Below are 71,744 nucleotides of genomic sequence, written 5' to 3'. Positions count from 1 at the left end.
AGAGGAGAATGGCCAAACTAGTTCAAGCTGAAAGGAAGGTGACTAACCCCAATAACCACATGTTACAACAGTGATGTGCAGAAGAGTATCTTTGAACACACAATGCTTTGAACTTTGAAGTGACCACAATGGGCTGCACTCCTGTACGCAATAAAATGGCCACTGGGTGTAGATCCCCACCCTTTACTGTGATTGGCTGCAGCAAGTTCTCAAGTTTTCCACCTTTCCTTGAGGCTTCGTAGTTATCTTCTGGCAGCAGCAAGTGAGGAGCTGGGAAGTATTCCATGACAATTCCATTCCATTCCACCAGGAGGGACTGGAGGGTCTTAAACATGTTGTGGTGAATGACGAGGTAAGACAATGTGGGTGAAAGAAGAGCTGGTTCGTACTGTTGGGTGAGGATGTATGTTACTCAGTGAGTTACTAAGGTCCAGAAGAACAATAGTGAGGTCCAATTGTGATCTTCAAATGGGGAATTGGTAAGTAATTGACAAGAAAACAACCTTAGAGGAAGTGGTGTTGACTGCATTGCTGCCACAGACACATTAGTCCCAATGCCTCCCTCCACCCTCAAGATATTGTGAAATGCTGTGACTTCATGAGTGCTTGCTTTGGCCAATGTTGTTAAATGAAAAACAGCATCCAAGGATCCATAAGACCATAAAATATAGGAGCAGAATTATGGCATTCAGCGCACCATGTCTGCTCTAACACTCAATCATAGATAATTTTATTTTTAACCTCATTCTCCCGCCTTCTCCCCAACCATTAACCCCTTTACCAAACAAGAACCTATCAATCTCTACTGCAAATATACCCAATGACTTGGCCTTCACTGAATCCTTACAGATTCACCACCCTCTGACTAAGAAATTTCTCACAATCTCAGTTCTAAAGGGACATGATTCATTTTGAGGTTGTGGTCCTTGATTCTCCTGTGAAGGGAAACATCCTCTTCATGTCCATCCTGTCTGGTATTTGATAGGTTTTAATGAGATTCTCCTCATCCATCGAGTAGAGAGCCAGAGCCATTAGACGTTCCTTATATATAAAGCCTTCCATTGCCGGGTTCATTCCCATGAACCTCCTCTGGACCCTCTCTTATGCCAGTACATCCTTTCTTCGCTAAGAGGCCCAAAACTGCTCACATAGGAAGTCTACTCAGTCCCACTACTCTTCTCCCAAGCTCGGCAGCATTTAACTTAAGTGCCCCTTGCTCCTGATTAAGTGCCCCTTGCTTCTGATTAAGTGCCCCTTGCTCCTGATACCACTCTGCATTCTGGATCATAGTTGATAAGTAATTTCATGTCCTCTGTTAATCTAAATCCTTGGGCCTTCTGGTACCAGTGTCAAAGCCCAAGATGTTCTCCTTGTTCTCTCCTTGCCTTCCCCATCAGAACATCTCTTTCTTGACTCTGTCTGCCTCCTACACTGTAAACAACTCCAGGTTCATCCTGCATCAGCCAAAGACTGAGCTGAGTCATGGGACTATTTGCTGTTAAATGTTGCTGTCTCATTTCTTTGATTGCTCGCCTGAGGGCAGGAGGAGATGTTCAACTTCTTGGAGCAGTTGGAGTCCGCATGCCAGTGGGTTTATCTGTTTGGCACAAAATGTCCGCCACACCCTCCATAATATTGATGACAAACTCCTTAATGGAATATCCCATGAATTGCAGAGAACCCATGAAAGCAGGTCCAAGTAGTTTAATGTATGCAAAGGAAAACCCCTTCACTCCCTGAGGAACAAGCAGAGGTGTATGGGAACGATAGGACCGATTGCTCAACCATCTCAGGGAAAACGAGCCAAATAGCCTCCATAATATATGATGTGATTTGAAGAGGAATTAACAGGAAAGGATCAAAATATGGAAGCTTTGGATTTGACTAGATGATTGAGAAGGTGATGGGAACACACCATTCCGATAGTTTAGACCAGGGAAGCTGGCATATAACTGCAAAGAGTATCTTTCTGTCTTATACCATTAATCTTAATGGATGAACACAGCTCCCTAGAGATCTGAGAATTATTGAAACCCTAATGCCTGAATTGCTACGCCTGCAGGGAAATCCATTTATTACATTATAGTGTAATGTCAGCATACGTTGTTAATATTAAATCATTTTTCTTGATATTTTTGACACACCATAAAACTGTGCATTCTAGTCATAAAACCCTACAAGTGCAGACAGGCCCTTCAGCCCATCTAGTTAATGCTGAACTGTTTTCTACCAAGTCACATCAATCCACATCTGGAGAATAGCCTTCCTTACTCTCCCATCCATGATCTTTTCCATGCAAGCTCAGGAAAAACTGAGCAGTTTCAAGTGGAAGAAATCAGGAGGGAAGGCAAGTTAAGAAAGGAATTTACACTGGCTATAGAGCCCAGGGAAATTGCACACACCAGGATGGAATGCAGGGAATCAAGAACCCAATAAACACAAGAGCGAATAAGGAGATGTAGTGAATCAGGGACGTATTAAACATAAGGATCAACAGGGAAATCTAGGCAATCAGTGACAGTAGGCACTGGAACAAACAGTGAGACCTAGGGAATCTGGGACATGATAATCACCAGAGTGGATAGAAGGAATTGGGGAGTGGACTGGTGGATTGAGAATTTGTACAAATATTTATTTAACGTGTAATGTCCTAAGTGCGATTTAACAAATAGTTAAGGAAAAGACTATTTGACAAAACAGTAACAGTAAATGATACCTCCTTTATCTACGTGGTCAATGATACACAATACCAATCATCTCATCTTCCTTTAATTGTGAGGGGAAAGTGAACTGTGAATACAACAGAAATTAAAAATCTTTTTAACCCAGTTTGTTGCATGAACAAGTCATCCAGCTGCACCAAGGAGAAAGAGGCCATTGAGTGACAAGGAGGAACAAAGGGAATGCCAGCCTCCAAGGGAAGTGAGGTCAAACCGGGAACATAAGTGGCAGCAAGAATGGGGTTGAACTCTACTGGCAAGAGGCCCAAGGGCCTAGGAGATTTCACCTATCAGATGGAATCAAGGGCATCACAATGGCCAGTTTTCTAAAAAGAAACACACAACTATTAGACTTCTCAGAATCATTTCACCATAACTCACATCCCTTTTGGGGACGTATTAATTTCTGAGCTGAAAGGTTAATAAATAACAATGAGATACGTGGCCCGTGGGTCTGATTTCGGTGATGTTGGTAAGGAATGCCAGCTGGGACACTATGAATCACTGCTCTTTAAATGTCATCACGACATCCTGAACCTTCACCTAGAAGTCTTGAAAGAAGTAAATGGGGTTCCTTTAAGGGGGGGATCACCTGTAGAACTTTTGCTTCTGATTTGGGTTCAAGCTTAGTGACTTGAACAAACACCTGGTGGCACCTTATTAGGTACACCAGTACACCTGCTTGGTCATGCAAGTATCTAACCAGTCAACTCGATGCATAAAATCATGCAGACATGGTCAAGAGGTTCAGCTGTTGTTCAGACTAAACATTAGAATGGGGAAGAAATGTGAACCAAGTGACTTTGACCGTGCAATAAATGTTGGTGCCAGATGCAGATCTCTTGGGATTTTCACACACAGTCTCTGTTCACACACAGTTTACAGAAAATGGTGTAGAAAAACAAAAAAAAACCCAGCGAGCAGCAGTTCTGTAGGCAAAAACACCTTGTTAATGAGAGAGGTCAGAGGAGAATAGCCAGACTAGTTCAACCTGACAGGAAGGTGACAGTAACTCAAATAAGTACTTGTTACAATAGTGGTGTGCAGAAAAGCATCTCTAAACACAGGAGGTACAGGAACTGAGTGTTCCCTTGAACCCAGACTGAGCTCTGGGAAGCAGATGAGTGGGCGAGTCAGCGTCAATGATTCCAGCCCTTTGCATTACCTTTAGGATGAGAGAGACCTGGATGATGAGTGGGAATTGGTAAGGTTGCAATCTTCCTCTATCCTATTATAGGAAAGATGTGAAAACTTCAGAGAGGATGCAGAAGAGACTTACCAAGATACTGTCTGAACTAGAGGGTATGTCTTATGAAGATATATTAAGGAAGCTAGGCCTTTTCTCTTCAGAGTGAAGGAGATTGAGAAGTGATAGAGGAGTACAAGATGATGAGGCATAGATTGAGTGGATAGCCAGAGGCTGGAAATGGCCAATACTAGGGGGGCAGAACTTTAAGGTAATTGGAGGAAAGTATAGGGGGATTGTCAGAGGTAAATTTCATACACAGAGTGGTGTGTGTGTGTGTGTGGAATGCCCTGCCAGAGGTGGTGGTAGAGGCAGATACATTGGGGACGTCTAAGGGTCTGTTAGAAAGATATGTGGATGATAGAAAATAATAAAGGACTATATAGAAGGTAAGGTCAGATTGATATTAGAGTAGGTTAAAAGGTCAGCACAACATTGTGGGCCAAAGGACCTGTACTGTGCTGTAATGTTCTATGTTCTTATGATCAGGATAAAGCTCGATGCTTTGGAGACCACAGAATGGCAGGTTAATCATTTATTAGTCACTTATCTCAATGCCGTTTTATCTCCTGTTGTGTTACCTACTTAGCAACAACCTCCTCCACCTAGACATCCCTTCATGTTCTGGTATATGCTTGGAATGTTATAAGGGTCATGAAGGGTTCTTTCCGGAACTGGGCTCCCTCCCTCAGCACATGAGAACATTTTATTCGAGTTCTGGGAAGTGTGTGGGATCCACGTAGCTACCCTTCATCACCGAGGTAAGGCACAGTTTCATTGGAAGTCCAGGAATGTCAGAATTCCCAGGATGAATGGGTAACTTTGGAGCATACAAGTGAGCATGAAATTCAATGATATTATGGGCACCAGGGGTAATTAAGGAGGTAAAAAAGAAAAACAGGGAATGTCAAAAAATGCCGAGCTCTGCGATAATACTCAACCCAGATACATCAGAGAGGGAGGTCAAGGGAGGCAAAGTGTCAGCATTACAGAATGACCGTCTGCATTATGTTTACTAGGGATGGCTTCTAATGTACCGTGATCCAGACTCTGCGGAACATCTCTGACAAAAGGGGCACAGAGTTTATTTGAACCTGTACTGAATATTTTACTGAAGACTTCATGTGATTTTTTAATTTATTCATATTTTGTAGGTATTTTAAACTTCTAAAACTGAATAAAAACTAAAAGGAGAAAACCTCTTGGTGCCTATTTTTTTTATCTGTACACAACTAAACCTGCAAAACATACAGTAAACTGTGTCGTTAGTGCCAAATCAAATCAGCGAGGATTGTGCGGGGGAGCCTTCAAATGCCACTATGCTTCCCACAGCCATGCATAGCATGCCCACAACTTACTAACCCTAACCATATGCCTTTGGAATGTTGGAGGAAATTGGAGCATCAGAGAAAATCTACACGGATATGGGAAGAACGTATAAACTCCTTACAGCCAACAGCAGGAATCAAACCCTGATCTTCCAGCTGGCAATGTAACGTGATGCACTAACCTCTACTCTACCATGTTGCCCTGTCAGGAATATCCTAGATATGTTATTTGAGATTACCAATGTGATAGATGCTTTCTTTGAATGGACTCTTGAAAATAATATTATTACAAGCGCCTATTTGCAGAAAGGAGCCAACAGGACCAGGAGGTAAGTTCAGGGAAGGCGTCCAGTAAGTGAGTGAGTGGCAGGAGAATGAGAGTGAGGAATGCCATCTGATGGACAAGATGTGACAGATTATACGCACAGAAATAAACAGCTTTAGGACTCAGCTTTCCAGCATATTGATTAGCAATTTGAAAAAACAAATAAAGAGCTTAGTTCTAAGTTTCCAAGTGATATTCAAGTTAGGAGGCAGTGGAAGTTGAAAGCAGTGTTGCCAATGGCAGATTAGTTAGATAATTAACAAATGCAGTTCAGATTTAAAACTGGGGTGGGGGGGGGGGGGGCTGCTCATCTTGGATGAAGAAAAATGACTGGGTAGACAGTGGGAACTTTGCTCTCCCATTTTCCTTCTGGCTTTTCCCTCACTGACAGACTAATTTTAAACATGTTTATTTTCACAGACATTCATTGACATGAACTTCACTTACCTCAACTCTGAACTGATTTCTCAACCTACAGACTTACATACTTACAAGGAATCTACAACCTGTTCTCAGTATCTATCTATTCCATCTATCTATTTATCCAGCCATTCATTTATTTATTTACTTACTTATTTTACTTATCTGTCTGTTTATTAATTTATTTGCGCAATTTGTCTTCTTTTGCACTTTGGTGTTTTGTTTTATTCCCCACTACTTGTATAGGCTAGAAGCAACCAGTTAGAAGCTGGACACCCAAACTGGTATTGATAATATTTTGTTGAAGTATTGGACAAAATATTATAAATTGCAGATACCAAGGTGATAAATCTGTTTGAATAAACTCCATGCACTGTGCTGGAGGAGCAGAAAGTCTCCCTGAAACTTCTACAAGGCACGTCTCAAAGCCAGGTGCAAGTGGCTCTCGATTCGACACCAAACTGAAGGTGTCTCTCCATAACACAAACAAGAGAAAATCTGCAGACGCTGGAAATCTGAGCAACACACACAAATAGCTAGAGGAACTCAGCAGGCCAGGCAGCATCTATGGAAAAGTGTACAGTCGATGTTTCGGGCCAAAACCCTTCAGCAGAATTGGAGAAAAAAGTGCTGAGGAGTAGATTTAAAAAGTGGGGGGGAAGGGAGAGAGAAACACAAGGTGATGGGTGAAACCTGAAGGGATGAAGAGCTGGGAAGTTGAATGGTGAAAGAGACAGAAGGCCATGGAAGAAATAAAAGGAGGGAGGAGTACCAGAGGGAGGCGATGGGCAGGCAAGGAGATAAGGTGAGAGAGGGCAAAGGGGATGGGAAATGGTGAAGTGGGGGTGGGGTGCATTACTGTAAGTTTGAGAAATCAATGTTCATGCCATCAGGTTGGAGGCTACCCAAACAGAATATGAGGTGTTGTTCCTCCAACCTAAGTGTGGCCTCATCATGACAGAGGAGAGGCCATGGATAGATGTATCAGAATGGGAATGGGAAGCAGAATTAAAATGTGTGGGCACTGGGATATCCCGCTTTTTCTGGTGGATGGAACGTAGGTGTTTGGCAATCTCCCAATCTACGTTAGGTCTCACCGATATACATGAGGCCACACTGGGAGCAATGGACACAGTATATGACCCCAACAGACTCACAGCTGAAGTGTTGCCTCACCTGGAAGGACTATTTGGGGCCCTGAATGGTAGTGAGGGAGGAGGTATAAGGGTAGGTGTAACACTTGTTCTGCTTGCAAGGATAAGTGCCAGGAGGAAGATCAGTGGGGAGGGACAAATGGATAAGGGAGTCATGTAGAAAGTGGTCCCTGCAGGAAGCAGAAGGTGGGCAGGGAAGGAAGGATGTGCTTGGTGATGGGATCCTGTTTGAGATGGCGAAATTTTTCGTCGAATTATGTGCTGGACACAGAGTCTGGTAGGGTGGTAGGTGAGGACAAGAGAAACCCAATCCCTGGTAAGGTGGTGGAAGGATGGGGTAAGAGCAGACGTGTGAAATGGAAGAGATGCGGTTGAGGGCAGTGTTGATGGTGGAGGAAGGGAAGCCCCTCTCTTTGAAGAAGGAGGACATCTCCTTTGTTCTAGAATGAAAAGCCTCATCCTGAAAGCATATGCGGCACAGAAGGAGGAATTGAGAGAAGGGGATGGCATTTTTACAAGTAACAAGGTGGGAAGAGGTATGGTGCAGGTAGCTGTGAGAGTCCGTGGGTTTATGATGGACATCAGTGGATAAGCTGTCTCTGGAGACAGAGACAGTAAAATCGAGAAAGGGGAGGGAGGTGTCAGAAATTGACCAGGTGAATTTGAGGGCAGGGTTGCTGCAGTTGGGCTAGGTACTATTTGGCATCACTAGTAAACCTACACTGCGGGTTGCTGTCTTGAGAGAGACAGAGCAAATTTAGACAGCCAACACTGAGACTAGAAATCCTATGGTGAATAACTCAGCTCCTAACTCCTCAAAGACAGTCCAGGCTCGTACTGTAAGCAGTGTGGTGGAATATTCCCCACATGGCCAGATGAGTGCACCTTCAACAACACTCAACAACCTTCAACTACACCACATAGGACATTGCATCTCATTTGATATCTACTTAGCCTACCACAGATGTAGCAATTTGTACAGGCAGTAGCAGTACCATCTAACAGGATGCACTGCAGTACCCCGTCAGGACTCTTTAAATGCCACCTCTACCACCTGGAAGGACAAGGGCAGCAAAAGCACAGGGCACACCACCACCTGGAAGTTCCCCTCCAAGCCATACCATCTTGACTTGGAAATGCATCACCATTCCTTCACTGTAACGGGGTCCAGTTTCTCATTAAACTGCAGCAGTCTGCACAGTGAAAGCACTCCCAGAAGGCTGATAGGTAGGAATATGCAGGAGAGAAACTGTCACAACAATCTGTGTGAGGCTTATTTCAAAACGGGCAACTGTAGTGCTTTGGAAGGCAGTGAAGGATGGGAGTTCTGAATTAATTGAGGACAAGGGATCCTTAGGGGTTAATGGACAGTCTCTTGATCAAAGTTGAGCAACACTAGTTACATTAATGTAGAGTATGATATTGTACTAAAATGGACATCTTGTTCTAATTGAGCTTTCTTGTAAAAACTGTGTATAGTGTATGTTCAATATGTTTTTTTCTGATGAATGCCACTTATATGATGCCTATGTGTCTGTTATGCTGCTGCAAGTAAGTTTTTCATCGCACCTGTACATACATACACTTGTGTACAGCATATGACAATAAACCTTGATGTTGACTTAACAATCACAGGCAAGCATGGAAGGACTAAAACAGAGAAGGAACTCTCAAATGTGTTTGTGAACTCTGTCCCATGCTGGAAGGGGGTTTTTGCTGGATCTAATTCTAGGTGAAGCTGGATCAGTGAACAGAAGGAAAAGGTGATCATAATATCATTTATGTAAGACAATTGGGTCTTTGGTCAACAACAGTCAGGTCTAGGAGTAGATACAGAGATGTCAGGGGTAAGTTTTTTACGCAAAGAGTGGTGAGTGCGTGGAATGGGCTGCCGGCGACAGTGGTGGAGGCGGATACAATAGGGTATTTTAAGAGACTCTTGTATAGGTACATGGAGCTTAGAAAAATAGAGGGCTATGGGTAACCTGAGGTAAGTAAGTACATGTTTGGCACAGCATTGTGGGCCAAAGGGCCTGTATCGTGCTGTAGGTCTTTATGTTTCTAAATGAGTTAAGTTGCAAGAAAAATAAGGCTATGATATTAGGTGATTTTAACTTTCCACATAGTAACTGGAACTTCCATACTGTAAAGGAGTATATGGGATAGAGTTTGTCAAATGTGTTCAGGAAAGTTCATCATTTAATACTATGTATGAACCAAAAGAGATGGAGGATCTTAAATGAATTCTTTTGCATCTGTATTTACTTGGGAGACAGACACGGTCTATAGAACTGGGGTAAAACAGTAGTGCGGTCATGCCCTGTATCCGGATTACAGAAGAGGAGGTGTTTGCTGTCTTGAGGCAGATTAGAGTGGATAAGTCCCCAGGGTCTGATAAGGTGTCCCCTTGGACCTTATGGGAGGCCAGTGCAGAAATTGCAGGGACTCTGGCAGAGATATTTAAAACGTCCATAAGTACGGGTGAAGTGCCAAAGGACAGGAGGACAGCTAATGTCGTTCTGTTGTTCAAGAAAGACTCTCAGAATCAGGCCAGAGCGCCTGACATCAGGAGTGAGTGAATTATTGGAAGTGGTTCTGAGGGACAGGATACATAAATATTTGGACTGATTAGGGATAGTCAACATGGTTTTGTGTGTGGTAAATTATGCCTAACCAATCTTACAGTTTTTCAAGGTTACCAGGAAAGTAGATAAAGGAAAAGCAGTGAACGTTGTCTACTTGAACTTTAGCAGGCCCTTTGACAAAGTCCCACGTGGGAGGCTGCTCAGGAAAGTTTGGTTGCTTGATATTCTCGATGAGCTAGTACAGGGGGTCCCCAACCTTTTTTGCACCATGGACCGGTTTAATATTGACAATATTCTTGCGGACCGGCCGACCGGGGGGGGGGGGGGGGTGGAGTATGTTAATCACGACCGGAATATAGGTGAAACTATAAGTCACTTATAAGTAGCTAATTAATACACGCAATTTCATTTCTAAAAGTATTTATCTAATGAACTTAATATTAAACACAGCACATATTTTCCTCGCATGAATATAGTGATGTCTTATAAGTCAGTAGCATTATAACATTTTAAGTAACATTTGGATGTTAAACATACAGTGCATATTTTCCTGGTATGTATAACATCATTGCAAAACACCAATATCGGTGTATCAGTGTGAGCCCTGGGCTTGTTTCCCTGCAACAAGACGATCCCATCGAGGGGTGATGGGAGACAGTGATACTCGAAGGGGGTTCCTTATGTCCAGTCTATTCCGCAATTTAGTTTTCGTTGCATTCATTGCAGAAAACCCTGCTTCGCAGAGATAGGATGTTGGAAATGGAAGCAACGTTTTCAGTGCTTTCGTGGCTATCTCAGGATATTCAGCCTTGACTTTGGTCCAGAATGCCGGCAGAGATGTTACGTCAAACATCCTTTTCAGCCCACCGTCATTTGCTAGCTCGCGGAGTTGATCTTCTTCCCGCGCTGACATGGATGATTCACCGGGGACATTCACAAATGGGTCACGGACCCATTCCTTTGCACGTCTTGGGTCATTTGCGGTTGGGAAGTAACGCTCAAATTCTGTCGACAGCGAAGATAGGTGATCGCGCACCAGCTGTGAGAAGGACGGTGCAGCCTCAGTCTCTCCCAAAATCCCAGCTAATGTTGGGAACATGTCAAATATGCCCCTGTCCACTCGCCGTCCCCACAGTTCCAATTTGGCTTTGAAAGCAGACACTTTATCTGCCAACTTGAAGACAGTTGTCATTTTCCCCTGAAGTGACAAATTGAGTTCATTGAGCAGGTTGAAGATGTCACACAGATAAGCGAGTTTTGCTATCCACTCCTCGTCACTGAAGTGTGCTGCCAGTGGTGACTTTTTTCCTGAAAGAAATCTCTGTAGCTGCTCTCTTAACTCAAAAACCCTGGCCAGGACTCTCCCCCTTGCTAGCCACCTGACTTCAGTGTGAAAGAGAAGGCGTTTATGCTCTGCATCCATTTCCTCGCAAAGCTGCTCAAACAGACATGAGTTAAGGGCTTTTGCTTTGATGTGATTGATAACTTCAACAACATCACTCAATATGCTGTTAAGATCAGGTGACATTTTTCGGCTAGCCAGCATTTCCCTGTGTATGACACAGTGTGTAGACTGGCATTCAGGAGCAACTTCTTTGACTAGGGTAGTGAAACCAGAGAGCCGTCTAGTCGTAGCTGCAGCCCCGTCTGTGCATATTCCAACACAGAATGACCAGTCCAGTTTGCCTGACATGTAGTCATTCAAAGACTTGAATAGTTCTGCCCCAGTTGTGTTAGTTGACAGTGGCAGTGCGCACAACATATCCTCGTGCACATCGTCTTGAAATATATATCGCACATAAACCAGCAGTATTGCCTTGTTGTCGACATCGGTAAACTCGTCGGCCTGCATTGCATACCATGGTGACTCGTTAAGCCGTTCCAACAGCTGTGCTTCGATGTCCTCCGCTAGGTCATCGATTCTCCTTGAAACTGTGGTAGCTGAAAGAGAAACCTGTGCCATCTTGTTAGCTGCAGCTTCTCCCAACAGTTCACGGCCCATGTGCCTGGCAGCAGGCAGAATGAATTCTTCAGCAAAAGTGAAAGGCTTCTTAGCCTTAGCAATGCGGCTAACCACTAGGTACGACGCTCTCAGAGCAGCAACATTTGTGGTGATGGTGGCTTTCAGCACCTGCTTCTGTCCCGGTTGCTCACGTTTTTTCCGCTCAAAAAACTCAGTGGGTTTGTCTTTCAGCGCAGGGTGCTTGGATGCAAGGTGCCGAAGCAGTTTTGAGGGCTTCATTGCCTCATTAGACAGCTTGACTCCGCAGATCACACACAGGGGGCGTGGAGCGTGCGAGTCACCGGTCGCAATAAAGCCGTATTTTATGTACGACTCGTCGTATTTTCTGTTGAAGGAAGCTTTCTTCTTTTTGGTAGTGCCGGTCTCAGCTGCCTCTGCGTTCCCATCATCGTTAGGCCTTTTATATCCCCCGCCTCTTCCGACGAAACTCTCAAGCGCCGCTTGTTTCTCACCCATACCGACTGATGACCTGGCGTGCGCAATGACCTGGCGTGCGTAATGACCTCACGTGCGTAATGACCTGGCGTGCGTTCGGGTCCAACAGAGAGTGAGGAAAGCTGCCGCTGGTTCATATCGTTTCCTCGCGGCCCGGTACCGGTCCGCGTCCCGGTGGTTGGGGACCTCTGAGCTAGTAAATTTGGCAAGAAGAAGCCAGAGGGTGGTAGTAAGTGGTTGCCTCTTTACCTGTAAATAGTGGTGTGCTACAGAGATCAGTTGTTTGTCATCAACAATCTAGATAATGTGGTAAACGGGATCAGCAGATTTACGGATGACACCAAGATTGGGGGTGCAATGGACAGTGAGGAAGACCACAAAAGCTTGCAGCAGAATCTGGACCAGCTGAAAAAATGGACAGAAAAATGATAGCTGGAATGGCAGACAGGTATGAGGTGTTGTGTTTGAGAGGACAAACTAAGGTAGGACTTACACAGTGAACAGTAGGGCACTGAGGAATGCAGTAAAACGGAGGGATCTGGGAATACAGATCTACAATTCCTTGAAAGGGGCGTCACAGGTAGATCTAGTCATGAAGAGAGCTTTTGGCACATCGGCCTTCATAAATCAGAGCTCTGAGTATAGGAATTGAATATTACATGAAGTTGTACAAGACTTCATTGAGACCAAACTTAGATTATTGTGTGCAGTTCTGCTCACCTAAGTTTGGAAAAAGTACAGAGAAAATTTACAAGGATGTTGCCTGAACTTGAAGACCCGAGTTATAGGGATAAATTGAATAGGGTTGGACTTCATTCCCTGGAGCACAGGAGAATGAGGAGAGATTTGATAGAGGTATACAATATTATGAGAGGTATAGATGGGGTAAATGCAAGCAGGCTTTTTCCATTGAGGTTGGATGAGACTAGAAGTAGAGGCCATGGGTTAAGGGTGAAAGGTGAGATGTTGAAGATGTGGAAGTTGTTCACTCAGAGGGTGATGCGCGGATGGGACGAGCTGCCAGTGGAAGTGGTGAATCTGAGTTCGATTTCAACTTTTAAGAGAAGTTTGATATGTACATGAATGGAAGGGCTGTGAAGGATGATGGTCCAGGCGCAGGTCGATGGGATTAGGCAGAATAATAATTTGGCATGGACTAGATGGGCCAGTGGGCCCGTGTCTGTGTTGTAGTGTTTTATGACTCTACAGTAGAATTTATGAAAAGAACTATATGATTGATAAATAATGTGCAAAATAAGTCAAATTGAGGAACTAAATAAATACTGAGAACACAAGTTGTGGAGAACTTGAAAGTAAGTCCATAGGTCCTGAAATCAGTTCAGAATTGAAATGAGTGAAGTTAACCACACGGTTCAGGATCTTGATGATTGTAGGGTATGTAGGGTTCCTGAATCTGGTGGTGTGGGACCCAGGGCTCCTGTACCTCCTATCTGATGGTAGTAATGAAAAGAGAACTAGGCCTGAATGGGGTCCTTGATGACGGATGCTTCTTTCTTGTGGCTGCACTCCGTGTGAATATGCTCAATGGTGTGGAGGGTTTTGCCTGTGATGGACTGGGCTGTATTCGCCACTTTTTGGTGTACTGTAAAGTCTGGTTTCAGACACTAGAGGGGTGAATGGGCTACCTGATGTATATCAAGCCCGTCTCACTCAGCATGATGGAAATACCACACAACAGAGTGTGAAGACAGGACCATCTTCAGAAGGACAGTACCAGGTTATTCTCCTTTACACTTGTATACTGGAATTGACATTACACAATCTGAATGTGTCCGATAATGATACTGGCAATCTGTTAACACACAGAACAGGAGGGTCATTGACTATCTGAACAAATGACAATTGCATTAGATATATAGAGCTCTGCTTCTGTTTTGTCAGCTAGGGTGCTAACATCTGCTCTCAACACAGTGGAGAGGCTGCCGGGGAGTGGTGGTACAGGCAGGTACATTAGAGACACTTAAATTCTTCAACAGGCAGACAGGTGATAGAAGATTGGAGAAGAGGGAAGGGTTGGGTTAAAAGGTCTACACAACATCGTGGGCCAAAGTGTTGTAGTGTTTTATGTTCGATGATGTTTGGGAGATGGCGGTAGTGTAGTTGTTGCCAGCTTCTCTCTAAGGAGTTTGAACATTCTTCCTATGACCTCCCAGTGCTCAGGTTTCTTCCCACACTCCGAAGACCCACAGGTTAGGCTGTGGGCAAGCTCTGTCGGTGCTGCTCGCTGCACATTCTGGGGGTGTGCTGGTTGTTGATGCAAACAATGCATTTCACTATATGTTTCAATATAGTTCAAAGTTCAATGTAACTTTATTATCAAAGTACATAAATGTCACTATATACAACTCTGAGATTTATTTTCTTGTGGGTATTCACAGTAAATACAAGAAACACAATAAAAGACTGCACCTAACTGGGTGGATGGACAGACAGACAGACAACCAATGTGCAAAAGTCAACAAACTGTGCAAATACAAAAGGAAATAAAGAACAGAAATAATAATTATAAATAAATAAATAAGCAATAAATATTAAGAACGTGAGATAAAGAGTCCTTGAAAGTAAGTTAGTAAGTTGTGGTAACAGTTCAGTGATAGGCAAGAGAAATTATCCCCTTTGGTTGAAGAGCCTGATGGTTGAAGGGTATTAACTGTCCCTGAACCTGGTGGTGTGAGTCCTGAGGCTCCTGTACCTTGTTCCTGATAACAGCAATGAGAAGAAAGCATGATTTGTGTGGTGGGGGTCCCTGATAATGGATGCTGCTTTTCTGCAACAGTGCTCCATGTTGATGTGCTTAACAGTGGGGAGGGCTTTACCCATGATGGACTGGGCTCTATCCATTACCTTTGTAGGCTTTTCCATTCAAGGGCATTGGTCTTCCTTACCAGACTGCGAAGCAACCAGTCAATATATTCTCCACCATATATCTGTAGAAGTTTGCCAAAGTTTTAGATGTCATGCTGGATCCTTGCAAGCCAGCACTTTCTTCATAATGGCACTTACATGCTGAGCCCAGGACAGATCCTCTGAAATGATAACACTGAGGAATTTAAAGTTGCCGACCTTCTCCACCTCTAATACCCTGATGAGGACTGGCTTGTGGACCTCCAGTTTCCTCCTCCTAAAGTCAATAATCAGCTCCTTGGTCTTGATAACATTGAGTGAGAGGTTGTTGTTGTGGCAGCACTCAGCCAGATTTTCAAACACCTTCCTATACGTTGATTCGTCACTATCTTTAATTCAGACGACAGTGCTGTCATCAGCACACTTAAAATATGGCATTGGAGCTGCCGCACAGTCATAAGTATAGAGCAAGTAAAGCAGGGAGCTAAGCACACAGTCTTGTGGTGCACCTGTGCTGATGGTGAGTGTAGAGACGTTGCCAATCTGAACTCAGAACTGTTTGCAAGATAGCAAATTGAGGATCCAATTGCACGAGAAGGTTTTGAGGCCTAGGTCTTAAAGATTATTGATTAGCTTGAAGGGTTTTTTGGCTTGGAAAACTAAGGGATTATTAAGATTTTCCGACTTATTTTTGGACAACTGTTTTATGTCCTTTGAGCAACTAGCTAATAAATATAATTTGCCTAGATTTCATTTTTTTAGATACTTACAGGTTAGGCATTTTTTAAGTACGGTACTTCCTTCGTTCCCAAATTCTCTGTCTTCAGATACTTTGGAAAGTTTGTTTGAATTAAACCCTTTTCAAAAAGGGCTTATATCAAAACTTTATAATATAATTATGAAGATACGTTCAGTGCCCTTTGATAAGACCAAAAATGATTGGGAAAGAGAACTTAATCTTATTATTCCTATTGAGAATTGGGATAGAATTCTTAAATTAATTAATACATCATCTATATGTGCCAAACATTCATTATTACAATTTAAGGTTGTACATAGGGCCCATATGTCCAAGGATAAATTAGCTCATTTTTATTCTCATATAAACCCTATTTGTGACAGATGTCAATTAGAAATCGCTTCTTTAACTCATATGTTTTGGTCATGTCCACTTTTGAGAAAATATTGGAAAGATATTTTTGATATTATTTCGGCGGTATTGAACATTGATTTACAACCCCATCCTATTACCGCAATTTTTGGTTTACCGATGATGGACTTACTTCACTTTTTTCAGCTTTAATCGTATGTATGTTGAGAGGATCGGAGTTGACGTCATTGATGTTTATGTATACTCGTGAGATACTATGAACAGCCCTTTTTTTTCTCTCTTTTTTAAAGTTTTTTTATTTTTTTTTCTTCTTTGTTTTTTTTTTCTTTTTCTTGATACTAGATTAGTAGATTAGCTAACTTTCTTAGATTTTTTTTTCTCTTTTTTATACTATATATTATGGAATATCTAAACTTACCTTGTTCATATATATACTATATGGTTTATGTTTTGGGAAACTTACTTATGCTGTATTCATTGTTTATATATTTCTTTATGTACAATGGGAGTCTATATATTTGTAATCCCTTACCATTATTTGAATTGTATCTCATTCATAATATTCTAAATATTAATAAAAAGATTGAAAGAGAGCTTGAAGGGGATGACAGTATTGAATGCCGAGCTGTAGTCAATAAAGAGCATACTGGTGCATGCAATTTTACTGTCCAAGTGATCCAGGGTTGAGTGGAGAGCCAATTAAGTGGGATCTTATGTTGGCTTTTAGAGACAGTAGGTAAATTGAGCAGATCCAACTTCTCAGACAGGAGTTGGTATGTTGCTGAGTTGCTGAACCTGATTAAATATTTGCACTCGAGGTGTACAGGTGTACCTAACAAAATGGTCACTGAGTGTATGATACTATGTACTTCTGATGCTGTTGCAAGCAAGATTTTCAATGCACCTGTACATATGTGTACTTGTGCACAATAAATTCAACACTTTACAGTTCAATTCCCACCAGTCTGTAAGGACTTTGTATGTTCTCCCCACGATGGCACTAGGCAGCATGACTTGAAGGGCCGGAAGTATTCCACACTGTATCCCAATCAATAAATAAAAATTACAATGCTCGTTTTTTAAACTCCTACTGTTTAAGCATAGTACTTTAAAGCAAAATCACATACCATCATAATGTTCAGCCTTCTCTAATTTAGGACTTTGCTCATTTGCAAATTGGATCATTTAACCATTGGCTAGTGTCAATCTTACATGCTCTGGCATTTCATAAGACTATAAGACATAGGAGCAGAATTAGGTTATTTGAGTTTACTCCACCATCCCATCATGGCTGATTTATAATCCCTCATTTTCCCTATATAACATTACGACACCCAGTATGGGTTTTTATTGGATAGTGGTGCTGCAAAGCCTTTTAGTACATTATTATATTAAGGTTGTGTTTTAAAATAAGTTGCTTTGTCCAATTTCCTCTCTCATCCAATGCTATACAAGTGATCGAGTGTTTCTTTGGTCAGCTCTTAATGAGACTTCCATGTTCTGTATAGTTGCCTGCCACGTTTACTGCTGAAATAAAACTACTGGCAAATCCCAGGTTAAATATAGTATTAAATTCATGAACATTTTTTGAACAAGCGGCTTAATTATTCTATGATCATTCACCTCATTGCTCCCTGGCTGAAAATCTGCATTAGCCATACAAATACAAGACTCTCGGAGTTTGTCTACCAAACAGATTACAGTATAACAACAAACCGTGCCTTTCCTCCATTTCCTTAGAGCACAGAAATCCCATAAATCCACACAACATGTGTTGCAATAAATCAAGAGTGTGAAGCAGGCAGGGAAATCATTACGCATAATGGCTACACTAATCTCATTCATCTCTCAGGACAGAACTGTATTCGACTAATGTCAAAAACTAACTAGTTTTCGCTCTGCAAGTGTGTGACCTGGGTATAGTTGCTAAGAGACAATTCTTGGTGTTTTAGGGGAAGTGTAACACAAACAAGATTAGTGGAATGATCAAAGTGAAACAAAAATCCCTCATCAGGTGTGATCTATCACGGATGAAGTTCTGAAAAATTTAGCAGTAAAGTGTACATATCTCAAGGGTTTTTGCAAAGGATTAGAGAGTGATAACCTGTTTTAAAAATGCCAGTTTGGATTAGGATGTACAGTAAGTCATAATAACACCATAAATCTAACACTGGTACAATGCTGGTGACAAACATCATTCCTCATGTTTACTTGAATTACACTAAGTGGCCACTTCATTAGTTAATTCCACTAGCTGAATGCAAATATCTACGTAATCAGCCAATATGTGGCAGCAACTCAATCCATAAAAAGCATGCAGACATGGTCAGGAGGTCCAGTTGTTCAGCCCAAACATCAGATTGGGAAGAAATGTGATATGTGACTTTGACCATGGAATGATCGTTAGTGCCAGGCAGGGTAGATCGAGTATCTTAGAAACAGTGGATCTCCTGCGATTTTTACACGCAAGTCTCTAGAGTTTACGGAGAATGGTGAGAAAAACAAAAAATATCCAGTGAGCGACAGTTCTGACAGCAAAAATGCCTTTTAATGAAAGGGCTCAGAGTAGAATGGCTAGACTGGTTCAAGCAGACAGGAAGTAGCCAAGCTTTACAACAGTGGTGTGCAGAAAGGCACCTCTGAACACAACAGCAGTGTTACCTAATGAAATGGCTACTAAGTGTATATTTGCCACCCAACTGCTTGGTAACTATAGAATCTGCACTTAATGGTGGCATCTTATGGAAGCTTTTTGATGGGACAACAATGATATGGTCTTGTTCTTCAACTTTGGTTGGAAAGAGAAGCAGTTTCTTCAGTGGAAAGGGTTAAAAGTGGGCATAAGTGGATGAAAATTCAGAGCACAAAACATCAAACTGCACTCAAGATCACAAAACAAAGGAGCAGAAGTAGGCCATTCGGCCTATCGAGTCTGCTCCACCACGAGCTAAACTATTCTCCCATCTAGTTCCAATTTCCGGCTTTTTTCCATATCCCTTGATACCCTGACCAATCAGATACTTGTCAATATCCTCCTTAGAAACCTTCAATGATTGGGCCTCCACGGCTGTATGTCCCACATTCACTAAAAAAAATCCCCAAGACTTTCCCCAGACTTTGTGCTTTCAATCTGCTTTATCCCAGTTCTCCATTCAATAAGAACTCACCGTCATTCTGGTGAATACAGTGTGAATCCAGATGAAATCACGTGACTTTATTCATGACTTCTTTGCATGTTTGGATGCTCCCTGTTCTGATTTTCATGTATGACTGGGGGGAGAAAAACTACTGAAGGTGCTAGTCAACTCCAAATCAGAACTCTCAGAATCAGTTCAGCAGGGTAGGCAGCTAAATTGTGCCTTACAGAAGGACAGAATACAGCAGTGCATATGCCGTGACACACATCCTCATCATTGAGAATGCACTAGAATTTTATTTACAAAATAAAGCCACTCCAAAGTCACTGGAGAAATTTTGTACAAAATATTGGCTAAGCACTTTAGGACTATTTGCTATCTCCCAGTTGTTGTTTCGTCTGTGTCCTTTTCAGGGGTATTATATAGATTCCATTCTTGGCTTCTTTCAGTCTCCACCACCGACCCAACCTGCAAAGAACAGTACAAGTTTCATTAAATATATTTCCCAGAATTTTCAGTGTGCCAAGTCAGTGCTATATTTCATCAGGAGTCTGGGGAAACTTGGTATGTCCAAAGACTCCAGCAAATTTCTACAGACGTAGTGTGGAGTGCATTCTAATTGGTTGCATGAATGTCTGGTATGCCAATGTAAAGGATTGGAAAAAGCTGCCAAGCATTGTAAACTCAGCCAGCCAGCTCCATTATGGGTACAAGCTTTCCCACCAGAGGACATCCTCAAAAAGGTGATGCCTCAAGGCGGCAATGTCCATCATTAAGGACCCCCACCACCCACGAGGATCTCTTCTCATTACTACCATCAGGGAGGTGATACAGGAGCTTAAAGACACACACCCAATGTCCATCATTAAGGACCCCCACCACCCACGAGGATCTCTTCTCATTACTACCATCAGGGAGGTGATACAGAAGCTTAAAGACACACACCCAATGTCCATCATTAAGGACCCCCACCACCCACGAGGATCTCTTCTCATTACTACCATCAGGGAGGTGATACAGGAGCTTAAAGACACACACCCAATGTCCATCATTAAGGACCCCCACCACCCACGAGGATCTCTTCTCATTACTACCATCAGGGAGGTGATACAGAAGCTTAAAGACACACACCCAATGTTTTAGGAACAGCTTCTTTCTCTCCACCATCAGATTTCTAAATGGTCCATGAACACACTTTTTTTCTTTTATTTCTTATATACAGTGGATTCTGGTTAATTGGGACACATCAGGACCTGTATATTTTAGCCCAATTAAGCAGCTGCCCCAATTAGCCAAAGCTTCATGGAAATAGTTTGAAAAGACAAACTACGGTATATTTAACTGTGTAACAAATTGTATTTAAATGAAGTACAGAACAAATTAGAACACTGTCAATATTATTATATGCTATAAAACTATTATTTCCTAGTAGAAATTGATGGAGGAATTTCTGCAGTGTACACTGCCGTGCTCTTTCGATTGACTGTAAATGAACAAGATTACCACAGCCACCTAGTGCAGATAGTAGACTGCTGCCTTCATTGTTGTCCTGCGTGAAGTAGTGTCAAAAATCATTGCTGTTTAAAAACCTGGTGAATAACACAATAAGCAACTGACACTATTTAAAACCTGTTCGCTCTAATATGGCATAGTGTCTAACAGCCACACAAGTGCACACGACTGAAACTGTTCAGCAACCATCTCCTATTCCAAGTAAGGGAGTCCTGCCTGTTTTCTCAATTAGTTTTTGTGTTTTTTTTAAAAGAGTTGTCTCAAATAAGCGGCAGCCTGATGGCCCAATTACAACTGGAATTATAAGGTATTTCTTATTGTAACATAGTAACTTTTTTTTGGTATTTCTCTATACCGCTGCCACAAAACAACAAATTTCACGAAAATGTCAGTGGTCAGAAATTGCAACAGAGTAGTCCAAATAACAAGGCAAGCCTGCACTTAAATTTAAATTAACATCTACTGCAATGCATTTGCCAGCTGCACTGTGATTCCATAGTCATTGCTGACTTACTGATAACACACTCTACACACAAGCCTACTAACCAGAGTGAGCAGGAACACTGGCCTCAGCCACACCCACACCCACAATGCTGTTCAGCTCACTAACCAATACAGCCTCGGAGCTCTAAAGTGCCTACAACAAATATGTCAAAGATACTTTGAGCAGATAGATTCGAATTCAACTAAACAGTAAATAGAAAACTTGTTTTTAAAAACAATCACAACAGTGAGTGCATTTGAAAGACAAAAACTTCACTGGAGATACATCATTGCAAATATTCCACACAAGTGGAAAACATCCTCTGAACAGCCAAGTAATCTTGAGTATGAGACAACCTGATGAAGGGTCTCGGCTGAAACGTTGACTGTTTACTCTTTTTCATAAATACAGTCTGGCCTGCTGAGTTCCTCCAACATTCTGTGGGTTGCCTTGAATTTCCAGCACCCGCAGATTTTCTCTTGTTAATGAAGCGATCATGTCTGCTTTTTTAAAAATCTTTTTTCTCTCCTGGCTCCTCTTTGTTGTTCATTATCCACCCTTCTAACACTTAATAAAATGATCGTATGCAATAAGTTTTGTGCCTCATTCTTGACTTCTGAAGAACCTCTGGATCACAGAAGTTACCAGATCCAACAAGGGCATAACAGACATGGTGAAAAGGACAAAGTACATATAACCTACAATCTCACAGAATGAGAGAGTGAAGTGCCTACAGTTCCTATTGCCACAGGGAAATGAAAACACGAAGGGAGGGAAAGTATTGGGTCTACTTGATTTGTAAAAGGAGCAACAAGCGGCGATATCATACTGAGTAACTACACCCTGACAATGCCATTTGTGCAGCTCCAATCAGCATGTAGCCAGATCATGTACAATATTCTGCCTTTACACAAAGCTGCACCTGTGTTCATTCTTCACCTGATGATTTTGCATCTTGCTCCATTACATTAGCTGGTGGATTCAGAAATATTTTAATGGATAGTATTCACAATATCAACCAAGGTAGAGGAATTTCAATGTAAGTACACCGTGTCCGAAAACTGACCTATGCATGGTGCTGTGCACTGTACTCATAAGCACTGTGCACATACTAATATAGAACAATTTGTCAGGCTGGATATCCACAGGATCAGTAGACCATCAGTGGGAGATTAACCTGTCTTGGGGAAGTGATCTACACTGCAAGTACTTGAGCCATGTGTGGAACGTCTCTGGAAATTGACTAACCTCGTTCAGTGGATAGCCTGAGACTGAGATTTGAGAGACTATCAACAAACACTTTACCTGTGCTCCTGTCCCACGCCAGCCACTAAAAAATTACCACAACTGGAAAATTTCAAACAATTCACGAAACCAACCTACAAAAGAGGCAGAAGGAAAGATTAGTTTCAACATTGCAATGACCTCTTAAACTAGCTCACAGGTCTTAATTTCCTCCAAAAGGTGACATTTTTATAACACAGTATAAAGTGGCTTGCAGAATATAGTGTTGCTAACCATTCTGAACCAGGGCTGAAGTAAACATTGCCTAGTGTGAAGGAAAAGGTTAAACACGGGAAAAGAAGAAATATTATCCAAAGTTTCCTCTTCTAGTGCAAATTATGGCAATCTGACATTGAATGCATGCAAAGTCCTATCCAACACCCACGGAACTGTAGTGTAGCGGTTAGTGCAACTGTGTTACAACGCCAGTGATCAACGATTGCGGTTTGATTCCTGTGAGGAGTCTGCAGTTCTGCCTATGACTGTGTGGGATTTCTCCGGGCACTCTGGTTTCCTCCCACGTTCTAAAGATGTACAGTTGGGGTTTGAGTTGTGGACATGCTATGTTGGTACCGGAAGCATGGCAACACTTGTGGGCTGCCCTCTAGCACAATCCTTGGATTGTGTTGGTTGTTGCTGCACTTCACTATATGTTTTGATGTACATATGACAAAAAGCTAATCTTTAACATCCAACAGGTCAATTTGAATACTTTTCTTCCACAAAAGAGACTCAAAATGACAACACATCGCAGCACCATATGGTGTATGAGAACGTGACTCTCGATGGCTGAAATACATTCAATCTCTTCAGAAAATTTCACCCACAATATTTCACAGCCCGGGCAATACACCTTGACTGCCTTGGGTTGTGTGGTGTTGACCCTGAGAGTTTCACATTTTTAACGTGGGGATTATTACAGGTGCCTGCTCATCTCTGGGAAGACTGCAGAGATATTGGTTTGGGAAATAAGATACACCTTTTGTTACGGACCAGCAGCAATAGATCACAAATTGAGTCAGGTTTTAAAGTTTATTAGTATCTACTCAAGAATAAAGAAAATTAAATGAAATAAAGAGAAGTTATCAGTGTGTGGCTCCCAAACTGTCAAGCTTAGGAACAGTTCTTAAAGTCTTAAGATAGCAAACTAGAAAGGTCCAGTAATCCACGGAATAAATGAGGGGAGAAACTTATAAATGCACGTCATTGTGTAGAGAGGAGGATCACAAAGAATTCCACAGGTTCCACGTTGAGAAAACGAAGTAACAGTCGCCGAAGATCCTATCCATCAAGTTGTTCCGAAATCCACGTAGAAATATCCCAAAGGTGACAGGCATGGAATATCCCTTCGCACAAGTGGTTACCACATAGCACACCCGAATCCAGGTAAGGGTTAACAAAAAGTGGTTGCCACTCCAACAAAATCCACGTAATTAATGCCATTAATCAACCCAATCCTTTGGGCATGGGAAAGTATCAGACTTTACCCTTTTTTTTCACAGCAGGCCCCTGCTGACAGCTTGCAGTCCAAAGTCCTTCCTCTGTTTCTTTCTTCTCTACCAAACCCAGCGGTCTGTCGCAGCTTGTTATACTGACGTCATAGTCCTGCCTCATCCAGGCGTTTTAAAGTGACACCCACAGTAAACGGACCGTGGTCACATAACACTTTAAATGCACTCACCCCCAAAAGGTGAGAGTGATCATATTGATAAAGGTTTCATAGAAACATTCAGTCTCCAGCACTGCCGTTGTGAGGCTTCTTTGTCTCAGTGTACCAGATCCCAGCGCTTTGCCCAGAGCTCAGTTCCACGCTTCTCTCCCTCTAGCCCAAGGCACTGTTATTGTATATCATGGTCAAAAGGAAGAGGAACGTAGAACAATGGCAGAATTCAATCAACAGGTGACAATGGTTCATCAGGATGCCTTTTTTTGTATGGAAGAACCTCTGTGCTTTAAGTGATACTGCTGTTAGAGAAGCCAATTGCAGAACTGTCAGCAACTCTGACCAGAGAAATATGGCTGACATGTAACATCAGTTGAGCCAGAACCCAAGGCCAAGAAACTGTAATGAGGTTGCAAACTTGGATAATTAGTGGAGAAGATGCAGTCCATCTCAACCCGTGCTGATGTTTTAAGGTCAGCTGACAGTGGGGGGGGGCGTGTTTCAACAATAACTTGAATCATACTCCATTGGGGAACAGGTACTGAGAATGCAATTAACACCTCCTTTCAATTATCCCAATACGAAATTAGTGCAAGAGATGCAGAAGTCATGAATATGCAGATTTAGAGGGCAAACAGCTCCTGCTATGCATATTATGTGAATGCATAAGAAAGTTGTGGCCTTTCTTTTCGTAAATTTAATTTCTTCTCTATCAGAGAAACCATCTTATTTAAACACTTCAGCAACGCAGTTAGCAATACATTCAGGATACCCTGATGCCAACCCCATCATTCAACATGATCATGGTTGATCTAAGCTGGCCTCAACTCCTCTCCTGTTCTGGTTCCTCATTAACCCCTTAGTTCCTCAATCTCTCAAAAACATCAATTTCACCTTAAATCAGAGGTTCCCTACTTTTTTTTTTACGCATGGACCCCTACCACTAACCGAGAGGTCTGGGGTCCACAGGTTGGGAATCCCTGCCTTTAAATATACCTAATGATCCAGGCTTCTCCACTCTCATGGACGGAGGGGTCCCAGAGAAAAAAATTAAATGCCCTTCCGTTTTAAATGATTCACCCCTTGTTCTGCAGCAAAGTCCTGTTGCTCATGACTCTTCTACTTGTGAAAACATCTCAATATCTACCCCTTAGGATCTGGAGGAGGAGGATGTAGAACAGCTATTTTTCTTGTAGTTAACTTTAACCTTCCTATTCTTGCTTGGTGTTATATAATCACCCATATACATGTCATTGTTCAGTGAATTTTTCAGCATTTACAGTGGTTACTTCTGTATTTGTCTAGAATTTTCTCAGTTTTCAGTAGTAAATATCACTCCATTTGAATCTAGATGTTTTATACATTAATTGTTATCACTGTAATTTTGTTATCTCTAGTCTAAGTATGAGAAGACCACAATTACACTTTAGTCTGGGTCTTTGTTCTCTCCACACTGCTTCTCTTCTGCTTGATCTCAGCTCAGTAACACTTAATAAAACAAGTGTAAGCAATAAGTCATTGTTGACTTCTGAAGAACCTTTGGATCACAGAAGTATCAGGATCCAACAGATACTCGTCATTTTCTTAAACTGCAGGAATAAAGACACAAACTGTCGAAACCTTCTTCGACAGAGCAATCCTCTCAACCTAGAAAATAACCATGCAAATCTCCTTTGGATTGTCTTTAATCCTACCCCATTTTTTAGGCAAGGAAACCTTATTAGTATATACCATTCTGGGAGTGGCTACACAAACAGCCTATGCAACTGTAACAAAACCTCAACATTCATAAACTCGAATCCCTTCACAATAAATACCAAAGTATTTACCTTCATAACTACTTGTTACACCTCCCTGCTAACTTCTTGTGATTCATACCCTAGACCACATAAATTCCCTCCAAACTTCACTTATTTACCGTCAATCCCAATTAGATAATAACTCACTTTCAGATTTCCTAAAAATGAGTCATTTGCTCTTTGATTACTGACTCCAAATCTAACCGGTCTCTCGTTCCCTGAATTCTATCTTCCTTATAAACATTGTTTTTTTCCAGTCTTCTGGTATGATACTAACGGAGCTTAAAGGGAACAGTAAACTAAAGGAAGAGAAGGAAACACAACCTGGTAAGTTTCAGTTTGTTTAAAGGAGCAATTTGGATCTTTGCCAGGATTCACCAATTCTACATTACTATCCATAGCCTCTACATTACAACTCAAAACTGCTCTGATACCTTCCATGATGATCAATACTATCCTGCTCCTTTCACCTGCGTCCTGAACATCATATAACCTGGAATACTAAAGCACCCAGTCTTGGTCACCATGTTTCCATAACAGTATTAGATTATCCTCATATGTTGCTGCCTATTGTATGCTGTCAACTTATTGATCTTGATGCATTTTGATGAAAACTTAAGCTTAGATTTCAATGTTTTTTTCCAACTCTGGATTTGCTTTATGTTGTATTTTTTCTTTACATTTTCTGTCCCAAAAGGTCAAGCAAAAGGATAAGGTAGGATCTGACACGATCCTGCATGCTCAAAAAGCTTGTTGACATTAATGCACTAAAGTTAAGTAGGACTCTCTCCAACACAGATTGGTTCTTCAGGAGAGGGCTACATTAAATAAAGGGATAAAAGCGATTAGATCACTGAGTGCGGTTTCCAAAGATTCTATAATCAAGCTCAGCATTCAGAAGAATAATATATCAGCTGCAAAAAACACTTTAAAATCTCTTACCACGGGGATGTCAAAGAGTGGCTCCAGTCGTTTGAATCCCTCTCCACACTTCCAGAGTCTGATCTGGGAATTTTGTGAACCTGAAATCATGAATTAAAACAGGTAATATTCAAGCAATATTAGCAATTCAGTAAAAAACTGATACACATTCTTATCATCCTGTATTTACTCCCCATATAATGCACCATAAATATAGATGAAATTAAGACATCCTATAAAAGTTAACATTTGATTGAAGAAAATGGGATGATGCACTAGGGAAGATTAATGAAGGACCCCAGGAGTATGTCATTCTGTTGCTGGCTACTGCAATGAGTGCATTCAAATACTGGTACAGAGAAATGGCTAATTATCTTAGCTACACAGCAAGACTGGATGTTAAGACTATGAAAGAAGATGTGAGTAACCACAGAAGTGTTAACAGAGAACGTTTCTCAGCTTCATTGTGGCCTAGAAGCTACGCTAGCACGGCAGTAACCTGCAAGCAGGAATACATTATGATCAAACAATTACTGCTACAATGCAAGAGCCCAGAAATGACAGGCAAAATTCAGAGCCAGCCACTATACAGCATTGTTAATGTAGTAAAACATTAAGATGCCTTGTGGGCACAGGCTCTAAATCCCTTTCAACAGGAGAACGTCTTGATAAAAATAGATAAAATTCAGATGGGAATTTGTCTGACATGGACTGAGCAAAACACTGCTGATGTTGAAAATCTGAAATAAACTGTTGGCAGCAGTCTGCAGGTGAGGCATCATCAGCTTGGAAAATAAGGTAAGCATGTTTTAGGTTACAAGGAAACAGGTTGGAACAAGCAGAGGAAATGTCTGTGATACAATGCTGGCAACAACGCTAGGCTGGCAAAATAATAAATAATTATTTATTTATTGAGATACAGCGCAGAATAGGCCCTACCAACCATTTGAGCTGCAGTGCCCAGCAACCCCTGATATAACCCAGGACAATTTACAATGACCAATTAAACTAATTGGTATGCTTTTGGACTGTGGGAGGAAATGGAAGCACCTGGAGAAAACCCACGATTCCACAGGGAGGACGTACAGATCCCTTACAGATGACGGTGTAATAGCATCGGAACTAACCACTACCCTTTAAAATAAATACTGGCAGTTGGAAGAAAATAGAGAAGCAGAAATGTATAATATTGAAAACAAAGGTACAGCCACATGTGTGAAAAAATGGCATAGTTGTTTAACTTGAAAATGTAATTTAATGCTAAAGGAGGTGGCTATTCCTTGAACTTACACAGGGTGTAGCTCGGAGAATTGCAGGGTGAAGGCAGCGGAGTGGGTAGAGAATTAAAGCTCCAGGTTGTTCTTACAAACGGAACCATTCTACATCATGGTCACACAAACCTTGTTTGGTTTCTCCAACAGAACAATCACATTTATTGCAAGCACCAAATGAATGAATTACTACATCATCTGGAAAGACTGCTTGGGCCCCTAAGCAGTGGGAAAGAAAGAAAATGTTGCATTCTTATAATTGTATGGAGACAGATTCAGGAGTGAGAAAAGGTATGGTTCCTTGTGAATGATGAAAGTGGAGGGTGGTGGAACCTTGTAGGAGGTGGGGGAAGTTATGGAGCATTGTCCTTTGAATGTGAGATAGAAAACAAGCACTAGAGGAATCTTACCCTTGTTCCAGCTGACAGCAACTGTATGTGGGAAATAGGAGACAGAGTTGGGAGCCCAAACTGTGGAACAGGAGAAGCCACAGTTAAGGCAAATGGAGGACATCTTTAAGGCACTGGTATGGAAAGTCGCATCAGAATAGGTATAACAAAGACAGCAAAACCGAGAGAATGCATCCTTACAGGGTTTCTAGCAAGAGGAGGTGAAATTGGGATGATGTGGCAGCTGTGAGAGTTTACAATGGATATTGGCAGCTGACGTATTCCCTAGAGATGTTCCAAGAAAAAGTAAAGTCAAAGATGGGCCATGGGAATCAAAGAGACAGGTAGTAACAGGCAGTAAAATAAAAAAAAATTTGGAAAAACAGTGGAAGCAGCACCAATATAATCCCCAGAACATCCCTAGTCTCATTGCTACCATCAGAGAGGTAGCACAGGAACCTGAAGACACACAACAGTTTCTTCCCCTCTGCCTTCAGATTTCTGAATGGTCAATGAACACTACTCCATTGTTTTTGCACTACATATTTAATTTGCCTTTTTATGTATACATTTCACATTTCTTATAATTTCTAGTTTATGGATTGCACTGAACTGTTGTTACAAAACAAAAAAAGATTCACAACCTATGTCAGTGATAATAAACCTGATTCTGAACATACTCGAATGGGAATCTGAGTAAGTCAAACTTGTTTCAGAACAGGATAGACAATACATTCTGTATGTTCTGAATGAAGCAAAAAGGACAATAAAGTGTTTTCTGAAAGCATGTTTAGCAACTTTCAGTAGACACAGACATTAAATTGCATGTCACAGTTTGATGTACCTGAGGCTACCAAATCACTATTCAGCAGTGCTGCCACGGAAGTAATCCAATTTGGCTGCTTTATGCCTGGATCTCCTTGGAAACCATGAGCTGCCCTGACAGTTACCAGAGGCTTCTTCTTAGTAACTGTCCAAAGCGCCAAGGAGCTGAAACACAGAGGTCAACAGGTTTAAAGTTTAATTTCCTATATTTAGGCAAAATGATTTGTACCAAATCTTTATGTTTTAGAAATAAAAATGAATAAAACTGAAATATTTCAGACTTAAAACACGTACCCATCATCAGCTCCAGAAACCATTGTCTCCTCATTTATCAGCTGAATGCAGTCGATGGAACTCCTGGGGAGCAAAGGGAAAACCACAACTAGCTGAAAAGCAAGAAACTGTTAGGGCTAGAAATCTGAAATACAAACGCCATTTCCAGAAAAGTTGGGGTGTTTTCCAAAATGCAACAAAAATTTGTGATATGTTAATTCACGTGAACCTTTATTTAACTGACATAAGTACAAAGAAAAGATTTTCAATAGTTTTACTGACCAACTTAATTGTATTTTGTAAATATACACAAATTTAGAATTTGATGGCTGCAACACACTCAACAAAAGTTGGGACAGAGTTGAAATAAGATTGAAAAGTGCACAGAATATTCAAGTAACACCGGTTTGGAAGACTCCACATTAAGCAGGCTAATTGGTAGCAGGTGAGATATCATGACTGGGTATAAAAGTAGCGTCCATCAAAGGCTCAGTCTTTGCAAGCAAGGATGGGTCATGGCTCACCTCTTTGTGCCAAAATTCGTGAGAGAATTGTTAAGTCAGTTCAAAAGGAACATTTCTCAAAGCAAGATTGCAGAGAATTTGGGTCTTTCAACATCTACAGTACATAATATTGTGAAAAGATTCAGAGAATTCAGAGACACCTCAGTGCGTAAAGGGCAAGGTCGGAAACCATTGCTGAATGTGCGTGATTTTCGAGCCCTCAGGCAGCACTGCCTAAGAAACCATCATGCTACTGTGACAATTATAGCCACCTGGGCTCGGGAGTACTTCGGAAAACCATTGTCACTTTACACAGTCTGTTGCTGCATCCAGAAATGCAACTTGAAACCGTATTACGCAAGGAGGAAGCCATACATCAACTCTATGCAGAAACGCCGGTGAGTTCTCTGGGCCCGAGCTCATCTCAGATGGACTGAAAGACTGTGGAACTGTGTGCTGTGGTCAGGTGAGTCCACATTTCAGCTAGTTTTTGGAAAAAACGGGTGTTGAGTTCTCCATGCCAAAGATGAAAACGACCATCCTAATTGTTGTCAGCGAAAGGTGCAAAAGCCAGTATCTGTGATGGTATGAGTGTGCATCAGTGCCCACGGCATGGGTGAGTTGCATGTATGTGAAGGTACCATTGACTCTGAGGCGTATATTAGGATTTTAGAGAGACATATGTTGCCATCAAGGCGACTTCTCTTCCCGGGACGTCTATGCTTATTTCAGCAGGACAATGCCAGACCACATTCTGCACGGGCTACAACAGCGTGGCTTTGTAGACACAGAGTGCGTGTGCTTGACTGGCCTGCTGCCAGTCCAGATCTATCTCCTATTGAAAATGTATGGCGCATCATGAAGAGGAGTATCAGACAACGGACCACGGACTGTTGAGCAGCTGAAGTCTTATATCAAGCAAGAATGGACAAAATTTCCAGTTGCAAATCTACTACAATTAGTATCCTCAGTTCCAAAATGATTAAAAAGTGTTATTAAAAGGAAAGGTGATGTAACACAATGGTAAACATGCCTCTGTCCCAACTTTTGTTGACTGTGTTGCAGCCATCAAATTCTAAATTTGTGTATATTTACAAAATACAATTAAGTTGGTCAATAAAACTATTGAAAATCTTTTCTTTGTACTTTTGTCAGTTAAATAAAGGTTCACGTGAATTAACATATCACAGATTTTTGTTTTTATTGCATTTTGGAAAATATCCCAACTTTTCTGGAAACGGGGCTTGTAAAACCAGAAAATGGCAGCAGGTACTCAGACCTGTATCTGCCTGACCTGTGGAGTATCCCTATTATTTTTGTTATATTTTAAGCTGCAAGATGTACATATGTACAAAATTAAGGGAGGGAAGTTTAGAGGAGACATCAGGGGTACGTTTTTTTTTAATTAACATTGTGATTGCCTGGAATGACTTGCCAGCTATGGTGGTGGAGGCTAAAACATTAGGGATATTTAAGAGCCTTTCGGACAGGCACATGGATGAAAGAAAAATGGAGGGTTATGGGGTAGTGTGGGTTTAGTACTTTTTTTTTAAGGATTATATGGGTCAGCACAACATGGAGGGCTCAAGGGTCTGTACTGTGCTGTAGCGTTCTATGGTTGCAAGATAAACTTGTTGATAGACAGTCAGTGATCAGAACAAGCTACCAGCTGTACAGAGATATCCTAATGATGACAGGCACTGAAACAGCAGCTCTCATTTGTCAACTTTATTCCAATCTCCCAATAGTTTTCTGCTATTTGCTGTCAGTCATAATGGCAATAGGTTAGACAGGGCTTGGGCTCTAGTGGTGGTGTGATGTTGTCTGATAACTGTAGGATAGACCAAGGGGAAAATGGTCTGCTTACTGGACAAAACACATCAGGAGCAAGTTATCTGCTTCCCTTTGCCCGTCACTGCATCTCTGAACTGTGACAGGGATATCTGTAATGCAACTTCGGTGACAGAAAAACAACTCAAACTACTGTTGTCACATTGGAACAAAACTCTTATACATGGTGGACTACCTTAATACTGAAAGAAGTGACACGTCCCGTATACTAAAGTGCTCTCTTCATATTCTTGATATTGTGGTAGTTTCAATTCACTTGCAATGGTAATCAATGCCAACCCTCAACCACTCACCCCTCCCAACCCTTAACCCACTCTACAAGACATGTACAACACAGTACCAGTACATGCTTCCCCTTCTCCCTCAAAACAATCTATACCCTTCACAACAAATTAAGGCAATCACATCAATTTTTGGTGACAAATCAAATGATGCTCTACACTATACTATGTAGAGTAGTATACATAATATACAGTCAGACCTCCTTATCCGTGGGGGATTGGTTCCAGGATCCCCCAGCAGATACCAAAAAATGCAGATGCTCAAGTTGGTGGATTTTAGGACCCAGTGGAGCTCGGGACCTGCCACCCGCAGTGTTTCTGTTCCGGAAACGATCACAATTGAAAATAAAGTGAAATTAATAAAGCAATCGGAAAGAGGTGAAACACCATCAGTCATTGGAAAAGTGTTAGGCTACAGTTGGTCAACGATCAGAACACTTTTAAAGGATAAAATGAGAATAATGGAGCATGTGAACGCCTTGCCCCGATGAAAGCTACAATTATTACTAAGCAACGCTGTGGTTTAATTATTGAAATACATAACATTTCTTAAGTGTTTTATATGCATAGAAAGGTAAAATACATACTATATACTAAGACAAGCGTTTGACTAACTGATGCTAAATAATATCGGATGTACCTGTTCCGACTTAGAGAACTTACTTTTTTTTTCAATTCCCGATCTGCAGGAACCCATGCACATCCTCCTGTATACTTTAAATCATCTCTAGATTACTTATAATACCTAATATAATGTAAATGCTATGTAAATAGCTGTTATACTGTATTGTTTAGGGAATAATGACAAGAAAAAAAAAATCTGTACATGCTGTGCTGGAGAGAGAGCTTCCAGGTTTTCCTGATCAGTGGTTGGTTGAATCCGTGCATGCGGAACCCATGGCCGACTGTATTATGTTGTATGTTGTTGTGAATCTCCACATGATTTCCTGTCATTGCAACTATATAAAGATCTTGCAAAAAAGGAGACATGCGGCCAGCCCAACAAACGATCATGCCAATCGAGCATTTGTTCATTGCAGGCGATGTGACAATTATCTTGCATGAAAACACTTTGGTAGGAAGAATATAAATGCAAGAGAGTAGGGTTGAGAGGGATAATAAATTAGCCATGATGGAATGATGGAGCAGAGTCAATGAGTCAAATGGCCTAATTCTGCTTCTGTCTTATGGTCTTGAAAGGACGTGCATTCAAAAGTAATCTGCTAGAACGTTTCATTTCACGGCAAAAGTAGAAATGTTGAGTCACGCCCCATTTAAATGTCAAAGGTGAGTGACAGCAACAGGAGGGACTGTTTCTTTCCAGCCAGTGCTGCCTGGCCTGTTAAGTGTTTCCAGAATTTTCTGTTTTATTAGCTCAAGTGCAGTTGTATATGCAGTCATTTAAAAGCTGTGAATAATGTGTGTCTTGTGCTCCTGTGTTAAATGCACCTTCCTGCTGAGGGCTGCTAATTGCTCTCTGCTTTTAACAGTATAATTCCACCTCACTGGATACTAGCATTCAAACTAATGGTCTCAGTGTTACAGAGAAGGGCTCTGACGATACAAAATGAACAATGGAAAATGCTAACATTAGGATCACTGCCAGCGTGATCATCTTTTGCTGAACATAAATTTCAACTGTAGAATCGTACTGTCATTTCAATGGGTTGTCAGTGTTTACAGGACGGACAATGATTAATGAACTCAGCTATGTATTTGCAATCAACTGCACTAAAGTCTAAAGGCGTATTAATAGGACCTGCCAGATAATGACATACTCCTCATTTCAGCACCTGTACTTTAATGGAGTGTTTAGGAACAAGTAATTGGCAACAGATAAGATCAGGTAAGCTGGGGGGAAAAGGATGACGAAAAGCAAACTGTGTGAGGCAGAGCTCAGAGAAACAACCAACTCAGTTATTCTAAAGAACAAATTTCACAGCTTCTTTATGGGAATTGCTCCCCATTGTCTCTCATTATCTAAACACAGACTTTCTACCAAACAGCTGTGAAGATGATTAATTCAGTCAGGGCTAAATTACTTTTTATAGAACGAAAGAAAGTATATGACATGGGAAGCCATTTAGTCCAGTGGCTGTGGCAGATGAAAAGGAACTACCCAACCTGACACAACCCCACTTTGTATCACAGGGTCCCTGTTCTTCAATTACTATTCAGATACTGACAAGGGTTTCTGCTTCCCTTAATCTTTTCAGGCAGCAAGTTCAAGACCAACACTCCCCCCTCCCCTGGGTGAAGAAATGTTTCCTCAGCACCCTCTAAACTTTGGTTTTTGACCCCTTTACCAATAGAACCAATTCCTTTCAATTTATATTTTATCACCCCTATCATTTTATACAGCACAATCATTTCAGTCTCCCTTGTTTCTGAAAAAGAAAAAAAATCTTATTGCAGCTGAACTGCTTCAAATACAATTTTCCTGTGACATCATCCCTTCTGCATCCCTTTCCAAATGCAATCTCATTTTTCTTGTAATGTGGTGACCAGACCAGTACTCAAGCCATGATCTAACTAGTAATGTATTCAACCTCCCTGCTCTTATTTTCTTTGCTTCAGATAATAAAGGAAACTATTTTATCTTTTTCAAGCTTCTTGATTGAAGCGTCTAACTACTTTAAGGATGTGTGTGGCTCCTTCAGTTCCTCCACACATTCAATATTTTTGTTGCACTCCCCAAATGCGTTACCTCACACTTCTCTGACCCAAATGAACAGACCATCTACTGTATTTCTTTATCCTCTTCAGCGTTAACCAATTTTAGTGCCTACAGTTTTTCCACATCAAAAGTAGTGAGGGAGCTTAAAATGAGGCAAGTTGGCCAGCTGAAAAGTTAGTCCTCCAATGAGACAAAAGATTCCTGACAATTCCATGAAGCATTTTGGTGAATCTCTACTGTATACTCTTTCCAGTACAATTTGTTTCAACTTTTATAACATGGTGACCATATCTGTGAAGTCAGCTAGAAATAACATCGCTTAGCTTGATTGTGATGCTCTTCATAATTATGCAACCCCAACATAACCTAGGATTAATAAATTGATCCTGCTGAGAAAATCCAATGCTTTCAGGAGGGCTGAGTGGGTACAGGGAAGCTGGACACAAGCAAAATCAGTGACATCTTTGGCACAGCAGCCAGCAGCTTTTAAAATGTTGTTTCTGATTGGTTGAGTTGCCGCAGATTTTGCTAATAAGGCTGGGTCAAATGGAGCAGCTATGTTGAGAGTGAGCCTGTTTAAGAATGGGGAGCTGAGGCTTTGGCAAAGAGGCACAGGTCAGAATCAGTTAATCTATTTAATCTGTGACCTTACAATGGCTGCACATTGGTTTTGTTTTTCAATCATTGTTCAATCATGCCTGCAAGAAAATGAATCTCAAGTTAGTATATGCAGTTTGATAATAAATTTCCTTTGAACTTTGGACCTTTGGAAGTTTAGATGTAAAGGCAGTCAGGACAGAGGATGCTCCTCTTGCAAGATGTGGAAGCCAGGGAATTATGTCTACATCTACGGGAAGTGCCCCCATCCTGACAGACTGGTGAAGGTACTCCAGCTGGAGCTGGATGTACTCAGGGTCATCTGGGATCCAAGACATTAGAGATGAAAGTTTTAGAGAGGTAGGCACACCTCATGTACAGGCTACAGATAGATAGGTGACCACCAGGAGGCAGGTAGAAAGGTTTCCATAGGGCCATTCCTCTCACAAACAGCAATCCTATGGTCTCCTTTTCTCTTCACCATCTACACCTCGGACTTCAACTACCGCACAGAGTCTTGCCATCTTCAGAAGTTTTCTGATGACTCTGCCATAGTTGGATGCATCAGCAAGGGACATGAGGCTGAGTACAGGGCTACGGTGGGAAACTTTGTCACATGGTGTGAGCAGAATAATCTGCAGCTTAATGTGAAAAAGACTAAGGAGCTGGTGGTGGACCTGAGGAGGGCTAAGGCACCGGTGACCCCTGTTTCCATCCAAGGGGTCAGTGTGGACATAGTGGAGGATTACAAATACCTGGGGATACAAATTGACAATAAACTGGACTGGTCAAAGAACACTGAGGCTGTCTACAAGAAGGGTCAGAGCTGTCTCATTTCCTGAGGAGATTGAGGTCCTTTAACATCTGCTGGATGATGCTGAGGATGTTCTACGAGGCTGTGGTGGCCAGTGCTATCATGTTTGCTGTTGTGTGCTGTGGCAGCAGGCTGAGGGTAGCAGACACCAATAGAATCAACAAACTCATTCGTACGGCCAGTGATGTTGTGGGGGTGGAAAGAGGATGCTGTCCAAGTTGCATGCCATTTTGGACACTGACTCCTATCCACTCCATAATGTACTGATTAGGCACAGGAGTACATTCTGCCAGAGACTCATTCCACCGAGATGTAACACTGAGCATCACAGGAAGCCATTCCTGCCTGTGGCCATCAAACTTTACAACTCCTCCCTCAGAGTGTCAGACACCCTCAGCCAATAGGCTGGTCCTGGACTAATTCCCACTTGGCATAATTTACTTATTATTATTTAATTATTTATGATTTTATATTGCTATATTTCTACACTATTCTTGGTTGGTGCGACTGTAACAAAACCCAACTTCCCACGGGATCAATAAAGTATGTCTGTCTGTCTGTCTGTCTGTCTGATTGGTGGTGGAATGATCTTACAGCACCAGTAGCCAGGACAGTGGCACTGTGCCCCAGCTCTGAGCTAAAGGCAGTCAGGCAGAACAATAGTGGTGGGGATTTGATAGCAAGGGGATTAGATCAGCAATTTTGTGGCCACAATCAAGCTCCCTGGTGCCAAGGTCAAGATATCTCATAGCGGTTATCCGAAATTCTGAGGAAATGGCGAATGCCCGGAGGTCATGTCTACACGGGGCAAAGGCGAAGCAGGGGTGACATCTTGCAAAAGAAAGAAGTCAAAGAGCAGGACTTCCAAGGTTGTAATCACAGGATTGCATGCTAATGAGCTGAGAAATAGATACACATGGTTAAGGACCCGGTGGAGGAAGGGCTTCAGATCATTGGGATCTCTTCCAGGGCAGATGGGACCTGTATGAATAAGAGTGCTTGCAGCTAAACTGTAATGGAGTCAGTGCCTTCACTGGGATGTATGCTCGTTATACTCAGGAGGGTTTAAACTAGACTGGCAGGGTGGAAGGGAACCACAGACACAGGTGGAAGGGTGGAAGGCAACAAAGATGACCTGACAAAACTGAAAAGAAGGGCAATGGACAGGTTAATCAAAATGGTGGGTCTGATGGGCTGAAACAGGTTTATTTCAATGCTAGGTGTATCATGGGTAAGGTGGATGAACAGAGCAGGATCAGTACATAGAATTACAATAACGTTGCGATTATAGAGACCTGGATGCATGAGGCACTAGACATTGTTTTAGACATGATAGAAAGTGGTAAGAAGTGGAGTGGCTGCACTGCTGATAAAACGTCACAGCAGCCCTCAAAAAATATTGCACAGCTCATCCATTGAGGCAATTTTGACAGAGCTCAGAAATCAGGTAGGTGAAATAACATTGGGATTATAGGTATTACAGTGGAATGTGCCAAAGTGCTGAGACGCACAGGCGATAGTGCTGAATCTTCTAAAAAGCATTAAAATGGATATATCCCAGGGGGTTGATGGCATATTACATATCACAAAATATTGAAAGAAGCAAGTGAGGAGATTGCTGGGGTTTCAACAGGGATGTTTCTGTTCTCACTAGCAACAAGCAAAGTTCTGGAGGACTGGAGAGTAGCAACTGTGCCTTTCCTCAAGAAGGGAAATGAAAATAACCTAGCAATCCTTGTGGCAGTGATAGGGAAGCTACCACAGAGCACATTGAGGGACAGGGTTTATGTGCACGTGGAAAGGCACTGCCTGTTTAGGGGCAGTCAGCCATGACTTAGTGCAGAGAAGGTCATGAAGATGAAAAGAGAGCTTGATGCGGGAAGGAAGTGGATATTTGGATACTACATGGGCTTTAGTAAGGCATTTGACAAGGTCCTTCATGGCACGTTAAAGACAGAGATGCATGGGATCCAGAATTGCAAGTTTAGCTTCTGAACTGACTTGACAACAAAAGATATTAAGGGTGGAAGACTGTTACCCTGGCTGGAGGTTCATGACCAGTGGTGTTCTGCAAAGATCATTTGTGAATGGTAACAAGGTTGGTGGAGCTGGAGACAGTATAAAGGTCTATAAAAGAATACAGCAGGATATACGTCAGTTAGAGATATGGCCATTAGTGGCACATGGAGTGTAACCCAAGAAAACTGGAGGTACACAGAAGAGTACTGCATAGGAACAGGCCCTTTGTCCCATGATGTGCTGAACTAATGAATAATCAAATGCCCTACTAATCCCTTCTGCCTACAGCATCCATATCCTCCCATTCCTGCATATTCATGAGCCTCTTGAATGCCTCTACCACCACCTTCGGCAGCACATTCCAGGCATTCACCACCGTGTACAAATACAACTTTTGCTCCGCACATCTCCTTTGAACTTGTCCCCTCATCTTAAATGCGTGTTTTCTAGTATTAGGTATTTTGAGCCAGGAAAAAGATACTGGCTGTCTATTTATCAGTGCCCCTTATAATATTATTTATTTTATTTAGAAATACAGAGCAGAATAGGCCATTCTGGCCCTTCGAGCCGTGCTGCCCAGCAACCCCTGATTTAACCCTAATCATGAGGCAATTTACAGTGACCAATTAGCCTACTACCTGGTACCTCTTTGGACTGTGTGAGGCACCCAGAGAAAACCCATTCATTCTATGGGAAGAATGTACAAACCCCTTAGAGGATACTGTAATTGAACACTCGACACCCCGAGCAGCAACAGCATCACAACTGCTACGCTATCTGCTATCTCCACATCCTCTACTACTTCAGAGAAAACAGATCAAGTTTGTTCATCCTCTTCATATGCAAGCTTAACCAGTTGGCATCTTGGCAAAACTCTTTACTGCACCTTTCTGAAAGCCTCAACACCCTTCCAACAATGGAGTGACCAGAGTTGAATGCAATACCCAAGAAACTTTCCAACTTGTGCGCAACACATACCAAATGCTGGAGGGCCTCAGTTGGTCAGGCAGAATATATGGAGGGAAGTGAACACGACATTCCAGACTAAGACCCTTCATCAAGACTGGAAAGAAAGAGGGTAGAAGCCAGAGTAAAAGGGTGGAGGAAGATATTGTTGACAGGTGAATCCAGGTGAGAAGGGGAAGGTAGGTAGGTAGGTGGGGAGGGGGGAGCAGTTGTAAGGAGGATAGTTGAATAAAACGGCGCTCCTTCTCTTTATTCCATAGTCCACTGTCTTTTCATATACAGGCAGTCCCCGGGTTACAAACGAGTTCCGTTCCTGAGTCTAAGTTGGATTTGTACGCAAATCGGAACAGGTACATCTGGTATGATTTAGCATCAGTTAGTCAAACGTTTGTCTTAGTATACAGCATATATCTTATCTTTCTATGCATATAAAACACTTAAAGGTATTTAAACCACTGCATTGCTTAGTAATAATTGTAGCTTTTATTGGGGCAGGGCCTTTCACATGCTCCATTATTCTCACTTTATCCTTTAAAATTATTCTAATCGTTGACCGACTAGGCTAACACTTTTCCAATGACCGATGGCGTTTTACCTCTTTCCGACTGCTTTGTTATTTCCACTTTATTTCCAATTGTGATCGTTTTCCGTCAACGGAACAGAAACACTGCGGATTCAGCAGCAGTGAGCTCCCCTGGGTCCTAAAGTCCATTGCACTGAGACAGGTTAAATGGGACGAGTGGGGGCAGTGCTGACTGGAAAAGGGTGGGAGGCGGGAGTCAGGGTGAATCTTGCTAAGAAAAATTTAAACCAAATATAAAGTTACACATTCAACACTCTGTCAACAGCAACGACTTAAAATGGCGGACGGTGTTCTCCTTCCTTGGTTCATAAGTATGAGTTGTTCGTTAAGTCGGATGTTCGTAACTCGGGGACAGCCTGTACCATCTTCTTCTGCCCTTTGGCTCTTCCACCCAACATCTCCCAGCAAGGAAGTCATGCTGGACCTATGTAAAACTTTAGTCTGGCCATACTTGGGAGTACAGTGTACACAGTTCTGGTCACCCATTATAGGAAGGATGTAGAAAAGGTACAGAAGTAGTTTACCAAGATGTTGCCTGGATTAAAGGATACAAGCTACATAAATGGATTAGATAAACATAGATTTCTCATCCTCAGAGCCTCAGAGGCTGAGGGGAGATCTGAAGGAGGTTTTTAAAATTTAGACAAAGATAACAGTTGACAGAATCTTCACCACAGGGTAGAAATGTCAAATACCAGAAAACAGCTTTTATGGTGGGGAGGGTGTGTGAAGACAGACAAGGGCAAGTTTTTTTTAAATGTCAGAGAGTGGTGAAGAAAATAGAAAGACATAAATGATCAACAGGAAGCATCAAGATTGGCACAACATTGTGGGCCATAATGTCCAGTGCTGTACTGTTCCTTTCTATAAAACTGTAAGATGGAGTCCGGGGGGGTGGGGGGGGGGAGAATAGACACAGACGCTGATATGAAAGCACCCTCAGCCTGACTGTCAAGTCTCAATGACTATTTTGAACTATGAAACCAAACAACACTATTGCCACAATCGGATATCTCTTTTACTGGAGATGTTATGTGATCATCTTCGTGTTCTGTGGTAAGCCCAACTCTTCCCAGATATAGGATAACTTTCTGAATGCATTTCTTCTCTGCAAGTTTTAGAAATTCAGCAGGATTAATATTTCCTCCCACGGCAATCCTTTCAATTGGCATAATGTAGACAGTCCTGTCCCACGCGCGGATGCTGTAGGGGGCACGTATTCACAGTCCTGTCCCACGTGCGGATGCAGTAGGGGGCACGTATTCACAGTCCCGCGCGGGCTTTTCCCTTTGTTGGTGAAGCAGACCTGGCGCCCTTTTGGACTGGCCTTTATGCCGGCGCGCTTGCTATTTGTGAGCTGGTTCGAGTGCGTTAGGAAGTGGGTCGACACATAACCCCCACGCACCCCCCCCCCCCCAGAACCGGCGATACACCCCCCAATGTCCACAGTCTGGGCCGGACTCTGTTTGGGAGGTCGGCCTCTGCGCCGCGGTGCCGGGAACTCGACCGGTTGCGCCAAGTCCACATGGGCCGATTTGAGTCGCTCCACCGTGAAAACCTCCTCTCTCCCCCCAACGTCCAGCACGAACGTGGACCCGTTGTTCCTGAGCACCCGTTGCAGCAGTGGCCGATGCCCACCCCTTCGTACAAACACAAACTTACAGTTCTGCAGGTCTTTGGGTACGCAGGTCGGGTTCTGCCCATGCTGCGAAGTGGGTATGGGGGCCGGGGCACTGAGCCTCTTGCGTAGTCTGCCCAGGACTGCTGCGGGTTCTTCCTCTTGCCCCCTTGGGACTGGTATGAACTCCCCAGGGACGACCAGGGGTGCGCCGTACACCAACTCGGCCGACGAAGCGTGCAGATTGTCTTTGGGCGCCGTGCGGATGCCGAGTAGGACCCAGGGAAGCTCGTCCGCCCAGTTAGCTCCTCGCAGGCGGGCCATGAGAGCCGACTTCAGGTGACGGTGGAAACGCTCCACTAGTCCGTTCGACTGTGGGTGGTAGGCAGTTGTGTGGTGCAGCTGTGTCCCCAAAAGGCTGGCCATAGCTGACCACAGGCTGGAGGTGAACTGGGCGCCTCTGTCGGAGGTAATGTGGGCCGGTACACCAAAGCGGGACACCCAGGTGGCGATCAGTGCCTGGGCACAAGATTCAGAGATGGTGTCGGTGAGTGGGACCGCCTCTGGCCATCTGGTGAACCAGTCCACGATAGTCACGACACTGGCAGGGGGCCCACGATATCCACATGAATGTGGTCGAAACGCCGGTGGGTGGGGTGGAACTGCTGCGGCAGAGCTTTGGTGTGCCGCTGCACCTTGGCCGTCTGGCAGTGCATGCACGTTCTGGCCCATTCACTGACCTGCTTGCGGAGTCCGTGCCAAACGAACCTGCTGGAGACCATCCGGACGGTTGTCCTGATGGAGGGGTGTGCTAAGTTATGAATGGAGTCGAAAACGTGTCGCCACCAGGCTGCCGGGACGGGGTTGGCCGGTGGTGATGTCACAGAGTAGGGTCCTCTCACCTGGGCCTACGGGGAGGTCCTGGAGCTGCAAGACGGAGACTGCGGTTCTGTAACTCGGGATCGCCTCGTCTGCCTGCTGTGCCTCTGCCAGCGCCTCAAAGTCTACCCCTTGGGAAAGGGCATGAATGTTGGGGTGAGAAAGCGCATCCGCCGTGACATTGTCCTTACCCGAGACGTGCCGGACATCCGTCATGTATTCAGAGATGTAGGACAGATGGCACTGCTGGCGGGACGACCAGGGATCGGACAACTTCGTGAACATAAAGGTAGATAGATAGATAGATAGCTAGATACTTTATTCATCCCCATGGGGAAATTCAACTTTTTTCCAATGTCCCATACACTTGTTGTAGCAAAACTAATTACATACAATACTTAACTCAGTAAAAAAAATGATATGCATCTAAATCACTATCTCAAAAAGCATTAATAATAGCTTTTAAAAAGTTCTTAAGTCCTGGCGGTAGAATTGTAAAGCCTAATGGCATTGGGGAGTATTGACCTCTTCATCCTGTCTGAGGAGCATTGCATCGATAGTAACCTGTCGCTGAAACTGCTTCTCTGTCTCTGGATGGTGCTATGTAGAGGATGTTCAGAGTTATCCATAATTGACCGTAGCCTACTCAGCGCCCTTCGCTCAGCTACCGATGTTAAACTCTCCAGTACTTTGCCCACGACAGAGCCCGCCTTCCTTACCAGCTTATTAAGACGTGAGGCGTCCCTCTTCTTAATGCTTCCTCCCCAACACGCCACCACAAAGAAGAGGGCGCTCTCCACAACTGACCTATAGAACATCTTCAGCATCTCACTACAGACATTGAATGACGCCAACCTTCTTAGGAAGTACAGTCGACTCTGTGCCTTCCTGCACAAGGCATCTGTGTTGGCAGTCCAATCTAGCTTCTCGTCTAACTGTACTCCCAGATACTTGTAGGTCTTAACCTGCTCCACACATTCTCCATTAATGATCACTGGCTCCATATGAGGCCTAGATCTCCTAAAGTCCACCACCATCTCCTTGGTCTTGGTAATATTGAGACGCAGGTAGTTTGAGTTGCACCATATCACAAAGTCCTGTATCAGTTTCCTATACTCCTCCTCCTGTCCATTCCTGACACACCCCACTATGGCCGTGTCATCAGCGAACTTCTGCACATGGCAGGACTCCGAGTTATATTGGAAGTCTGATGTGTACAGGGTGAACAGGACCAGAGAGAGTACGGTTCCCTGCGGCGCCCCTGTGCTGCTTACCACCGTGTCAGACCTACAGTCTCCCAACTGCACATACTGAGGTCTATCTGTCAAGTAGGTAAGCGGCTTGTGGTCCGTGAACGCGGTGAAGGGCCTACCTTCTAAGAAGTACCTGAAATGCCGGATTGCCAGGTATAGCGCCAACAGTTCCCAGTCGAAAGCACTGTATTTGAGCTCGGGCGGTCGCGGGTATTTGCTGAAAAACGCCAGGGGTTGCCAGCGACCCGCGATGAGTTGCTCCAGTACTCCACTGACTGCCGTGTTAGATGCGTCCACTGTGAGGGCGGTAGGGACGTCCATTCTGGGGTGCACTAGCATCACGGCGTTTACCAAGGCTTCTTTCGTTGTAATGAAAGCGGCGGCGGACTCCTCGTCCCAGGTAATGTCCTTGCCCGGACCAGACATCAGGGCAAGCATGATTCGGGCAGCTGTAGGGGGCACGTATTCACAGTCCCGCTCGGGCTTTTCCCTTTGTTGGTGAAGCAGACCTGGCCTTTGTGCCGGCGCGCTGGCTATTTGTGAGCCGGTTCGAGTGCGCTAGGAAGTGGGTCGCCACAATAAGACCTTTTTGATTGCTTGTTAATCAAGGTTGTGGCAACAATGGACCCACAGGCTGCTGTGGGTCCGAGTCAAGTGTTTTTACATCAAGAACAGGGTCACAGTGAGATGGTTTGTAAAGTGTTCCTTCCAGTGGATTCTAATTGTTGCCTTTAAACTTTCTTTGCTTGGCTTCCAGCGGTGGCCCTTGGGTGTTTGGGCTGTAGATGACCTCAGGGATGTGAAGAATCAGACAGTGTCAGAAAGTCATTGGAATTCATGCCTATCATCTGTTACTTAGATCAAAACTTTTCTGCTGGTCCTTAGCCTTCAGGTGACAGTGAGGAACTTTTCTGCCTCCTTAACATATAATATTTCTAATTAAAGTACACCCTACATTTGCAGTTAATTAACTCCTGGATATCATGGTCATTGTACTCAAACAAGTCCTGGTGTATTGTGGAGAAGCCAGGAGTCTCTTCAGAGATTGAATTAGAGCAGTCTAGACACTCTGCATACAGATTACCAGTGAGGTGCTGTCTGAGAAGCTCTTTTAAGCTCCTGGGATGTTTAGCATTTTCTTACAATGCTTACACAAGCACGTTATTATTTTCTCAAGTCTGAGAAGCACTCAGTCATGAGGCAGAGATGGCAGCCCTGCTATCTTTAACCCACCAGCACGGTCAGATGTGTCAGAGCAAATGATTTGTCTTCAGCCGACAGGTGCAGAGTGGAAAGTTGTCACATTACTCCAGTGAGCTCAGGCACCAGGCTGGTGTGAAATGAATGAGCTTCATGTGAAAGGAACAACAGTGAAAGACAACTGTTCATAGAAGTCAAAGAATGAACTGGATGTACCAGAAACCAAAGCGTTTGGAAGTTACAAGTTGGAACTGGAATGACATTTGGTATTTAATCAGTCTGCACACTACACTCCTAGTGGAGTATGGTCTCCATATTCTGATAGGCACTGCCAACTCTGTTCAACTTGCCAACACCCCTCAGCCAGAATTACCACACTGTACAGCCCAGCAACTTTTGGAAAACGAGCATTACAACCACTTGAACAGACTAGACGCACATTCCAAATAAGCAGAGGTTTGATGGCAGTAGTGACAAAATAGGGTTAAGAATTATACAGCATGGAAAGAGGCCCTCTTCTCAGCTTGCATAAGCCAACCAAAGGGCTTCCCTAAGCTAGTGTTATCTACCTGTGTTTGGCCCATATACCTCCAAATTTTCCTAACCTTGAACCCACACAAACTCTTTTTTTGCAGACAAGTTGGTAGAGAATTTAAATTCAAATTAACAATTTAGGATTTTTAATGAAACAACCAGTCTTTGTTCTGCCTGCAGAATGACTGGATTGTTGTAAGTACCATCCAGATCAGTGATCAAATCTGCAGAACACACCTTGGCTGGTCAACATACATAAGTTTTAAATACATGACTGCCTCTTAAATGTGCTCAGAAATAGCCTACAATATCATAACCTCTAAACCTCAATCTCTTAAAGCTGAAGAAGAATGAAACAGGATAAACTACCTAGCATTGAGTTAGGCAACAAGCCACTACTGACCCCGTTGACCTTGCAAAGAATTTACAAACACAGAAGGTGGTGCTTAAATTGGGAGAACTGTACCACAGACCAGTCATGCAACTGATTAAGTATGTGTCAGACCTGTATGTCAGGCCAACCAGAGGAAGCTGTACGAGTCACAAACCTACAACAGTGATTACACTTCTTTCAATTTACTCTACTGCATTCAGAACCCATAATGAGGTCCCCTCTGCTTCAAAACAAACACAGTCTACAGAGAAGCACCCACCACTTCTCCCTACTGCACTGACTGGTCTGTGGCCTCCAACACAAGCTGAAGGAATGGCACCTCACTGGCACAATGCAGCCTTCTGGACTCAATGCCAAAATCTCTAACTTCCAATAGCTTACTTTCTCTGCCTGCATTAGAACTAGCCTTCTGATTTTGAATGGTTTGATGATAAACTATTTCCACAAATGCTTCTTCACCTGCTGAGTACTTATAGTATTTTTGATGTTCAAATGTAGGACTACATGTACTGAACAGTATGCTAACAGACAGAAGTATGCAGCCTCACAACCAAAGTATCGCATTGATGCTCTGCGGTCCTACTACATCTCGTCATGAATTGTGGTGGACAATCAAACAGGTAACAGCAGGAAGGTCTGAGATCCCTCCCACCTTCAATGACAAAATGAAAGCTGTGGCAACCGCATCCAAATATATTACCCATTGATTCACTATTCTACACCCTCCCATCTGTACAAAAGGTCACAGATGTAGGGCTACACATGTAAGTGTTGGCACGTGGCCAAGTGATTAAGGTGTTCGTCTAGTTACCTGAAGGTCGCTAGTTCGAGCCTTGGCTGAAGTTGCGTGTTGCACTTAACCACACATTGCTCTTGGAAACTTTACAAGGTGCAAATCCATGGTCTATCGAGACTAACAGAGGCCTACACACACACGTAAGGAAAGGAGTTAAATTTGATTGCTCCTTGGAATATGCCAAAATGTGTAACACAAAATTGTATTGTTCAGACAAAATGGTGTTAACCTGTGATGTTTGAATACTTTAAGGTAGTACAAGGGAACTTATCTACAACCATGTTTCAAGAATTTAGTCCCAATACCAGTAGATAATGGTTAAAAACATGCTTATCTGTTAAAGTACTGGGGTAAATGTTATGATAGATTTTTGGAGATCTTGGAGGGTGTAAAAAGGGCAATTTCTTTGTGCAAGTGGGGGAATCTTCTCGTGCTGGGTTGTGAATAGTGCTGAGAGAGGGTGAGGGCTACCCTTTGCTGCAAAATCAAAAAAGAACATAGAACAAAATATTTTCATTCCAGCAGCTCATTCACAACCACATGCACAATCACAATACTCACTCATGACCATAAAATACAAGCTGTGCTTCCTCCACAATCTTCCAAATGCGTACAGTACGGTCTCGACCCCCTGACGTGACACATCGCTCCCGACTAAGGGTGTCCAATCCTGTGATTGCATCCTGGTGACCAAATCTGTTTATTTTTGGGAAAAAGAAATGAAGCACAACAGTGAAGGCCATGTCAAATATGGGCATCTGCTTTTCCTGATCCTCATTGTTTAAATCAAGGTTCAGCATATTTTCTTTCTCCAGAGTTGAGAGCATGCAATGAATACTGAAACAAAGATACAACACAGAACCAGGCCTTTTGGCACCCTTTTGTATATACCCTTTTTTGGGTAATCCTACCCTAACCCATTTTCTTCTCCTCACACATTCATGAACTCCTCTCCACCACCCACACCCACACTCCACCACTTAGGGCAACACACAATGGTCAAATGTAACAGATATCATGGCAAGATTATGGGGATCTTTAAACAGTCCTTTCATGGGCATCAGAAATCAATAATGGTCTTCTTAAACACAGCAAAGTGTGGAGTATACCATATTAAAGTAGTCAATTCTTTAACAAGAATCATTCAGATGGATTTCAGATTATTTTTATTAGTCAAAAGTCTGTGGAAATTTATTGAATTGAACGGGAATCCCAACAAGATCAGCAATCATTACAAGTTAGCAGTACTCACAGTGTTTCAATGTAGGCATTCTGGTCAACATTCCATAACTTAACAGAGCGGTCATGAGAGGCACTGTACAACTGGTGTGTCCCTTTCCTAAATGACAAACCCTGAATGGAGAAGTACGTAATTAAAAGGCAGCACCCAGCAGTCGGATATACAGTACTGTGCAAATGTAAAAAAATTCTGTAAAGCAAAGATGCTTTCAAAAAAATGAAAAAGTTTCTAAATATCAAAAATTTACTATAAAGAGTAGTAAACAGTAAAAAAAACTAAATCAAATCAATATTTGGTGTAATACCCTTTGCCTTTAACACAGCTTCAATTATCTTAAGTACACTGTTAATGCAGCTTTATAAAATCGGCTGGTAGTTTGTTCCAAGCATCTTGGAGAACTTGCCATAGTTTTTCTGCAGACTTTGCTGTCTCGCTTGCTGGCCTCTTCAGGTTGTTTTATACTTATAATATAAAATACATATACCCTTGTCTCTGAGTAATTAATACATACACACTTAAGAATGTACATACCTAATGTGAAGTCCACTCCACGTTATTGCCCTACAACTGCTGAACTGACATGGATAGCTCCACTCTGAACTGATTCCATAACCTATAGACTCACTTTCAAGGACTCTACAACTCTTGTTCTCAGTATACTTGTTTTTTTTGTTTGATTGCACAATTTGTCGTCTTCTGCACGTTGTTTGCCAGTCTTTATGTAGTTTTTCATAAATTCCTTTGTATTTCTTTATTTTCCTTTATATACTTGAAAATGAATCTCAAATATATGGTGGCATTATGTACTTTGATAATAAATTTACTTTTGACTTTGTACTCATTCCAAATCCTCAAGTGAAGCAATAGGTTCAAGCTGAGCGCTGACTGCTTTCATTCTAATAACAATGACTAAACCAACAACTACACATCCTTCTGGAAGCTCGTCTATTGCTCCCCGAGCTACAGCTTGTTTGTTCCCAGATACTGTTGCTTATACTAGCAGCTGCAAAATCTATGATTAGAGTGCAATATGAATAACCTCAACTTTTCCCAAATAATTACAAAGATCAAGACAACTTTGTCTGTCACACATACATCAAAACATATATTGAAATGGGTTATTTGCGTCAAATCAGTGAGGATTGTGCTGGGCAGACCACCCAAGTGTTGCCACAACTCACTAACCCCAACACGGACATCTTTGGAATATGGGATAATCAGAGCAGCTAGAAGAAATCATGTGGTCATGGGAAGAAAGTACAAAACTGCTTTTAGGCAGCAACTGGAATTGATTCATGATCTTGCAGGCAGTGTTGTAAAGCATTGCACAAACCATTGCATACCAATACAACAAGCCACAGTGGCAGCTCTTGTACAATGTTCTGTGAAGCACTAGAGGGCAATCAAACCTCTCAATGGGATTCAAAATGCAGCTCTTCACTGTAATTTACTGGGGATACCTTCTTGGCCAAATGCAGTCCTAGAGAACTCCCCTAATATCCTCTTCCTGCCAATAGACTGGTGTTTGCCAGCATGATTTCAAAGGCTACAGATGAACTGATGTAGTACCCTTTAATGGAGATCGTAACTTGCTTTGGCAGCAGAAATATAGCAAATTGAATTTCAAGAATAATCAGTTCTTTTGGGTTGGAAGAAAACAATATTAATTATACTATACAATATTAAAAAGATTGCAAGTACAAAAGGGCTAAGAAAATACAAACTAAAATTTAAAAGGGAGCCGTACATATTGAGTAGTTCATTCTGGAATGAAACTGCAAACTTCATAAATTGCCACCAGGTCCTAGCTGGAACAATACAACATTTAGGTGGATGCAGTTTAGGAAAATCAAGACCCTAGAGACCACGTAGGGATCTTTAGAACAGAACAAAAGATTCTAACAAGTTGAGGGGAAGTTGGGGTTAAACTTCAAGAGAGATCTTTGAGCACCATGAATTCACACCTGGTAAGTGTAAAAAAAAGTGTGTTGTCAATGTCAGAGGGATCAGGTGACTCAGACCACACTTAGGATGGAGGAACCCTAATATTCTGTTTGGGTAGCCTCCAATCTGAACATTGATTTCTCATACTTCCAGTAATGCCCCCCTACCCCTCCTTCACCATTGCCCATCCCCCTTTCCCTCTCACCTTATCTCCTTTCTGCCCATCATCTCCTTCTAGTGCTCCTCCCCACTTTTCTTCCAAGGCCTTCTATGTCTTTGCACCAATCAACTTCCCAACTCTTTACTTCATCCCTTCAGGTTTCATGCATCACCTTGAGCTTCTCTCCCCACCTTTTCAATCTACTGCTCAGCTTTTTTTCTCCAGTCCTGCCCAAGAGTTTCAGCCCAAAACGTCGACTGTACTTTATTTCTATAGATGCTGCCTGGCCTGCTGAGTTCCTCCAGCATTTTGTGTGTGTGTGTTTCTTTTTAAATTAGACTCAGATTTCAGTTAACTAGCAGAAGAACCAGAGGCAAGTGGGGGAAAGACGATTGGTGTTTGTTTAAAACAGGATTCATTGCCTGGAAGGAGATTCAATTACAATTTATGAAAGGGAATTGGATAAAAACTTGACAGAAAAATATTTAGGGATATGGAAAACTGAAGGACCTACTTAGCTTTCAAAGATGAGTGTATGCACAGTGAACTGAAAGTGCTACATCAATCTGTGGTTCTACTTAACTCTACGAAAACTGAAAATTTCTTCCATAAACACACACATCTCACAACTCCACCACGCTAACTCACCGACACTGCATCTTTATGCCCTTTGAATGTGTGAAGATGCTGGCATGTAACTGCGTCCCATATTAAGATCATCTTGTTTCGATCGCCTGTAGCCTGCAAAGAGAAGCAACTAGATTAAGTTCTACAGAATCCATCCACAGCACACCTTTACAAACACAACTGGTAAACTGTTAACTGCTCACAGTTAGATCTACAGGATATGCTGAGTATATTACATGCTTCAAACTCTAGCAATTCAAACAGAGAGGGTCATCATATACTGTAATGAAATAGATATATCACGTTAGTTAAGGCCATTATTCCAAAGAGGATAGTTTACTGGACTGGGATGTCTTTCAAAAACAATGCAGAATAGTGGTGAAACCACATCAGGGTACGGTGTTAAAAAGAAAATTTATTTGGGGTTAACTTGCGGTTAAGAATTGTGTACAGTGTTGCACTGAATGAGCTACTTTCACACACAGCATGGGAAGTGTTGTTCCCACAGTGGCAGAAGGAAACATGAAAATTAAGAGTTGAAGGATATAGTAAGAACAAAACAGGAGCTGTTTTATTCCTTTCGGTCCTATCTAATTGAAATAGGATGAAGTTATTAAATTGGAATGGGTTGAAACTGGTTTTAATTGTTGTGTATTGACAATCATTAGTGAAAAGCTTGCCCTGCATACTGTTCCCAGAGGTCGTATCACCATAGAGTGCACATTAGAACACAGAACATTACAGCACAGCCCTTCAGCTCATGGTGTTGGGTTGATCTTTTAACCTACTCTAAGATCAATCTAACCTTTCCCTCCTTTTTCAATCATCCATGTGCCCTCATATATCTGCCTTTACCACGAACCCTGGCGGAACATTCCACGTATCCATTCTGTTAAAAAACCTCTGACACCTGCCCCTTGCTATATTTTCCTCCAACCACCTTAAAATTACGCCCTCCTGTATTTCCCATTTCTGCCCTAATATTAAATGGTACATTAATATTAAAAATGGAGGCTGGCGAGTTCTTGATTAGTAAGGACATCAAAGGTCATGGGTAAAAGGTAGGAGAATGGGTTTGAGAGATGTTGTGTTTGCTATTGAGGGATAGTGCAGAGTACACCAGAACACCAACATACAGGATACTCAACTGAACTTTATTGACAACCTTGTATGTGAACTCCTCCCATGTGGGAGTGGCTGAGTGGTATTGGAATAACACTATTAGCTAACAGTACAAGAGGGATAATGAATCAGCCACAATTGGATGTCAGAACAGAAAGGCCCTACTCTGCTCCTATGTTTTATGGTCTAAATCAATTTCTGGGAGGAGAGCAGATTCAATTAAATATCACATCAGCTGTAACTTTACTGAACATCAGAGGCTTGTAAGACTGTCTGGCACAATACTGCTTTTTCTCCTTACAAATGCAACAATAAAGAACTAATGTCACCGTGCCTCAGTTCTAGAACTCCTGATTATTGAACCTGGACTGTGAAGTCCCTCTACAGAATCAGTGTCATCGGTGCAGTCACATCATGGCACAGTACTGGTGGAACAGCTGGGAAAAGCTAAATCTTAACCCTTCCACCTGCAAGTGGGGGTGATGATCCCATAACAAATTTCCAGCATCTTGGTAAATATTTACATCATAGATTAAAACACTGTCATAAAACGTGGTAGTGCAGAAGCACGAGTATTATTTTGTACAGTGCAAGTACTTGACTGATTGTAAAATGCTTTGAGATGCCCTGAAATTAGGAAAAGTAAAGTACAATCAATATCAAAGTATACTGAGATTTGCCTTTTGGCAGGCAGCCACCAAAGAAACACAACAGAACCCACTTTTAAAAAGAACACAGAACAAAGACCGATAAACACCCAAAGTGTGAAAAAAACTGTGCAAAAGTAAAAAAGCAAACAATAGAAAATTAACTGCGAAGATCCCAGCCAGAGATAGTTCAGCACTGAGGTGAGTGCTGATGCTTGCAGGTCACAGCTGCAGAGTCAGTTCAGCGCTGAAGCGCTTTAATCAAAACACACAAATAGTTTAAAGTAAACAAAAACACATGGAACATTAACTGCAGGGTCCCTGAAAGTGAGCCCACAGCTGCAGTGCCTGTTCAGCGCTGAGGCAAGCGAAGCTCACCCAGGACCCAAAGGTTGCAGGGCAACAACTCTCCTGACCCTGGCGGCGTTAGACCCAAGACTCCTGCACCTCCTGCCCAACAGCAGTGGCAAGAGAGGGAGACTGGTAAACCACAGGGCAGATGATACTGAACACCTGTCAGCTCTCATCTTCGATGATTTTAATCTTACTTGACACTTTAATTGGTGCAGACTAATGGAGCCAACCACAGGTTTGTGTTCGCCCATCAGGAAACAATGCTGCTTACACCCCAGTGATGACCACACTCTCCAGAATCCCCCAGAAGATCACAAAATTGCCAGATCACGTAATTGGCTCGAAAATACATCGCTTAATAGGGAAATTACCGGCTGCAATTGATCGAGAGTTAGACGACCGTACAATTTCCAGAAGGAGAGTACCTAGTAGTTTTGTGAACTGCCTGTAATATGTTGCTGGCACCATCTTGCTCCTTAAATTAAATGCAGATGACTCTTCCCCTTTCTTAATTCTGTTTGAAATGGAAAACACTGTACAAGCCAGAGTATCTAATATTATCTTATCAAGGAAGAGGGAAGCCACTCACCAAGTACTTGCCATCTGATGATATTGCCATGGAGAGAATGTGCATTGTGTGCCTCACATGTTGATCTTCTGCTCCCTTGCCACCGCCACGGATTGTGTGGATCTTTTTACCACTGGCAATGTCCCCTGAAATCAGGTTTGAGATACTGTATCATGTTCTGACTTTAAATATTAGTAGCAACAGTAACAAGGAGACAGTGAGCTCAAACTCGATGCTGGAGGAACTCAGCAGGTCAGGCAGCATCAGCGGAGGGAAATGAATAGCTGATGTTTTGGGCCAGGACCCTTCATTAGGTCCCGACGAAGTATCTTAGCCCAAAGCATCAGCTGTTCATTCCCTCTAATAATGCTACCTGACTTGCTGAGTTCCTCTAATATTTCGTATATTCCTCAAGATTTTCAGCATCTCCAGTTTACTGTTGATAAAATTTCAGCTAGGTTCCCAGTATCAGATGCTGAGAAATCCATATAATTGAACTACAAAAACTTACATTTAATGATGGAACAATCTTTGGATGCTGAGAATATGTGTTTATCGTCAGGAGACAGAACTAGGCATGTGATAGCAAGTTGGTGACCACGTAACAGGCGAATTTCAGATGTGTCAGGTGGAAAATACTGAAACAAATAACAATGCAGTTACTTTGAAAGCATAAACAGAGACAATCTACGTAACTGGGGAGTAAAAACAGTAAATGCTGGAAATACTTAGCAGGTCAGGCAACATTTATGGAAAGAGAAATATTTCAGATGCTGCCAGACCTGCTGAGTGTTTCCAGCATTTTCTCATTTTAATACAGATTTCATGAATGACAATCTCCAAACTAAGATGTACACATTGGAGTGAAGTATAGCAGTCCTGTGACTTTGCTGTTGTTTAGCTTTATGGGAATTGGTGTAGTACGCCCTTTACTGTACCATAATGCCCACTGGAGGGAGGGAATAACAAGCCTAGTAGCAAGGGAATAAATCAAATGGATTTCTCCGCTTTGGGTGACATGGACCCTTCTTGCAGGTATATCTGGTGACTGACAGTTTTCCATTGCATTGTTAGATGCATGATGATATGCAAAAGGCAGACGTCTGTTTAAATTAATAATGCATGACATGTTTGAGAGATTGCATTGCAATTTCTAATTTTCATTAGAAGGGAAAGTAGCCTTGTGTAAATACTCAAAGCTAAATAATCCAACTGTTACAATGTTTCATTTGTGAAAATTTAACGTTTTGTTAGACCTACTATGTGCAAGGAATCATTGAACCTGTAACGACAGCGTTCCGATAAAAACTGCTGAAAAATGCTTGGAGAAGAGGACAGGCTTCCCTGTTTTACACTCACACTCAGCTTTTGCTCATGGTCATTATGTGATGGATTTCTATCTGGAGATCTTTAATCCTTTACTCACATCTTTGGCAACAAGTCGCTTTAGTTTTCCCTTCTGTTCCAGCTGTAAAGAACAATTCAAATCAGTATCACTGGAAATAAAAAAATTCAAATCACATTGAAAAGAACCTTTACTTTAAGTGCAACTTTCCCCCTCTGGCTCCGGACCAACTCAGAAGTATTAACATCAACATTCTGACAAGGATTTGATACAATCCATGAGAAGGTTCACCCTTAATAAATAAGTACAGAAGTGGCAACATGACATAGCAGGTGGTGCTGCACCTCACAGCTCCAGTGAGCTGGGTTCAAAACTGACCTTGACTGCTGTCTGGAATAATGTGGTCTCCCCTTCACCCATGTCATTTTCCCCTGGTTTCCTCCCACACAAAGAATACTACAACACAGAAACAGGCCCTTCAGCCCATCAGTCACATTGACCTGTACGCTGACCACAACCCACCATACGCCTCTCATCCATGCACCTATCTCTTGAATGCTGAAATCTAACCCGCATCCACCACTTGGGCTGGCAGCTCAGTCCACACTCTCACACCCTCTGAATGAAGAAGATCCCCCTCACGTTGTCCTTAAACATTTACCTTTCTCCCTTAACCCATAACTTCTGGTTGTAGTCTCACCCAATCCCAGTAGAAAAAGCATGCTTGCATTTACCCTATCTATAACCCTCATAATTATGTACACCTCTATCAAATCTCCCCTCAACTCCCTATGCTCTGGGGAATAAAGTCCTAACCTACTCAACCCTTCGCTATATTTCAGGTCCTCAAGACCCGGCAGCAACCTTGCAAATTTTCTCTGTACTCTTTCCATCTTATTTATATCTTTCGGCAATCAGAGGAGCAATCACTTCTTACACAAAACCAATGTCTAATCCAATTTACTACCTCATTTTGAATGCCAAGTGACAGAACATTCTTAACCAACCTCCCATGCAGGACCATGTCAAACGCCTTGCTAAAGTCCATGTAGACAACATCCCCTGCCTAGCTTTTATCAACTGTCCTGGTAACTTCCTCAAAAGATTGGTTAGACGCAACTTACCAAGCACAAAGCCATACTGACTATCCCTAACCAGTTGCTAACTATCCAAATATAGCCAGTCCCTTAGAATAACTTCCAGTAACTTTCCCACTACTAATGTCAGGCTCACCGGCCTATAATTTCTTGGCTTATTCTTAGAGTCTTAAACAATGGAGCAACATTAGCTAACCTCCAAACCTCTGGCACCTCACCAGTGGTTAAAGATGTTGTAAATATCTCTGCTTGATCCACTGAAATTTCTGCACTAGTCTCCCACAGGATCTGAGGGAACATCCTATCAGGCTGTGGAAATGTATCTATCCTAACTTGCATCAAGACGGCAAACAGCTCCTCCTCTGCAATCTGTATAGGGCCCATGACCTCCCTGCACCACTAGACTGTGTCCGTCTCCAGACTCAATACAGACACAAAAAAACCTTGAGACCAACCAAACTCTTTTGGTTCCAGACGCAGATTAGAACTCCAATCTTCCAGTGGACCAATTTTGTCTCTCACTATCCTTTTACTCTTACTATAACCATATACAGGCAGTCCCCGGGTTATGTACGAGTTCCGTTCCCGAGTCCGTCTTTAAATCGGATTACTACAGTAAATCACCCCTTAATGAATGCAGGGGTAAAAGACCTGGTTGGAGGGAGGTGGGGGAGGGAGGTGATGTCTTTAACAGGTATGCGAAAGAGAACAAGCTGCAAATGAACAGTGGGAAATGGGATGGAAGTGAGACTTGTACACTGGACTGAGATCAAAAACTATCGACTCTGTGAGCAAATGGTCAACAGCAGGAAAAGCATTTACGTGAAAAACAAACACAAAACGGGAGAGATCTCCATTTTCCTAACAGTAGATGGGAGGACTACGATCATGTTCAGTTTCTTCTTTTTACTTTAAAAAAAAGCATTTCTCACCACATCCTCCTCTAATCTTCCTCCAATAAGATCGCTCTCCAATTGTTCCTCCTCCGCTTTCTCCTCTTCTGCAGGCAACAAGAAAAATTAAGGCAAATCAGAGGACACAGCAAAACAAACCTGTCAGCTTCACCCTCCAAATCCCACTGTCCATCCATACTGTATTCAAAAATGCAATGAAGTAGAACTGCAATAAACCAAGTGCTACATGGATGAAAATTTCAACTACTTTTTCTATTAAGAAAGAACCAGGAAAAATTTTTCTCAGATTCCCCCGAGTACAGGCACAGTGGAGAACAGTTTAACACCCAATGAACTGCGGCAACTTTGCACAGGGGCCCAGAACCAAACCCTGTGTTATTAACTACAAACAGTAATACTCTGGTATCTAAATGTTCCAAACTCGCAAAAACTTGGTGCCTGTCTTACTCATCCATACACAAGCCTTTGTTAATTGCAGACATGAACATAGAGGGTTAGTCAGCCATGTGTGTGACATTGGATGTGGGACAAATGAATGACCTGAGCCAGGAACACCAAATGCCAGAAATGTTGGAGGGTTTGGCAGGATGCAGAGTGTTTTCACAGCTCAGTCTGTTTGATATGTTGAAACATCGAAGTCAAAACTCATCTAGCTCCATTTCTCTCATTCTCTAAACTTAGTGGGTTTATGGGGAAATTTATTATACTCTCATGTAAAAATTGAAAAAGAGCAATCGTTAAAGTAATAGTAGAGGCATCCAATAGCCCAGTGAATCTGCTAGACCGGTACAACATCCCATAGATTTCAGATTATCAAAGCTTTATTCTCACCACTTCCAATTAAGTAACCTCATGATCACATTTGGATTGCTACAAGGTCTACACCATGGTAGCAAACAGGGTCACATAAAACATACCTTCTTGCCGTAGTTGCTCCAGGTAAAGCTTGGCAAGTCGCAGCTTCTTCTCCTGTGCTGTTTCCTCTATCTCCAACGTCTCTGGAGCTTTCTTTTTGTGCTCAATGCTGCCAGAGAATTTAAACAATCTTTAGTATTATCCTTAAAAGAAAAACGTGCAATTGAGTACAAGGGTTCTAATCCAATATACCAAAATCTTCAAGCTTGAATGTTGAGCCTCCATGAGCAGAGGGTTCCAGGGATACAACTAAATAGTTCCCTGAGAATGACTGCACAGGTTGATATGTTCGTAAAGGTGGCATATGGAATGCTTGCCTTTACTAGTCAAGGAACTGATTTCAAGAGTCAAGAAGTTACGTTGCAGCTTTATAAAACTCTATATTAGACTACATCTGGACTATTGCTTTCAATTCTCACTGCTCCTTTATTGGAGAAGGTGCAGAAGGTTTATCAGGATCCTGCTGGATCAGAGGCCGTACGGCATAAGGAAGGTTGGATAAACTTGGGCTGTTTTCTCTCAAGCAGCGCAAGAGGCGGGGTGATCTGATAGACGTTTAAAATTGAGATGCATGATTAGAGTGTCAGTATCTTAGATGTGAAATATCTACCACTAGATTACATGTATTAAGGTGAAAGAGGGTAAATACAATATTAAAAAACACAGCAGGCCTGGAATACACACTGCCAGGGATAGTTTTGGAGGTAAATACGATAAAGTTGCTTAGGAAGGGATCAGTTCAATTAAGTGTTTTAATTACTAGCTTAATTAATTTGGCACAATTTCACAGGCTTGTTCCTGTGCTGTACTGGTCTACATAGAGGGACCTGACTGGCTATTGAAAACCTGAACCAACCAACTGGCTGGATTGTTCAAAGATCGATATTTCCACCTCTCACTACTATGGCCTGCATGCTTCAAAAGGGCTGCAATCATGCCAGAGACCAAGAGGAGGAGGAGGATGCCTTAATGACTATTGATCATCACCACTTACATCCAATGTAATGAAATGCTTCAAGAGACTGGTTAGCACTATCACGTGCCCAAGAAAGGACCTAGACCTGGTGCAACTTGCCTACTGCCGCAACAGATCTACACTGGTTCTCTGCTGTGCACCTAGAGAGCAGCAAAATATACATCAAGCTGCTGTTTACCAATACAGTAATTCCCCTCAGTATTAATCAACACGCTTTGAAAACTGAGTTTCTGCACCTCCCTCTTCAACTAGATCCTTGACTTCTGCATTGGGAGACCACAGTCAGTACATATCAGAGATAACAGCTCTTTTCACCAACAATCAACATAGGCATACCTCAAGGATGTGCCCACTACTCAACTCAACACTTGTGACTGTGTGGCTAAGCACAGCTCAATTGCCATTTGCAAATTCACAAACACCACTGTTGGCAAAATCTCAGATGGTGACAAGGAGGCATACAAACGTGAGAGATCAGCTGTGTCACAGCAACAACTTTGCACTTAACATGAGCAAGGCCAAGGAATTGATTGTAGACTTCAGGAAGAGGAAATTGGGATGAAGTGCACCAGACCTCACTGAGGTGGAAAGAGTGAGTAGGTTTAAGTTCCTGAATGTCAACAGCCAGAAAATCTGTCCTGGGTCAATCACGAAGGCAGCAAATCTACATGAGGAGATATGGTATGTTACAGCTGAGATATTGTACATAGTATACATGACAGCCTGGAATGGAACCTCTAATGTACAGGATCAAAAGAGACTTCAGAGGGTTGTAGACCCAGCCAGCTCCATGGGCTCAGTATCATGGCAGTATAACACTATTACAGTGGCAGCAACTCAGGTGCAATTCCACCACTGTCTGCATGGAGTTTATACATTCTCCACGGGTTTTGTCCAGGTGCTTCAGTTTCTGCCCACATTCCAAAGGTGTACAGGTTAGTAGGTTAATTGGTTATATGGATGCCATTGGTATAGGGCACAAGGGTTGTTGGGTTGGAAGGGGTCATTTCTGTGCTGTGACTCTAAATAAACAAAGAACCTTCCCCACCATTCCGAACATCTTCAAGAGGCAGTGCTTTAAAAAGATGGCACCCAACATTCTGTCTATTTGCTTTTTACAGCTGGGCAAACCAACCATTGCTTGGAGCAGTAGAAGTTTACACAGCCTGAAAACTGTGTGACACTGTTTTTTTCATACTAAATATATGACTGTGAATATTCATATGAATATTCATTCTAAATATTCATACTATGAATATTTAGAATGAAAATTGAAAAATCACATGGTTTTGATTTTATTAATTGAAGGGTATAATAAATTAAAGTACAAAGAAAATTGTTCACATTTCATAAACCTTTTCTCATCTGTATTTACTCTGGCTGTGCAGCAACAAAGGCTAAGTGCGCGGGAGCATTTCAGTTACTGAGCACACCAACGCAGCTCAGAGGGAACAGTGGGGGCATCCATCACTATGTACAGTCACCATCTTGGATATACCCTCTTCTCATTACTATCAGGGAGAGGGGACAGCAGCCAGAATTCAGGAACAGCTTCTTCCCCTCCAGCAGATATCTGAATGGTCCGTGAAAACTACTTCATTATTCCCTTTATTTTATACTATTTTGTAAATTTATGTATTTGCACTGTATTGCTGCCTCAAAACAACAAACTTAACCATATAACAATTACAGCAGGGAAATAGGCCATCTCAGCCCTTCTAGTCCGTGCCAAACGCTTACTCTCACCTAGTCCCACTGACCCGCACTCAGCCCATAACCCTCCATTCCTTTCCTGTCATATACCTATCCAATTTTACTTTAAATGACAATACCGAACCTGCCTCTACCACTTCTACTGGAAGCTTCGTGTCATACAAGGCAGTGATACTAAACCGGATTATCTTAGCTTTAGAACCTTCAAGATGGGACAGGATAGAGGAATAATGGAGCTGGTCCTGATTTCATTTAGTAGCCACTTGCTGGGAAGTGTCTGATATAGACATATGATCAAGGACTTCTGTTGTTAATGGGCCTGCCAATACAAAGTTTCAACTTTCAACCATCATGAAACAAGAGAACACCCTGTACATAACAGAGCATTAAGCCGGATGGCTCACAATTTTAAACAATTAATTTAAATCTTCACTCAAACTTCTCTTTTCCGAAGAGAACAATCACAGCTTATCTAATGTTTCCTTCAGACTGATCCTAACGAGTTTAAGAACCCTGCTTGCAAGACAATTAGGAAATATAATTAGATATGCCCAAGTGAACAAAAGCTTTCTGTTCTGAATGGTGCCAGTGGCATGTCAATAATACTAATCACAAGATGGACACCGCATCTTCATCCTCGCCCTACTTACCACTGCAAGACTGGCAAATCACTCACAAATGCAGGGGATGGCTAGGACAGGGGTCCCCAACCTTTTTTGCACCACGGACCAGTTTAATATCGACAATATTCTTGCAGAACGGCAGACGGGGGGTGAGGCTATTAATCACGACTGGAATATAGGTGATAATTCAACTATAAGTCACTTATAAGTGGCTAATACACTCAATTTCATTTCTAAAAGGGTTTATCTGACGAATTTAATATTAAACACACAGCGCATATTTTCTTCGCATGAATATAGTGATAAGTCAATTATAACTCACTTATGTCAATAGCATCATAATGTTTTAAGTAACGTTTGGATATTAAACATTCAGCGCTTATTTTCCTCGTGTAAACATATGAACATCATTGCAACACACCAATGTCGCTGAACCAGTGCGAGCCCTGGGCTTGTTTCCCTGCAACAAGACGGTCCCATCGAGGGGTGATGGGAGACAGCGATACTCGAAGGGGGTTCCTTATGTCGAGTCTATTCTGCAATTTAGTTTTCGTGGCTCTCAGCATTTGTTTCTGTCCCGCTTGTTCACATTTTTTTCGTTCAAAAAACACAACGGGTTTGTCTTTAAGTGCAGGGTGCTTGGACTCAAGGTACAGAAGCAGTTTTGAAGGCTTCATTGCTTCATTAGACAGCCTCCAGGCCCGAACTCCAGCCTCCCGCCCTCCCGCCACCAGTTTCCTTGGCCAGGTGTGGCTGGGGTGAGAGGACAAGGTCAGGGCCGGAGGTACCCGTGCCGGGGCCACGGTGGTCGCAGTCCGGAGGCTCGAGGGATGACTTTCAATAGATCGCAGCGAGGTAGCCGCTCTGCTGCTTACGAAACCCTGAGCCTGAATTAGGTCGCCTGCAAATATTTTAGCACCGGGTTCCTCATGAACATTCGGTGTGTTAAACAGGTTTAGAGCCCATCTGTCCGTGCTCCAGGCCAGTAGCAACTGCACTTCTTGCCGGCTGCATGAGGCGGCCGGTTACCCTAGCCAACCAGTGATCCCTGGCGCGAGGGTATCACTGCGTTTAGGTGACTGATGACCTCACATGCATTCAAGTTCAACAGTGGGCAGGAAAAGTGCAGTTGACTCATATCGTTTCCTCGCGGCCCGGTAGTACATGCTTTGCAGCCTGGTGGTTGGGGACCACTGGGCTAGGACACATCACAGCCACTCCAAATGAAACACATGCATCCTTCTGCAGATAGCTGGAATCACAGAATCAGAGAAAAGACCACCCTGTCCATTGTGTCTATGCGAGTTAAAAGGGCCACCAGTCTCATCCCACGTTCCAGCACAGGGTCACTTCAGAGCTTCCCCTGCGAGTAGCAACTCTTCAATTACTCATACAAATACTGTTTAAAGACATTAAGGGTCTCTGGCACCACCCTTTTACACAGCACGGTTCAGATACCTACCACACTCTAGTTGATAAAATGTTCCATTACTTCCATTCTAATTCTTCCACCATGTATTTTAAAATTATGCCCTTGGTTTTAGACCACTCTGTTAAGTGAAGTAGGTCTGTGTAACTTAGCTCCTCCTTAGTACAAAACAGATCACAGTACAAGCCCTTCAGCACAATGTTGGGTCTTTTAAGAGACTCCTGGACAGGCAGGTGGAGCTCAGCAAAATAGAGGGCTATGGGTAATGCTAGGTAATTTCTCAGGTAAGGACATGTTTGGCACAGCTTTGTCAGCCCCAGGGCCTGTATTGTGCTGTAGGTTTTCTATATTTCTAACATTTATACCTATTTCCAAGATCAATCTAATCCTTCCCTCAAATGTAGCATCTCGCATTTTGCTTCTATTTCTGTCCCTATCTCAGAGCATCCTAAATGTCCCTAAAGTATCTGCCCCTACCACAACCCTGTTTGTGCACCACATCCACCCACCACTCTACGTTAAAAACAACTTTCTTCCAATCATCTAGCCACTTCCACACTGGGAAAAAGTTGGCGCCTGGCCACTCTTACCTTATACATCTCTATCAAGTTTCCTCTCATCCCCCTGTCAGAGTATCGAGCACAGGAGTTGGGTATTATATTGGAGTTATATAAGAATTTGCAAAGGCTGAATTTGGAGTACCTTGTACTCAATTGCTTCCCCTGTGTCCTGTTCCAAAGGGGGGGCAGCATAAGTGGCACAGCTAACAGGACACAGATGTTCTCCCAGTTCCCCTCCCTATCTCAGACTCGCACGTTTGGAAATTAATTATCCACCATGAATTGCCCAAGTGTGCAAATGAGTGGTAGAATCTGGAGGGGAGGAGGGCAGAAAAGAGGCAACCTGATCAATGTGAGAATAAAAATGTGTTACGGTAGAATTGGCTATAAAATGGTTGGCAAGACTTTGTACTGCGTTTAATCTCTCCATGACTATCCCAACGACCCTCGTTAGGTATAATATCTTCATAAATCTCCTCTGCACCCACTTCAGTGAAAAATCACAACTGAAGTGATGTGCGTACTCACACCACCCAAGAATGGAGTCAGGCTGTGACAAACTAAACATGTGCAGAGCTTCGTTCAAAATGGCAGAACCACAGGAAAACTATGATCATTACACTGTATTATTATAGACGGGAACACCTTATATACCGGCTGGGTAGCCTCCAACCTGATGGCATGAACATTGACTTCTTTAACTTCCATTAATGCCCCTCCTCCCCTTCTTACCCCATCCCTGATATACTTATTTTTTCCCTCCTTTTTCTCCTCTCTTTCTGCCCATCACTCTGCCTGTTCTCCATCTCCCTCTAGTGCTCCCCTCCCCTTTTCCTTCTCCCTAGGCCTCCCGTCCCATGAACTTTTCCCTTCTCCAGCTCTGTATCCCTTTTGCCAAACACCTTTCTGGTTCTCAGCTTCACCCCACCCCCTCCGGTCTTCTCCTATCATTTCACATTTTCCCCTCCCCCTCCTACTTTCAAATCTCTTACTATCTTTCCTTTCAGTTAGTCCTGAAGAAGGGTCTCGGACCGAAATGTTGACAGTGTTTCTCCCTATAGATGCTGCCTGGCCTGCTGCGTTCCACCAGCATTTTGTGTGTGTTGACTATTATTAGATCTCTTGAACCCTTGACAAGAAAGTATTATCACAACGAGATATTTCAGGATGTGTGTGCCTAATACAAGATCTACAGTGAGGTCACACCCTTCTATCATTAATACACACATACATTGAAACAGAGGGAAATGTGTCAATGACACCAGATCAAATCAGCAAGCATTATGCTGAGCCACACTCCCAGTGCCAAAATAGCAATGCCCACACCCATGCCTCTCTGGATCGTGGGAGGAAACCGGAGCATCTGGAGGAAACCCACACAGTTACAAGGAGAATGGACAAACTCTTTCCAGACAGACGCAGAAATTGAATCCCAATCTTACAACTCATGCTGTAGAGCAAACTTCTTCAGAGTAGTTTAGAGAGCAGGAAGGGCAAGCTGGGCAGTTGGGGTGGAAGAATGGAATGGAGCTCTACGGCTTCAAGTAGGCATGGGCAGATTTGATGGAAGTTGTTCCAGTACCTGCAATGTCACCTGGATCTGTAAGCTTCACCTCACTCTTTCAGGTCGAGAACCACAACGTCCAATGACTCTTAGCACCAAATAGCACAAACTAGCGTGAACACTTGGGTTACCTTTCAGTATCCGAGTCACTGGAAATTTCTTCATTCAGAGCTGTGTCAAATTTCTTGCGAACCTTATCTTTGCCATCTTCTGCCTGTAAATCGAATACAAAATAGGACTTTACACTTGTCAGAAGAACTAGAGCCTCCGTGAGGAAGTGCCAGTATTCCTTCTACACAACCATCTGGCCAAGATCAGTACCTCAACAATAGGCTAGCAGGACAGCAGCATCATTCTGCAGTCCTGCCTCTCAGCTCCTTGATTAGTGTTAATCTGGAATTCCAGTGAGATCCATAAGTTGAATAGTCCATATTGAACCTCAGCTTGGAATACTGTGCTCATGTGGAAGGTTTGGAGAGGGTGTCCAGGAAAATTATCAGGATGTTGTCTAGATTTGAGAGCATGTCTTATGAGGCGAGGTTGCATGAGCTATGGCTGTTCTGTCAGGAGCGAAGGAGGTCGATAGGTGGCCTAGTATGGGAACACCAACACCTTTGAGTGGAAAATCCTACAAAAGCTAGTGGATTCAGCCCAGTATATCACGGGTAAAACCTTCCCAACCATTGAGCACATCCACATGAAACACTGTTATAGAAAAGCAGCATCCATCATCAAAGATCCTCACCACCCAGACCATGCTCTTCTCTCACTGCTGCCAACAGGTAGAAGGTACAGGTGCCTCAGGACCCGCACCACCAGGTTGAAGAACAGTTACTACCCCTCAACCATCAGGCTCTTGAATCAAAGGGGATAACTACACTAATTTAAGGACTCTCTTATCTTGTTATTTCATGCTGGTTATTTATTGCTATTTGTTTATACAATTTGCATTTGCAGTTCATTTATAGTTTAGTTCCTGATGTTTACAGCTCCTGGTTACAGTTACTGTTCTTTAGATTTGCTAAGTATGCCCACTGTAAAAGAACCTCAAGGTTGTATGTGGTGACATGTATGTACACTGATAATAACTTTTACTTTGAACTTGATAGATGTGAACAAGATAAGAGGCGTAGATTGAGTGGATAGCCATAAGTTGAGTGGAAATGGCTAATATAAGGGAGCATTATTTTAAGATGACTGGAATAAATTATGGGGGGGTATCAGAGGGAAGTTTTTTCAAAAAAGAGTAGAGAGTGCCCACTTCCATTTATTGGCAGCAGAATCGCAACTACATATTAGTAAGCTCCAATCACAAATCCCACATATTCTCCCAGATATGCAAACTTACCAAAATCTACACCAAGGGCGACTGTTTTAAAGGATGATCCTCATTTTCTCCCTAACCTAAGTACAGGGAGTTTGAAATTACAATAGACACACACTAATCCAGATTGGCTTTCTTCTTCAGTCTCTGCAGCAATCCAAATCTAGGTGAGGATTCTATTCACATATTTTGTCCTCTCCTTTTCTTTAATGAGCTATAGAAGTTATTCATAAATCTTTTCTGATGGCTTCCATTTCAATCACTAATTCTGATAACACCCCTGTCTGAATTACCTACAGGTCATTGTGACTGTTTTTCAGATGCTACACAGAGAAAGCTGGGAAACAAACCCAGAGGTGGAAGCAAGTTTCAGATAATTTATTTATTTGATTGAATTAACATTTTTCTGTTGTTTTCTAGAGTTGAAGTGCTTAAATTTTAAACCATTTTTATTTAGAAAAGTACTACCGGTAATTAATCTCAGTATTAAAGTTTTTTTTAACTGTTTTTCAGTATTACAGAAATCCACAACCATCAGTCTGAACACTGATCGCCAGTAACCCTGGGGCCACAGCTGTTAGGAGTGGTTCTGGTAGTTAAGCTCAGGGACCTTGCTGATCAAGGGCTGGCTTTGGGAACATGCTGCAGGTAACCACAGGCAGCTCACTGCTCAGTTTGGTGAGGCAAACTGCTTATGGACTTTACATCATGAATCCTGTTCTAGATGCTGAATAAGTAAGAAATCTTCAATATCCCTGCATTAACAGTAAAACACTTGTATCAAAGGGTGGTAGTTAGGGTAATGCTTTACAGCGCCAGCAATCGGAATGCAATTCCCAGCACTCTCTGTAACATGGATTTCCTCTGGGCGTCCCGTTTCCTCTCACACTCCAAAGGTGGACAGGTTAGGGTTGCAGGCATGCTAGGCTGATGCCAGAAACATGGCAACACTTGTGGGCTACCCCCAGTCCATCCTTTGTTGGTCTTTTACACAAACAACGCATTTCACTGTTTGTTTTCATGTCTGTGTGACAAATAAAATCTAATCTAACAAAAGCTAACTTAATCAAAAGCAGCCCCAGGTTTACAGAAGTTTTCTTGCTGTTGTGTTTCCACACATCAGACATTAGTCAAGTGAATCAATCCTGTGAATCAATCATCACATGGACAGCAAACATGTGCTGCCTTTCATCTCCATTTTTATTCCCATTATACAACTCTAAGTTACTTTGTTTCTTATTTCTTATGCATTATTTTCTTGAGAACTCAAGATGACTACTTCCCTCAATATGTTCAATAGGTATGTAGGAAATATTGGCAGGTCTGGGATTTAATGTCTAGCCTATTCACTGAGAGAGTGAATGCAAATCACTTTCTTAAACCTGACGGAAGGCTGAGCAGTATCTCGGGGAGTTAACAGGACAATTGATATCTCAGGCAGATCAGAGTGCGGAAGTGATCTTTGTACTCTCAGTACAAAGTGGTGAGAGTGTAGGGCAAGATGGGCTTGTAGGTGATGTGTACAAACAGGTAAGGTGGGGTATGATGGAGAGATGGAGCCAGGTGACAAAGGGAGAGCCAGAGTTCTAATATAGTATCTGGTGGGTGATAGGGTGTAACCGGGGGGGGGGGGGGGGGGGGGAGATGATAGACAAGTGGAGCCAGGTTTTGGGGGGGGGGGGGGGGGAGTAGAGACAGAGGCTGGAACCATACAGAAGTAAAGGATGACGAGCAAACAGGAGAAAGGACAGAGGGGGTCAGCTAGATGGACAGATGTGTGATGATGAGCAGATGGAAATAGGGAAGGTGGATTAAGGGAGAAAGGACCAGCTGGACTAATGGAAATGAGTAAGAAACACAGGAGGTGAGGGTTACCTAGAAGTAGATAAAACAACGCTCACAGCATTGGCTTGTAGGTGGTGGAATGAACTGTTCTTCCAGTTTGTTTTACTTCATTGTGTAAGTGGAGAAGGCAAAGAACAGACACGTTGATGTGAGAACAAACATGTTAATGTAAAAGCAGGAATAGTTAACGCTATCATCACCTTTTTTAAAACGTCTATCTTCTGTGTGTGCATGCCTTACGAAGAGGGACTGAGTAGACTAGGAGTTAGAAGAATGAAAGGAGATATCATTCTGACAGGGGATATTTCTCCTGAGTTTAGAACCAGGGTTAACGTTATATAAATATTGCTAATATTCCTACGTTAACTATTTGTAATGAAAACTGATTACGTATGCATAAACATCTGAGTGAAAATGTTGCCCCCAGGTTTCTATTAAATCTATCCCCACTCACACAGGCCCTGAGAGACTGCTTCGGTACTACTAACTGGGATGTACTGCAAGGGGGGCTCTGAATGCACAACAGACAATATTAACTTTTGTGTGGATGCCATTGTCCCTGTTAGAACTGTTCGCTGCTATCCCAATAATAAGCCCTGGATCACTAGTCACATCAAAGGCCTCCTAAACCAGAAGAAGAGGGCCTTTAAAGATGGTGATCGGTTTGAGCTTAAAAGAGTTCAGAAGGAACTCAGAGTACAGATAAGGGGGGCAAAGGAGCAGTATAGGAGGAAGCTAGAACAAAAGCTGCAGAAAAAAAGCATGAAGGAGGTGTGGGATGGGATGAAGATCATCACCGGATGCGGTGCAAAGCGGGGGGGCGAACATAAGTGGAGATGTGGAGAAAGCGAACCAGCTGAACAACTTCTTCAACAGGTTCGACAGCTCAATCTCATCCTCACCGCAGAAATCCACACCAGGCTTACTTCCCTCACAGGAAAATAGCCACTCACAGGAGACCTTGCCCACGCCCAGGATTACGGCTGCACAGGTGGAAGGTCAACTGAGGAAGATCTGTACCAGCAAGGCGGCTGGACCGGATGGAGTTTCCCCACGATTACTGAGGGCCTGTGCGACTGAGCTGGGAGAACCACTACAGCGCATCTTCAACATGAGCCTGGAGCAGAGAAGAGTACCCAGACAGTGGAAAACATCCTGTATTGTCCCGGTACCGAAGAAACCACAACCAAAGGAGTTGAATGACTTCAGACCTGTTGCCTTGATGTCGCACGTGATGAAGACCATGGAGCGGCTGATAATACAGAATCTGAGGCCACAAACCAGGCACGCCCAGGATCCTCTTCAGTTTGCGTATAAGGAGAAGGTGGGAGTGGAGGATGCTATCACGTATTTGCTGCACAAATCACTCTCTCACCTAGATGGGGTCAGTTGTGCTGTGAGGATTACATTCCTTGACTTCTCTAGTGCCTTTAACACCATCCAGCCCAAGATCTTAAGGCACAAACTAACGGAGATGGGAGTAGACTCTCACATGGTGGATTGGATAGTGGACTACTTGACAGATAGACCTCAGTATGTGCGGTTGGGAGACTGTAGGTCTGACACGGTGGTCAGCAGCACAGGAGCGCCGCAGGGAACCGTACTCTCTCCGGTCCTGTTCACCCTGTACACATCAGACTTCCAATATAACTCGGAGTCCTGCCATGTGCAGAAGTTCGCTGATGACACGGCTATAGTGGGGTGTGTCAGGAATGGACAGGAGGAGGAGTATAGGAAACTGATACAGGACTTTGTGATATGGTGCAACTCAAACTACCTGCGTCTCAATATCACCAAGACCAAGGAGATGGTGGTGGACTTTAGGAGATCTAGGCCTCATATGGAGCCAGTGATCATTAATGGAGAATGTGTGGAGCAGGTTAAGACCTACAAGTATCTGGGAGTACAGTTAGATGAGAAGCTAGACTGGACTGCCAACACAGATGCCTTGTGCAGGAAGGCACAGAGTCGACTGTATTTCCTTAGAAGGTTGGCGTCATTCAATGTCTGTGGTGAGATGCTGAAGATGTTCTATAGGTCAGTTGTGGAGAGCGCCCTCTTCTTTGTGGTGGCGTGTTGAGGAGGAAGCATTAAGAAGAGGGACGCCTCACGTCTTAATAAGCTGGTAAGGAAGGCGGGCTCTGTCGTGGGCAAAGTACTGGAGAGTTTAACATCGGTAGCTGAGCGAAGGGCGCTGAGTAGGCTACAGTCAATTATGGAAAACTCTGAACATCCTCTACATAGCACCATCCAGAGACAGAGAAGCAGTTTCAGCGACAGGTTACTATCGATGCAATGCTCCTCAGACAGGATGAAGAGGTCAATACTCCCCAATGCCATTAGGCTTTACAATTCAACCGCCAGGACTTAAGAACTTTTTAAAAGCTATTATTAATGCTTTTTGAGATAGTGATTTAGATGCATATCATATTTGTTACTATTGTATGTAATTAGTTTTGCTACAACAAGTGTATGGGACATTGGAAAAAAGTTGAATTTCCCCATGGGGATGAATAAAGTATCTATCTATCTATCTATGCCCCCTAGTTAGGACTACTCAATCTTGAGAAAAAGACAGCACATTTTGAATTGCAATACCAAAGTCTTGTAATGTAGGAATTGTAACAGGATAATCACACAGAGAGCAGCATGATAATTACGCAGATAATCAGGTAGTATTGTGGCCGGGGCCACAAAGACAACGCTTCAAATTGAAAATCTTTATCCGGGACAATCTGAAGGGTCTTCGCACTGGAATAGCCCCTTTCCACAGACGTTGCCCGGTCAGCGTATAGTTCCAGCTGCTTCTATTTATCATTCTACCCCTCTCCAGCAATCTACCCAACCTGGGCCTCCCCACATCGCTCCCCCGGTATTCGGTCCCCCTCAGCTCGCCACCGGTTCTACCCACGTGTCTAATTTGCTACCCTGCGCCTCGCCAGAACTGGAAAACCCCGAGCCACCAGGTGCGGTACGATCAAACCCCGAGTTCCGACTCGCCCTCCTCACCTTCCTTTTCTTGCCTCTGGCTTCACTTGTCTTCGTTTTACGAATAAAAAACGAGTCGTTCTCCATCACCATCTTCCCCTCAATCACTAAACGGGTCAATCTAACCTGATTTCCTTTTACCCGCCCTCAAAACACTCTAGCCAACGGGTGGTCGTTTTTTCCCAGATCCTTAGTAGTTATTGGTTACTACGAGTGCCAATCTTGTTAGACCGGTGTTTTGGCTATTATGGAAGTTGGTGCCACAATATATAGGTCCCACGAGTGCATGTTTGTAGCAATAGTTCCGCGATTAAGTTTTTTTTTAATGTTGAGTGCGGGTATTTTGGTTCTATTTTCTCTTTTTAAAATGTAGCTCTTCTTTTCCTACTTTGATTCTTTTTGCTTTTTTGTTTTGTTAATATATCACGAATGATTCATTGAATGTATTTTATGAAGAAAGTTAATTACCAGTGTCAAGAATAATAGGGAAAGCAAGGTAGTGTTGAAGCCAAAATTGGATCAGCTTTAATCTACTTAAATGTAGCATGTTTGAAGGTCAAATCATTCCTTCTGGTTTTCTTTTAATGAAGCTGAATGTTACATCTCCTATCTTTTCCCTATCCTACTTAGATAGACAGCACTGGAGAGGGTTAATATTGAGTATTCATGAGATACTTGAAAGCAAAGTTCAAAGTGATTTATTATCACCATATACTATACTGTGATTTGTTTTCTTGCAGGTGTTCACAGTAGAGCAATCAAATATACAAAAACTGACAATCAGCCAATGTGCAAAAGAAGATAAAATGTGCATAAAATAATAATACTGTGAACATGAGTCGTAGAGTCCTTGAAAATGAGTCTGTATGGCATAGAATCAGTTAAGTTATCCATTCTGGTTCAGGAGCTCAATGTTTGAAGCTTAATAACTGTTCCTGAACTTGGTGGTGTAGGACCTAAGGCTCCAGTGCCTCCTTCCTGATGGCAGCAGTGAGGAGTGAGCCTGGATGGTAAAGGTCCTTGATGATGGATGCCATCTCCTTGTGGCAGCATA

The 71,744-nt window shown here is 42.7% G+C and overlaps 1 protein-coding gene across 1 annotated transcript; it reads right to left on the bottom strand.

Moving 5' to 3' along the window:
* Positions 1–19,602: 19,602 nt before the first annotated feature.
* On the bottom strand, positions 19,603–70,827 carry rrp9 (ribosomal RNA processing 9, U3 small nucleolar RNA binding protein). Its single transcript, XM_073072561.1, has 15 exons — positions 70,712–70,827; positions 64,665–64,747; positions 57,671–57,777; positions 56,772–56,839; positions 54,824–54,865; positions 53,909–54,035; positions 53,419–53,543; positions 50,728–50,820; positions 47,988–48,088; positions 47,297–47,431; positions 29,792–29,854; positions 29,517–29,662; positions 27,034–27,113; positions 22,651–22,724; positions 19,603–19,817 (listed from the first exon to the last, which is right to left on the bottom strand). The coding sequence occupies exons 1-15, from the start codon at positions 70,781–70,783 to the stop codon at positions 19,718–19,720; spliced, it is 1,416 nt and encodes a 471-aa protein (XP_072928662.1). The 5' UTR covers positions 70,784–70,827; the 3' UTR covers positions 19,603–19,717.
* Positions 70,828–71,744: the final 917 nt, after the last annotated feature.

Source organism: Hemitrygon akajei, chromosome 19 (genome assembly GCF_048418815.1).
Source record: "Hemitrygon akajei chromosome 19, sHemAka1.3, whole genome shotgun sequence".
In the NCBI taxonomy this organism is placed as follows: domain Eukaryota; kingdom Metazoa; phylum Chordata; class Chondrichthyes; order Myliobatiformes; family Dasyatidae; genus Hemitrygon; species Hemitrygon akajei.
Note: the sequence above shows the minus strand (reverse complement) of the source record. Positions and strands in the feature narration are given on the sequence as shown.

Excerpts from the sequence above, each read along its gene's own strand:
- rrp9 (XM_073072561.1), bottom strand. The coding sequence starts at position 70,783 with ATGGTGATGGAGAACGACTCGTTTTTTATTCGTAAAACGAAGACAAGT. Across the intron at positions 54,036-54,823 it reads AGCGACTTGTTGCCAAAGAT|TATTTTCCACCTGACACATC; the intron begins GTGAGTAAAGGA and ends TATTTGTTTCAG. Across the intron at positions 27,114-29,516 it reads TAGTGATTTGGTAGCCTCAG|GTTCACAAAATTCCCAGATC; the intron begins GTACATCAAACT and ends TCATGATTTCAG.